Here is a 72,089-nt window from a genome sequence, read left to right as displayed (position 1 = left end):
GTGTTGTACGGAAGTGTTTCTTGGCTGCTCACCGCACATTTCCCCCATGGCAACGACTTCACAACCCTAACCCTCCTGGCATATCAACTACCCCGACGCCTCAATTTTTGACTACTGGTTAGCCCTCCATATCAAACACCATTTGCGACAACATCTGCGACGATACCTGCGACGACTCCATGTTAGGGCGTTACTCCTATCATATGGAAATACCGAATGTCCTCGGCCTGAGCATACCCTCGGTCGAATTCACTTATCCTCGGCCAAAGCGGCACAATGGGCAATAGTGAAACTCAATGTGATGGAGAACACGGCATATGCTGGAAGTATGTGGAAGCAGATCAGTATGATCTAGGGAACGATAAAAGGCAGCTTGTTTTCCCTTGTTAGTTGTTTCCGTTCGGTATCCAATCTGTCTCTCTTTCCTCCGTTACTCGCATTTGGCTCATATCAGTCTTTCCCGTTTTTTATTCCCTATCGTTTTTATTCGTGAGAATATTTCTCCAGTTAGGATATTGAAATTCATCTTTACAATCTTTGCCCTGCCATTTATATTAAAGTCAACGTTGTCCAAATCGCTGCCTTAAACCTTGTTGTTTAAAAGGGAGAAGGCCGTTTTGGGAGAGATAAGACCAGTGGTGTCCATTCATGTGAAAATAATAACAACTGACTGGTAGGATATACCGTAAGAACTCGAATAATTGAACCTCAAAAAAGGAGGTTAAATTAAGATCAGGAAAAACAGAAATTGAGTAAATCCGGAAATCATGCCAGATTAGTAGCATTTGAGGATTATCAAACAACACTCTGGTCTAAAGAAAGAGAATGTTAGACCATAGTGTAGTGTGATGATCCGTAAAGGCTTCTGCTTTTGGAATGATCTCCGGACCTACGCTATTTCTGTTTTTCCTCACCTGAATTTAACCTCTTTTTTTGAGGTTCAATTATTCGAGTTCTTACGGTAGGCACCGCTCACACCTTCTCGGAATTATATTTACAAAGGTGCTGATCCCTTTACGATTATTTGGAGAACGGGGCAATGGATCAGGTACGTCCAGTAGAGTCCAATCATTTGAAAAGACGGAAACCTGATTGGTGAATATAGGCACACGTTACACCTTCTCAACACCCTAATTGGTATTATATTCTACAATGTATACACAGTTATATTGCCTAGGAGACGGTTGGGGGCGTGCAGGTGTATAGAGCTTCATGATATGAAGCCGAGTGACCCTCCCTGGGGAGAAGAGTAAATAAGGTATCATATGGTAAAGCGACCTATACGTGTACAGATAATGCCTACTCTATGGTAATTCTCAGGGTTGTCTCGCGTCACCCAGTTCTCGCATTGCTGGCAGCTCGGATACTGTGTTTTTTAAACAGATAATTTACACGATACTATGGATAATAAGAGACAAACAGTTAAATTCCTTTTTTTTTTTTTTTCCTTATTCTTTTTGAGTAATATGCCAAGGTTCCTTCAATGGGAGGAATGCTTGAAAGACCAAAATGTCCAGCAGACACCTTACTGTGTTGGCGATGGTCAATACTGCATCTCTAGTTTACCACAATTGCCTGTCCATTGCCGCTTCAAAATTACTTTCCTTGTCCTCCATGTATCCTCTTATGCCTAGCCCTCCCGTAACCACCCTATCAGACATTCTCCCCGCTCTGTGGTATCATAGCTCACAATTTGTGTTGTGCACGAGCCGAGCGGGCTCGAACTTAGTGGACTCGAGCCTAGGTGGGCATTAGTCTCGAGCATGTTCGAGTCTCTTGGCGGAGGTGAAAATGTGGGAAGAGGTAGAGGAAACCCGTGGTTAAGATGGGAACTACGAGCCAGACCCAGAAGGAGATGGTGAATGCCAATGCCTGGGGTACAGTGGGAAGGTCCTTTCACTAGTTGTATTTATTTTCAAGTAACTATAGACAATGGTTGGTTGTTTTGGATTGGAGGGGCAGTGTGTAGAGGTATCGTGGCGACTCTAGACCCGAGTCTCTTCGCGGCTCGAGCCGACTTGTGAACACCACTAGTACCAAAAATGCGCAGCCGTGCCAGCCAGGGTTCCGAATGGTCGGCGGAAGTCTGGACTGGACCACCGAGTCCTGTCGGAAGTCAAGTCTAGTTTAATGCTTGAAATTAGACTGACTGGAGGGTCAGGATTATTGTGTCTGACTAGGCTAGGACTGGTCTGACCAGGTCCGCCAAGCGAGATGATATGCACGACCCATTGACCGAATTAGAATCCTATTTTGCTTTTTACTATTTTTATCACAGTTCCGTACGTTTGAATGAATATTTTCTTGATTTGAACAACTCATTGTTCCGGTGGGTTATACCGTAGAATCTCAGGATAGTCGGAATGGAAATAGTGCCTCACTTAAATTCGGGGCAGCCAAAATAGATTCATCAGTATCCAAATTTCTTTCTTTCGGAGCACTAGGTGAGTGATATTACACGACTACGCAATATTTTATAAAGACCGGTTTGGGGCCAGTGCAGACAGGACCGGACCACCTGAGTTGGTGAAGTCCAGTACCGGCATGGCTCAGGACTGGCCAGTGCGGTACTGCCTCCAAGACCTGACCGGTCGGACTGTTCGGAACCCAGGTGGCAGCGAGCCACGGGAATCGAAATTGAAGTAGCCTTTATGTCCCAAGTAACTGGTGAGAGGAGGAAAGCTGTAATTTACTGAGGGATTTAGAAATCATTCATGAGGAGAGCTAGAAGAGGGCAGGAAGAAGTAGTGTTATAAGAGATATTTCTAAGTTTATTAAGGACTACCCCAGTTACCTTGGTAAGCAATGGTCTATGAAAAATGAACTGAATCCATAGCGGAGAGGAGGTAGACTATTCCAGAGGCACAAGCGGTATTGAGCGTGTTCCAGACCGAGTAAGGTGTCTGATACATCCTCCAAGTGGAGTAGAATAATGACTTACAAAAGGCATAGTCAATCATGATGGGGAAGTGTTCCGGGACATCCTTGAAACAGCAAAGGACAGGGCGGAAGACGGAGGGGCTTAGGGGTAAAGACATGAGCAAGAAAGGCAGAGTAACGTCCATCGGGCTCGAAGCACTTGGGAGACAGGGGATTTGCTCAGGAGGCCTACCGCAAACGAAACATTTTACAGTACATATGGTCTAACCTATAGCACACTCTAGGAAACGCAACGAGTGAGACTCCAAAGCCATTATCATGGCATTCTATCAAGCATTGTATGCCTCCTAGGTGTACTTCATGGACTGTGACATGGGTTGGACCCGAGTAGAGCGATTGCAGGATGGGGAGACCCAATGCCCATCAGAGAGGCTGTCGAACTACTAACGCTGGGAGCAGATCTATATCGTCTTGGTAAGAGTGTAGTTGGCTAGGACCACATGCAGCTTTGCAAGATTGAGGTCAAACCAGGAGGCCAACACTGCTGGGGTTCGGAGCTTGGCATATGGGGAATTACCAATAGGTTGAGGCCTTGGTAGATGGCCATCCTACCAGTCCTGGCCCAGTGGGGTACCTGCACAGGACGGGTGAGGAGGGGGTAGAATAGTGGACCAGAATTAGTACATGGCCAGATCCTGTACTGCGTAGGAGGTTTTCGCAGGTCAGGAAATAGCGAGTCCGGTGAGAGTTAGTGAATGCAAGGTTAACCACCTAGGACGCGTTGTCCTGGCTGGGGGAGGAACAGGCCAGAGCCCCCAGGTGTTAAGAAGAGAAATTGGACAATCAAGGGCCTCGTCTGTGAAGTGGGCGGAAGCACGGAGGTTGTTTCTCACGCTGGAGCGAAGGGGTTATTAGAGTGGGCAGTGGAGGTTAAAATTACTCACCCGAACGGTGGGAAAGGCAAGAGAAGGAAAGGTCAAAGTGGGGGGAACAATACATTTAACAGAGGATGGAATTCGCATAGCATATATGTTTATATCTCTGAACCCGGTGTGGGAAGAAGAAAGGAAACCAGAAAGCGTATGAACATCCATCGCCATCGGGTCCGGCTGGACAAAGAATACAGAAGTCGGCGAGACACCAAAAAGAAAAGAATGGACTACATTCAAGGCCACGTGGTGCTTCATTGTATTGGAGTAGTGGAGAGAGCCCAGGCTTCGAAACTCCGAGAAGAGGGGAAGGTAAAGAAATTCTAGGCTTGAATGGAACTGGTTTGAGAAAGGCAGAAACAATGGGAATAAATGATACCGATATTGACCTATTAACTTTGCGACTTATCCTTCTACAATGGTAGGTGAGCAGCCCTCATTAAATACAAAAACCAATAGCTAATCTACCGGGAGTCTTCTTATCTGGATCCCATCTTCTCCGCCACTTCACACTCCATCTCCTTACAACTCGCTCTAGTTTTTACCCTACATGTACTATTTGTCTCCACACCGCGGCGGTTCTTTGCTGTCCTCTGCCGTTCTTCGCTTTCCTCTCCTGTTCCTCGCTTTCCTCTCGGGTTCCAGGACCGGTAATTGTTCCGCCCGTCTTCGTCCTGATTCATTCTGCACCGCGGTTATAGTGCTCCTTAACCCTGTTCTTTTTCGTTTACCGCAGTTCTATCCGAGTTGCCTTTTATCATGCTCCCAGTACTCGTATTCGCTCATGTACCAATGTCGTTTCTATCACTACCCCCGCACACGAAATGAAAAACATAATGCTGACCAAAGCCCGCAGGCCAGCTTCTGGGTAAGCGGGGGTGATTAACAATAGAGGGGTATCTGGGGGAACAGGAGCCTCTTCCCGTGGCGCTACCCCCGTATACCTCACGAATGGGAATTTTGTAAAGGCATCAAAGTGTAGATTAACATGCTGTACAGTAATTCCCGCAATATATACGACGGTAAAGCCAGATATTATACCCACAAGTGGATTAATTATTTGATTCCAATTCGGAAAGATTTAAGAAATTCTGGGGATCAAATTTATTAGTCGGAAAGTCGGGTTGCCACCTGCTTGTACTAGCATCAGTGGTGCGAGCATAAGAACGACAACGTACCAGCTTTGCCCTGTCCAATTCTTGCGCTGAGCTTTCTCCTGTGGTATAAAGAAAGAGCCAGTTTGGCAAAAATTGAAAAACCTTTAATGCGATCATTGTGTAGCTGGTTATTGTCATGATCTGACCAGGAAACAAATTAGAATCACAGGTAACGTCGCGTGCCGGGAAATGACACAATACTGGAATCTGACACAGTCTCGGATCGCGCAATTCCTAATAATGTGAAAGCGAAACAACCCCCCTGCGAGGTAAATATTGAACTATTGGACAAGCAAAGAAATTTACAGAATACCGAAGAAAGAAAGATAGAAACCAAGTGAACGATAGGGAGGAAAATAGTAGAATAGTGAAGAAAAACAGTAGGTAATGTGATAAATTGGTATGAAGAAAGGGAGTGAAAGCAGGGTAGACAGTAAGGTATCTTAATTGATACGAGACTTGCGGGTCAGGAGGGTCACGCGAGTAGAAGATGTGGAAAAGGACTCTGGTAATAGGGAGGCTGGTAGCATATTGCCAGGAATTCTGGCAGAGGCCAGAACAATAACGGAAGCCCATTCTAAATCGGTAAGCTCTACGGGCTCACTCTCATCGGTCGAGATAGCTTCTGAATCGAAGACAAAAAGATGGGGAGTGGGCGCAATGGTAATAATATTTGTAGGAGAAGTCGCACGAGCGGCGTTAGCAACTCAGGAAACATTAGGCGACAAGCCGGGTGGGTGTGGTTGGGCCTTGGAGGTGCGTGTTTATACTCGAATGGGTGTTCGTTTGAAGCCACTTTGAGAACTGTGAGCGGGGTTTTTTTTTTGTCTTTCTCAAGACGAGCGTCCCAAAGTGCCATCAAGGCTGCGCCATCTAGTACTCGTGCCTCACTGAGCTTTCTTCGGTCCGTAGTATTATATAACTTGTAACTACTTTGAAGCTTAAGCGTAAGTTCCCTCCAAAGCTCCTGGAGAGTAATTTCTTCTTCTAATTGCTGGCCGAGGGAGCGTATTATCTCCTTCACACATTCCATACTAGTAGAAGAATGCTGGTGATCTGGCGATAGGCCAGAAAGGAGATCTCCGGCAGCCTTAACTTGATGTCGTATTTTGTCACTGCCCGCTGGCCGCTTGACAATGCCAAATGTATCCTTCCATTTGGGGACAGTAGGGATTAGTTTTCCTAGGAATCGGCGTGGGTTCAACGTGGTAACCCGAGTGCTGGTAAATGATTGCAGGATATTGTTTGGAGTAAAGGTTGCCTCTCAGACTTCAGTTAGGAAGGGAAGAAAAATGGACCTTTTTGATTCTTGCGATATTTTGGCCCAAGCGAAGATGGTTGTCCACCCCAACTCCGTGGGGGTGGTTTTCGGGGCCAAATAGGCCAAAATCAAGAGGTTGGAGAAGATGGGTTGAGTGGGATGGAGGCGAAGAAGCATAAGATTATTTGTGAAACATAAGGATACAAATTCAAAGGTAATATGGAATCCATGCCCATTGATATTGATCAGCCAGGGGAGATGAGGGCAGAATGCTGCTGTCTCTGGAAGGAAAATTTGTTGTAGCCACTCGAGCGCTAACATGTCATCCGTCCAGCGCTTGGGTGAATAACTGAACTAATAAGATATCTCCTTTGTGGTTAAACCTTTATACCACCACATACAGTGCCGAGCTCTTTTGTTTATTAGAAAGGTTGAAAGGACAGAACCATGCACCACTAATGTTTCCATAAGAGTTAACAGTTCTCGCTTCGCAGCGTAGGTTACCCGCAGCATCTTTCTTCCCTGTCGACATGAAACCTTTGGTCTGGCTGCTAGTCGCACTAAGAAACCTTTTTCGTCCATGTTGAAAATTTGTGACGGCTGTAAATCATGTGCTAGGATTAACCGATTAAGCTTGGTAAAGGAATTTTGGAAGATAATTCGATCATTGGTATATGCTCGTTGGTACTCAAGCTGAGTACTCAGCTTCCGAGCTAAGCCTGTATGTCTTCTCAAAAAGTGCGACATCCAGTTGTGGCCGATTGGTGGGGCAGGATACCCGTATACATTAACTCCAGATGCAGAGGAGAGCCATATCTTTGATACTGGCCAGTCGTGGTCAAAAGCCTATTGTTGGTAATCACCGTCACTCATCCCGATATGATACCTGATTGCCAAGCATGCCCGATTTATCCTGATTACCAGAGAAAGAACATACGAGAGCAATATCGGAGGATTCACCGTAGAGTCTGGAACTCGGTGAAGAATGCGAGGCGTGGGATGCAGCTTTGAACCCGGAGAACGATGCGAGAACAGGTGGAGAACATGAAGAGATGTCCAGAAGAGCAGCGGAGGACGTGGAAAGAGGGACTATGGCGTCAGAGAAGATGTAAATGGTGTGATCATGTTAAAGACGAGCAGCTAGTATTTTATTGTATTTCGAGGGCACTCTTCATACTCAATTCTCAGAAAGACAAGGCAATGAAGACGAAGACAAGAGAGGTGTCTACGGAAGTCCAGTACACCGCATATTCTTTCTCCAATATATGATGGAAGTTTTTCACATGTTTAAAACCTATATCATCTGGAGCGAAGCTCCACTTTAACAAAGATTCTTCCTCAGAGGTTGTGAGCCGCTGCTGCACCTGATGGGCTACCGGATGGCGTAGTGTAGTGTCAGCAAGACCGCAGTATAGGGTTCTCCGATTCACCTCTTACGAGTCGCTTGCCGCAGGTATATTTGGCTCCTGTTCACCTCTTATCGCCGTAATCACCCCTTCTCTTGCCTTGACGGGTAGTGGACGAGTACCTGTATCATACTCGAGTAGAAAGGTGACCCTTGCCATGGAGAACCAATAAATTCACCATCCTCATATGGTGCCATCATCATACCACTCTTATCTTGCTCTGGAGACTAGTGCGAGTACAAGTGTTTTGTCGTTTTTGCAAGGTTCCATAGAGTTGGTAGGATTCAGGTCACCGTGTTGTAAGCATCGGATGGCCAGCGGTGATCAACGCCGGGACTCATTCCGTTTACCTCCCAATAAACAGGTATTATAAATTAATTGAATTGAATGAAATTTAACCCTTGAATACACCACCGTACCCGAGCGAGATCGTCCGCTGCCGCTGTCAAAGGTCAACGCCGAGGATGGGATACGTTTATCATACAGCAGTTGATTCATATCGGTCTGATAAACTAAACTTGTATCGTAATATCGGCAATATGATACGAGTAATAATACGAGTAGTACAGTATTCATACCATATCCTACTGGAGTACCGGTACCGCACACCTGCCCTACCGGTAGTCGAGTCCGATAATTACACAATCATATCAACCACACAGCAGCACACACAGTGGGAGTCTGCCGGCATGATGATATTCCACAATCGATTGATATCGCGCCTCAAGACGATCATCTTACCAGCACTGTATTGCACCCCTATCAGCAGGGAAGGCGAGGTCGGTTACAAGTACTCTACCTGTAGTTTTAGGTCACGAAGGCCGAGCCACCATCTTCCCTGCTTTGACCCAAGTTACCCTCCCTCTCTGCTTGGCCATACTCGTACCGGTGTGAATTTTCGTTCGTACGACACCTCAGGAGACCGTGGGATCTTGTAGTAGTTGAACCTGCAAGTTATCGTGATTGTGACCTCCTGTTAAACCGTAGGATAATGTCACAGGGAATTGACTCGCCGGTATGTTGTATTGCTAGGAAAGTAAAGAGACAAGAAAAGAACACAAAAGTGGACCCAATCAAGTAAGGGTGGAAGTGTTGTCTATTGCGTTGTTCTCTGTGGGTGGCTTGACTAAACTAAGGGGGGAAGAGCGGGAGTGCTTAAGAGGACAAATTTTCCCTCCAAGACTCGCCCCCTTCTGTGACAAGAAATTGTATGGAGCAAACACCCCATAGATACAGGACCTTACCCTCCTACTAATCCACAAACCCACACCGGTACTGCACGGGTACGGCACATAAACACAGTTTAGTAGAGAATTTCTTAGTCGGCTACCATAGTTCGTCTATCCATGATGGGAAACATGGATACGGGATACTGGGACTATTGCAAAGAGAAAAGCTCTGGACGTGAGGCGGATGCGGCTTCGGAGCAACCAGATTGATTACCAGGATTTGATCCGCCCCCGGATGCGAAATCGCAAAAAGGTCCCTTCGCTGTACGAGTACTAGTACAGGTACAGTTCTGTACTCGAGTTTGTAATCCGCCGCTAAATCAGCTCGTCTTCACTTCCCCTACGTGCAGAGCGGACGCCAGCGGTGAGGTTGTGGCATTATGCATACGATTGGAGTGTGTGTGTGTGTGCAATACATCTCGGCCTTTTTCTGCCTTAGCGAGAGGGGGGTTTTTTGTTGCTGGATGTTTACTCGTAGGTGTCGCAGCGTCACCAACTGTTAGGCGGCGTTTTTTTTTTTTAACCGCCGCACCTGTTATGTTATGGTTGAAACGTTGGTTTGACTTTAGTCTAACGCGGTGGATTGGTTGGTTGGTGATGATGATGAAGCCTTTTTTCCCGGAGTCCCTTCTGGGTTGCCTCCTCGGGAAGTCCTCGAGTTCAGCAAAGGTCCGGGGGCTTCTCCATTTTGAGCAATATTCGCCCTCCCCCCAGGCTATATATATACCCCAGAGGGGTTGTCGCCATCTTGGTCAAACTTGTGGGAGTTTCCTGTAAACGATCCAAGGGGGGAAATCTAGAAAAAAAAGCTCCAATTGGGTAGGAGAGATTGGATTGGGCTGGTCGTGATGTGAGCCTAGGACAGCCTAGGGTTATCATTACTGGAACTTGCAGAGGGCATCCATTGATGTTTATAGGAAAGCACTTGACTCTGTAGGCCATTGGTGGTATACACCTGTATCATGCCCGTACCATACTCGAGTACCCTTCTCACCGACCTGCACAAAGTACAAGTCTGATAAAGCCAGATATCAATGAAACCACCGGTATCATACATTCCCAAAAACAAACAAAACAAAAAAAAAGAAACCTAGCGAGTGGAGTGCAACCGTGATACAGGACACATTTCAATCCATCAAACAAGTCAACAGAACCTCCATTCAGTTTGAATGGTCATAAGCTCCCACAATACTGAGAACTCGTATGAACTTCCACTCGACTACGGGTTTTCTTATTCCTTCACAAGCAACTCTCAAGCTAGCATCCGAGAAACACAGGAGCGATAGGCCCCATGCTCTTGGCCGGGGTTAAATGTTTGGAAATCCTCCGTAGGCTTCGCAGCAGTTGGGAATCGTTGGAGTTTGTTTCCGAGTGATAGGGCCTGGGAAGGGATGCCTTCGCTTTATACTACTTATGTATGATATGACAGGGCGGATCGGGAGTTCACAACCCGCGGTCGCTATTTGAAGGGGCGGATTGGAATTGGGGGTTGTACGTGGTTATGTTTGGGCTGGGTGATTTTTGGAACAGTTTTCTTTTGGCACCCGTTTTAGGTGGAGGATAGGCTTAAGATAAAGCACGACGATATATTGTTATTAAGGTCTGTATTCTTGGTCTCGGGGCTCCGCGAAACTGTCCTATTAAGCCAGCGCAATCTTCATACTTCTGATAGCATTCTGCGATGAGGAAAACGCCACATTGAAGGTACTTGACGTACGGGTGTTATGCAGCGTTGTGGTAATAACACTGTGGGGGGTTCTGTTCCTACATCAGACCAGCTCGAACTGTGTAGTGTAGGAATATTGATTTCTATCGAATCCCCCATCTCCATTCGAACGAAAAATCCGCTACGGTACTACTCAGAGATGATTGTCCCAAAAACTGGGGATAGAACCCTGAGCAGCCCGCCGTTTTGTTCATGTTCTGTACCCTATCTGCAATGCGAGTTTTTTCTTTTTTTTTTTTTCTTCAAAGTTTTAATGGAATTAGGCGAGGAATTTCTCTTCTTTGTTTCTTATATCTCTAGCGCCGCCAATTCATCCCTCTTTCCTTCCTGCTCCCATGGCTGATTGCAGACATCACTTACCGGAGCATATATGGTCTGAGCCGGACTCCATCGGCTCGTGCTCTAATGCGGGATTGGGTTGCCCCTGCGGTATGATACGATACTACCCTCATCGGTAGGCAACAATCTCCCCCCCCCCCCCCGCCCCACGCGATTTATCGCGCTATGATAACCAACCAACCAACAGCGAGGGGCCTGGGCCGAGGTTTATCATAACAATGTTATGTTTTAACCTTTCGATGGAAGAGTAGATAATCCTCAAGAGAGCAAGAGACTTTAAGTGAACTGTTTTATCACTAATAGATCACGCCACGATCCCTTCGTGGTCAAAGTAAGTAACTATAGCTCGGATATCTGTGATGATAATAATAAAAAAGAGATTGGTTTAGTTGTGGGAAAGACGGTTTGTGTGTTGGGGGGGGGGAGAGTCATGTATTACATGGATAAGGCTGAAGGTGGTTATGCAACCCGTATCATGCATCGATAAATCTTATAGTGAATGAGTGCTATTATGCTATGCAGTATGCAGCTTATAATAATAGTAACACCGCTCAGGCCTTTTCTGGTTGGTATGTCAGGAGCTTGTATCCTACACATATATCAGATCTTCATCATAATCATAGTCTATCACTCACTGCGAGAGTATATGTGTGAAAACCCGGATAGACTATAATATACGGGAGGAGATGCGACCTATGGTCCCGGTCGTGATAAACGTGTACGAGTACTTGTGGCAATCGTTCGGATTGATTATTAAGCAAAAGTTCGGTTATCATGCGATTTCGTGGGCAATTCTTAAACATTTTCTTTTATTGGGGGTCAGGAAACTTAACGAAAGTAAATTTGATCTTTGATAAACAAGAATAACTCAATTTGTGCCTGCAACAGAAGGTTATATGCTTTTTGCCAAATCAAGGCTGGTGAGATGCCTCACCTTTGGAAAGATGTAACATTTTGTTTATCTCGGCTCGCATTTTGCTGGCGGGCGTTAATTGAGGGTCCCATAACTGCACAAAATGCTTCAACCTCTTGCTCAAAGATCATAACCTTCCAGTCCCTCCAGTTGGAAGAATTAAAATCCCACATCAGTGCAGCAGGTATCAAGCTATGTTTCTATCATCAGACTCTTTAAAAAAGACTTTTTTTGGAAAACCTTCTTTGTTGGTAGTGATCAATCAGCTTGAAGTTTGTTAATTTTTTTTTTCCCTGCCGTGAACAGCTTTATCGCTACCGCAATGGTACACTATGATTAAAATTAAAATTAAAAAATAATCTCCTGCTTGGTCGGTTTCTCTCTCTCTCTCTCTCTATAGCTTAAGGGGGAGGCCTTTATTTTGATGGAACAATCCCCATAGCAATATTTTGGAGGGCATTGCCATATCTGTTTGTGAGTGTGTGCATCGCCTCTTGACATGCATCTCGTTTCAGTATATATTCAGTACGGGGACGAAAGGATTCAAATTGACAATTCTCAATGCTGCTTATATAGAAACACTTTTAATTGTCTCACTAGCTAGGGAATAACCATATATTCCAACTTCTACAAGCAGAAGTACAAGGAATCAAAGTTGTCTTTATTGTTCATGGTTGCCTCAACTAGTGTCAAAGTGACCTAAATTTTTGTGCATCCTCCATCTGATCTACAGGTCTGCTAGTGCATGGAAAAATTTGCGCAGATTCTCATGGACATTGCGCGATGAGAGAGGGTGGTGAAGATGGGCACTTTTGGTGTAAGAAAGGCATCAGACGAATCCCTTTGTCCTAGTATCATACTTTAGTAACGTATTTTACTGGGAACCGGCTCTTCACCTAGATCCGGATCGGGCCTAATTGCACAATATGTCTCATTTGATGAGAGGGTCCTAGCACCTCTCCGGAGCAACAACTCGTTAAACCTTCCTATTATAAACTTTTAAAGAACAGAATAACATTAATAGATATGAAGGAGAGTTCTGTTAGTGCTCAGAATGATGAAATTCAACCGCTTCACGAATAATTAGTGTTTGCCCAGCAGCCGAATTGCTTCCTGAACACCCCGCACTAGTTTCACCTGAACTCACACTCCCAACCTCTAACGCTTACATTTTTTTCCCAAAGGTCATCGGCCTCATCTGGCACTGGGGATGGCAAAACGGTGGACATCAGCACTGGGGATTTGGATAGGAGAGAGAACCAGGGCCATTGCTCGTTTTTGAGTGGAATGTGAAGGCCTTGGCCAGCCGGACATCTTGCTGGCTTTTCTGACTGCCTTCACAGCATCCACCCTCTCCCGCTGTTCCCGTAACTCAATAACAGTTTCGGAGGTCACCACTGTGGCCTGGACTAGCCTCCGGCGGTCTGAAGGCTTTGCCCTCTTGTCTTTGGCCATTAATTGCATGTATTAGCAGTGACCTTCCTCCTCCCCAATTTTGTCCGCAATAGTTTGTTGGAAGCCTTCCGAAAGGCTGGACAAGATAGTTTTATGATGTTTGGCGGATGGAGTAGTACGGGTTACCAGAGAGATTGCTGTTCTGGTAGCCTAGCCTACTGCCCGGAGAGGTATCGAAATATGGGAAGCTGCTCAGGTACCTGAGCTCTCAGTAGGCACAACCACCTTCTCCTTTCGCTTTACCACTCCAAGGGCACGGCACCGATTGAAGGGAATAATGCCTACTATCTACCAAGCACTAAGAATGTTTTTAGCAGTAAATGCCACTCTCCAGGCCGGCATTAATCTGCTGTTTTTTACTAGTTTCGTATTAACTAATCAGAATAGAGGGTACATAAAAACGGAAGAAATTTCCCTTTATTCATTCCAGCATGCCCTTTACGAATAAAGTCATCCAAGCCATTACTCTAATGGCACTGTAAGGGACTAAAAGGTCCAACGTCTAGCAGTCCAAGTATGTGGCCTGAGTGGGTAGGGGAGGCAGAGGGGAATAACTTTCGCATTTGAGCAAAAATCATAAAATTCCTAATTGAAATAGGATGATTGCCCATCCAGTAGCAAAAGGCGATACTGATCACCAGCACTATAGGCCTATCAGTATAGATTTAAATTTTTTTGCTTACTCCTAAGTTGATGCCAATACTCACCTCTCCCGTGTTTCTACATCAAAGATGTATTTCAACCACTTTAACCCCAGTCCTTAATTGCTCCACCCCTTCTCCGATACTCCAAGCATAGCCAAACCTTTCTTTTTCAACTTAGCATACCAGCCCATATAATGCACTTGTCCTTTATCAATAATCATGGGACAAAGTACGCGCCCATTCTCAGATACCGTCTCAATTACCATGACCTACTCTCTTGACATATACTAGGGCTTTTCTTACGCACGGAATGCTTTTTTACAGATTACATTGAAGGGTAAAGCAACCGCCATCATGAAACCCTTCTCATCCATCTTATATATATTTGAATGTCAAATATTGTAAATTCTAATTATGTTTTGAAGCTAGTAGTCCAGTTAGTTGTCACTCCTACTAGTATTATATTATCGCAATCATAGCTTATTGAAATGATCCTTCAACAGCATAGGATCACTCGCGAGGGCTCTCCGACTATCGAGTGGGGTACTAAGCTTCGTGGCTAGGTGGGATGTCTGTTCAGAAACTGGGTGATCCAGCTTTCTCCCAACTATGGATCCTTCATCCTCCGAGCCACCATGGCCTCTGCCATGCCCTTCACCACTGTCAACCGCGCTGGATGCCCCCACTCATCCAACCGCTCACACCATCGAACTATGGGCTTTTATCAAGTTCTGCCAAGGCCTGCAGCTAGAGATGTCCCACCTCGCGGGATACGCTACCCTTCAGCCTTTCCCGTAGTGTTGAGTACGGAACCACTTGCTTCTCAGCTGAGGTGCAATTAGAGTACTTATCACTATGCCCATAGTGACTAATCGCCATTTGGATACCTTCTTCTATTTGGCTCTTCTTCCTTGGCTTGATTACTGGCATTCCCTAAAGTCTGATGTGGTTTTATGAAGATTAGTGATCTATAGACCCCTCATGGTACCATAAGCGGGATGTGGATCACAGGGTAGCTTGGCGCCGAGCTGGATCGCTGTAAAGAGCTCCATGGCGGTAAAATACATTCGACCATATCCTCCACTCTGAAATCAAGCCGCTTCCTACCTTTTCTTTCAGAGCTGTTCCATCAGACACATCCTCTCTCTCCCCACTTACATGTGTGATTTTCTCTTCCAAGGCTATGAAGTGTCCACTGCCAGCATTTGCTATCATACTTGAGCCAACCTATTGATGACTAATAATTCCCAGTGTTGCTGGATCAAGTGGATAAGAAGCTTGATGAACTCTCAGACTGGATTGGATGCTGCAGTTTCTGTGCAAGCAGTGTAGCTGTTTTTCACTGAAGAGAGCCCTATTCACCATCTTCCAACCAATGATCCAGTGAAGAAATCCAAATCAATTATTGATCTGTATATAACACAATTCCCTAGATCTTTCTTTCCAGCCATTTAGAACCCGCTGTATGAGCTGGCTGAAGAACTATTGAGAGAGTTATGGTTGGCACATTGGTCTTGGCCCAATTTCTGATGATTTTGTATGGGAAATGACATGGCCTGGCACTGGATTCAACTTCAACTTTACAATTTTGCATGCTAAAGTATTCAGAAAGTATTCAATAATCCATGGGCCCTTGTGGAGATATTTAAAAGAATTTCTTATTATCCTATGAATTTTTAAATTTGTTAACAAATTCGGAATATATCGAATTGAAAGTGTGAAGCAGCGTTGTTGGGGCTGTTACATGCTGTTCTGCTTTTTTTGATTTGGGAAGCACGGTGGAGGATGAAAGACTCCGAAACAGAATAATCACTTGAGGAATACGGGTGACTATGATAGGGTCTGTTCTGATAGGAAAAGGTTCATTCACTATTCTCTTCTTCATTATGGGCAATATCTCGGCTCTTAAATCTATAGAAGATAACTGAGTGTCAGTAATGAAAGAGGTAGCAACAGGAACACAACTATGACATCTTATACCAGTAAAGGACAGCTGTACTTCGGGAGTAAGTAAGTAGAGAAACTGGAGTAATGCAATTCGGATACTAAGAGAAGACATTGCAATAATAACTGGTAAGCCTAATATTGAAAGGTACCACATCACCCTCAATCTCCAACACCCCATCTCACATTTGTACGAAAGGTCTTAGAATATAAGTGTTCATGCTGTGGTCGAGGTAATCATTTCGTACAAAGGTCTGCATAGTTCTCAGAAGAGGATTCGTGAAGCAAGGAAAGAGACCAATCTTCTAAGCATTCATCGGTAAATTGGTATGTGACGTTGATATGCTTCCATGCATCACTTAGCTTCGAGTTCGCAAAATCAATGGGGATGCAACTATCTGCAGACAGTGCTGCAGGGACCGCATTGCCTAATAGCTTATGTAGGGCAAATAGTGTCTATATGTATTGCTTCGTTGTAATGTCCAAAGCCATATATTTTGCCTCACAGGTCGAATGGGCTATGGAGTGCTGATTCCGGCAGCACCAGGAGATGGTGGAATTTCCTAGCCCAAACATTTAATGACAGAAACTCCGTCTTGTATCTAGATAGTTTCAGAATGATGTATCTGAGTAGCTATTCAGACAAATAGTCGAACCAAGGTTGTAGCAAATGCTCTGGTCTTTGGTCTTCTGCATGTAGCGGAGTACTCGCTTTACTGCGTTCTGGTGGGTTTCATGAAATTCAGGGTTAAACTGTGAAAGATATGTTATGGTAAATGCCGGGTCAGGATGGCTACCAGTAACAAGGTACATAAGGGATCTAAGCATGTGTTCATATGTTGCAGGTGGTATCGGGGCATCACCAGTGTATCTTTACACAGTAATTGAGTTGGATCGATTGGGGTAGAAACAAGATTACATTTTTGCATAGCAATGTGAGAAAGGATGTTCTGGATCAAAGCCTTTTGGGATATCTTGATACCTTCTGGGCCGTAATGTATCTGCATTCCAAGTAGCTAATGGAGTGGTCCTATATCTTTTACCTTAAACTCAGATTTGACTAAGGAAATTCTAGCCTCTTTCTAACTATTGTTCACGCCAAAGATGGTTCTATTATCGACGTAAACTGCGACAAAAAAGTTGCTACAATGGTTAATAAGAATACAGGGATCAAAGGTGGACGGATGAAACCCATATGGTTGAAGGAAATTCAGTAGGCAATGATACTACTTCCTGGGTGACTGTTTAAGGCCATAGATAGTTCATTTCAGACTCGCTACCTTTCCTTCTTCTCGTCGTCCTCTGTGCAGTTGTAAATATACTTCTTCCTCCAAACTGCCATAAAAAAAAGCGGTTTTTATCTCAGGTTGTCCTGGCTGTTACTTCATTGAAGTAGCAATTACTAGATGTATTCTCAAGGAATCAAAGCTCATGACAGGTGTACAGATTTCCTCATAGCCAATCCCTTGAACTTGGGAGAAGCCTTTTGCTACATATCTGGCCTTAGATCATTCTAGCTCCCCTTTTGCATTTCCTTTCACTTTAAACACCCACCCACCATCAACAATTTATCCATAGTGAGGTCTCTCAACAATTTCCCAAACCTCATACTCCTCCAGTGATATGATCTGCTTATCAATAGCCTTTTTCCAATCATTCCAGTATTCAGAACCCTGCACTTGAGCATATATATTTGGCTCATATATCAGTAGTATGCTAGGAGGAGATCGGTTTTCATATGTTACTAGGCCTTCATCATCTGAGTCAGAGTCAACTGGAGGAGGGTGTCTTCATTGATGAAAACTGTCCGCTGCTATATCTATTGTGTCTTCAGGTCTGACGAATCTGACTGGTTTATCATGAATTGGTATCAGATGCCCTGTATGTCTTCGAGATTGTTGAGGACAAGAGCGAGGATCTGGGGATGTCGATCGGTGTAGTTCAATGGCGTCATGTACTTGTGCTAAAGATCCTAATAAATGCAGAATCGAGACATCTATGATGCTCCTAACTGATCTGGGAACCGGTAAACTATGACTGCTATCAAGTAGTAACTTATGAGCAGTGTTATTAGATGCCGTAGTTCCGATGTATTCGGGAGACATGGCAGTTCCAGAATCATTATCTGGAAGCCAGCATAGTAATATAAGAAAGCAATCTCTCTTCCCTTGTGCCTTCCCTTGTTCAAAATGTTCTACTGCATTTGGGTAGCCTTTGATGTACGATTCATTGGTAGTTTCAGAATGCCGGTCCAGCCATGCTAAACCTATCATCAGTAGAGAACCCGTCGCGGTTCTCTTGGTATCTCAGAGAAATGGAGGGTATCGCAGAGTCAGTCATTGGAGTTTTGCAAATGCCTGCGAGACCTACAATACTGGGAGCAGTGCTTTCAATACTAGAGGCATTGGCTGAGGAGTGAGGTGGGAAGAAACTGTCTCCAGAAATAAGTATATGTTTTTCCTCAGAATGGAATACTCTATGCCATTGGTTAACAGCAGTATATCCTACAAACAGTCCCTTCTGTGCTCTTAGTAGCAGTTTGGAGACATGGTTCATATTTGGCTTTTAGTATATGCAAGTGGCATTCACGGCCAAACCTTTGGAGGTGGTCAATTGAAAGCTTCTTGTCAAAAAAAGCCTCAAAGGGAGTTCTCTTTCCCAATACGCTATTGCAATGGAGAACCTTTAGGGATCCAATTGTTCCTACTACTTCTGCCCACAGTTTGCAGTCTTGCATCATGTGCAGCATTGCATGGATTCCTTCAACAATAGTTCCGTTGAGTCATTGTGCTACACCTTTGGACTCAGGTGAGTAAGGTAGTGTTAGCCAATAGATGATTCCTTCAAAGGTGAAAAACTTAGCGAGTTTGACATTCATGTATTCTCCTCCATTGTTGGTTTGAAACCTGCTTATAGTACATGTTGACTGTTATTCCACTGCAGCAACAAGGTCACCAAGTATCTCAGGTACATCAGCTTTGTTTTCAAGAAAGCGGACCCAGCAATAGCGAGTCACATGGTAGGAAAAGGATATGTAATACAGTGAATTGCGGTAAGATTGGACCGGAAAGGGTTTACATAGGTCAAAATATATAAGTTCAACTTTGCCAGTTGTGCGAGGCATTACCTGAGTAGGATTCTTATTTGTTGATTTGGTAACTGTGCATGCCTTACAGTGGAAGTCTTTTATTTTTGAGGAAGGAAGCTGGAGTTTTCAAATAGACTATAGGACCGATCAAGCATAGATAGTGCTAAGTGTCCTAGGGCCACATGCCAGAACTCAAACATCAGTAGTGCTGACTCTGGTACTTTAGGGATCTGAGGAATTCATCCATCAAAAATCGCCTTTAATACTGTTTTTCCTTCTTTTAAAACAGATATTACATGTTCTTCTCCAATCGTATGAAATTTTTTCTTCTGCAATTTGGGCCAAGTGACTAGTGGTCTTTCAAGTCATGGGAAAAAAAGAAATCATTAAGACGAAAAGAAGACACATTCCCATTACACAACAAAAGGTAACAGACAACACTTCCTTTTCCATTAATCCTCAGTCTGTCAGTAGAGCAGGATGTTACAACTCTGGAACCAAGTGTGAGGTCTTCAAACCAATCTGCATAGGGACACATATGAGATGTCGCACATGTATCAAAGTAGAATGAGGATCAGCTGACCTTCTTAGAAGTGTTCAAGTCAGTATGTGCTTCCTCACGAGTATCATTCCTATCTCCCTTCTTCTGGTTGTAAGATTTTAACCAAAAACACTCCTTCTATGTATGACCCTTACAGTATCAAGGGTGGTGCTTACTACACCAGGTATATACCTTCAACCTACCTGCTGAGTTTCTTCTGTGCTCAGATTTCAGGCTCCGCTTCTGCTTCCGGTAGTCGACTGTTGTAAGAGCTTCTTAGGCCGTTATTACTCTTTGTACAAGATACAAGTCTAAGAGTCGTTGCTTTACTTTACCACAAGTGAGGTCGTTCTTTGTAGAGAGATTATCAACGATATTCTTTTTGTAGCTTGCAAGAAAGCCTAAGAGAAAATCACGTTTTGCCTTGTCTTCCACTAAGAATTTGGTAAATGTTTGGCAATACGAGTCTTTGGATGCCTTCGCCAGTTTGCCAAGTCATAACCATTCAGTTTCAAACTGAGCAATAAAGGCAGATATGGGCTGTGTAGGATCATAGGAGGTTGATAGGGAGGGGAGATTGGTTATCTGGGAAACGAGAGCGAAAGCAGTATCACATTAATACTCGTAGTGGTGCGAATATGAAAGGGGAAGTTATCATAAGAAATTGGACTATTGAAGAACTCCCAACGACTGTATTGTATGATATGATGGCAGTCTTTTTTAGCCTCACCGCGGAAGATGCGGGGTGGGCTCCCCTAACAACTGGCAACGGAGAGGGTACGAGTAATCGGTGAATGAACCGAGTGCTTCACTCATGCCGGTGGATAGAAAGATCGGGATGGAGGCTTTTCCTGATCGGAGCTTCCTCATCCGGCTCTCAGCTCAAGTAATTGGCCGGGTGAACCGGAGTAGGTGCCGTGGCAGCGGTACACCAGGGACATGGAAACCCCGCATGCTGGATTAGGCAGTGGTGTCGTCAAGGCCGCAGTAGTTGGGCCCAATTATTCGGTGCTTTGGCTGCCTTGGTCGCGTCTCTGGTGAATTCAGGCTCCAAATAAGCCTGATTGGGAAATCAGGGTACTCGAGTACTGCACGGTAGTCCCCAGCATAACAAGCCCTCAGTGACCATGCCATACCGGTGCTACACGGTACCATTGACAGCCATTGATTATGGCCCCCTTCATTCTTCCCCCCGTCTCGCACCGTGGTTACTGTAACAACCGACTCGCATTCCTTTACTAAACATTCAATCTCCATTTCTTCCCACTTCCCACCTCTCCACACCTGAACACCTTTCCTACTTTCAACGACTATTCTCGAGATCTCTTCTCTTCCACCGTTCATTCTAGATCTTTCTTAACCCTGTTCTTGGATTCCCGAGTAAAACACAATTTTTATTTATTTTGTAACTTAAATCCCTTTTTTCCTTTTTCCTTTTCTGCTATCTCTTTTTGGTTCGCTAGACTTTTAGCAGCTGACGATGACAGACAATCGTCACCTTGACCTCTCAGGATTCGCGTCTGATCCAGGAAATTGCGGATGGTATTGCACGTTCCAAGAGAGCAGTCGTGATCACAGGTGCTGGAATTAGTACAAACTGTGGAATTCCGGAATGAAAATGCACGCGTCAAAATCCGGATATAGTTTGCATGGCTAATTGTTGGTGATAACTATCTTTCAGGACTTCCGATTGGAGGAGGGACTATAAAATCTTGTCAAATCCCGCTACCCGGATATTGAAGTCAAGGGAAAGGACCTTTTTGATTCCATGGTATTCGGCAATCCTGCCTCGATTACAGTTTTCTATACATTTATTGCTCAGCTCAGAGACTCCATACTTGCCGTTAAGGAGACCAGTCCTACACACAAGTTTATCCGCGCCTTGTGCGAAAATGGCCCTCTTTTGAGGTGCTATACCCAGAATATCGATGGGATGTAGGCGAGAGAGGGGATGACGACGAATTTGGCACTAGGAAAGGGGAAGAGAAAGTGGCCCAGTGCCGAAAACTCTGATATCCCAGACACGGAGGAGGAGAAGGGGTGCCAGGTTGTTCAACTCCATGGAGACCTGAACCTGCTTCGGTGTATGCAATGTCAGGCTGTCTGCAAGTACGACCGAGTCAAGGTGGAGACTTTACGAGATGGGGAAGCACCTGATTGTCCGGATTGTGTTGGCATGGATAAAAGGCGAAGGCAGAGTGGGAATCGAGGCACGAGAATTGGTAGTTTACGGGTAAGTTTCTTCCATCGCGTAAAATGGGCGCTGGTGCTAGGTTTTCATAGCCCAACATTGTCCTCTACGGTGAAGAGCATCCTCTTGCCGGAAGGGTTGCCACACCTACAGCAGCCGACCTTCGCTCCAACCCAGACTATATCATTATTCTCGGAACATCACTCAAAGTCCATGGGCTTAGGACCAATGTCCAGGCAATGGCGGAGGCTGTTCAGGCTCGTAAGGGCAAGGTTATTTATGTCAACAAAACAGCTGCGTCTTTCAGCGCATGGAAGGATGTTATTGATTTTCACGTCGAGATGGACTGCGACAAATTTGTTAAACTTCTGAAGGGTAACCGTCCGGACAGCTGGATGAAGCAAACGAAGGTCGACAGGCTGATGAAGTTGGCACATATGAAGAATGATAAGGAAGACCTCGCTGCCCCACCGAAAGCGAAAGCGAAGGGAGCTGGGGCCCGAAATCCCCTCATACAGAAAATGCCAAATGGAGAGGCACAAAAGAAGAGGAAGGCTGGTGATATTGGTGGGACAGTTAAGGATCAACCGGCCCCTGTCAAATAAACCAAGGTTAGAGATACGAAAAATGGCAGTTTGAAGGGTGGTTGTAAGAAGCCGACCAAGGTTAATATCACGAAACCGGCAAAGTCTACTGCCACCAGATCGGCAGAGGGGGATGAAGATGGAAGCCGCCCAGCGAAGAGACTGAAGGTCGCCGGGCCGGTTAGAAAGAGCAAAAGCGACATCAGGGATACCAAGACCTGTGATGCTACCCTGACTAAGGCTAAATCACCAAGTGTGAAAGACACCAAGGGCCCGAAAACTAAAGGATCGGGTGCAAACCTGGTTACGAAAGACGCGAAGGCTACTGGGTGCACATCTACCAGAAAGACAAGGAATGCACGCTCTAATGCGGAGGATGCGAATGCTGTGCATGGTCCCCCTATTAAAGGGCTCGGCTAGAAATGTGTTTTCGTTGGGCTGAAAGAGCTAGAGAGAAGAGCCGAGGAAGGGAGCGATTCAACTGATAGGTCCAAGGGTCCAGGGGTCCAAAATGGCAAGGCCGATCTCAAGCGGATCAAAGTACAGGACTCGATTAAAGTCCAGCCTGAAGCTCCGGCCGTGGATGATGCCAAGATTGCTCCGGGCACGCCCTCCAAAACAACTACAAGTACAGGGCCATATACTAGGAGTACAGGGCTGTCTACTAGAAGTATGCAAGCTGAGGAGTGTCCACTGATTACGGATTTTGGGGATAAAGCTTTGCCTACTAGCAGGGCTGGAGCGAAGGGCTTGCCAGGCGCGGAGGCTAAAATCAGCTGTCAACCGAGCCCCCCAACTACTTCAGGCTCCAGGATAGAAAAGGGATGCCCATTGGATCCTTCGTTTTTAGTCGTTTTCGATCTTCCATCAGTACCGTGCACCCCATCGCGAACCCGTAGGTCCAAATGCGACAATATGTTACCCTCTGTTCGGTTGAATACTCAGGAGCGGTCCTGTTCTCCATCACCGAGTGCAGGGTTTTCTGCCGAGATAGCTTCTCCCGGGAAAATGAACCACTCTCTTGATCGTGTAAATGAACTCAAGAGTGAACCAAAGGAGAGCCTCGCCACTCAGGGACCAAATCTCAGACGCAGTGTTAGGGCTAGACGAAACACGATTCTCTAGATGGCCTTTTTCAACTTTGCTCCTGCATTCTCACCTAATCTTCCTCCTGTACAGTCAAGAATTCTTTGTAAGCGCTTTTGTTTTTTTCCATTGTGGTATTACATTCTGTACAATATCGTCTTTCTCTTCTTTCATCACGGAGGTACTCTCATGTAGAAATAGAACGGCGTTTTTAACGGTCTAGACCTTGTTTATATTTTTATTATTATTCTATGTTGTAGGTCGATGGCATGTGGAGTCGGTGTGATTTAGTGCAATATCAAAGGAAAAGGGGATGTCAGGTTTTGTGTACCGGTAGATAGTTCATTAAGGTCTTGTTTGGCGTGCCACCATATAAAAAAATGTCATTCTGGTTGCACTTTCTTTCCGGTTACAGTTTATCCTGCTAGATAGGTTTTTGTCGTAAGAAAAATAGCGTTTTCATATATGGTGGTGTAGCAATCAGGGCCCAAATACAAAGAAAGTACCATTTTAATGTGTATGCCGAACACACCTCCATTTATTTATATTTTTAGGGTGATAAAGAAAAAAGAAAAAAAATGACACCGTTCCGGTGTGCCAAAGAGGGCTTAAGCCGACAAAAACATTTTTTTTGAATAAAATAAGCCAGCAAATGAACTAGTCAGTAGTAATATTTAAGCCATGTTTGACAGGGCGGGTAAATGGCGCCTCTCCGACTCTTATGGCATTTGTTCTTTCCCCCTTTGCAGAAGAAACGTTTTGCCCTTATAATTTTCTTATTTTCCATTTTATTATTATTTGTATAGCTGTACTTTGTAGGGGCAACGCGCCAAGACCTAGCTTGTGGCAACGTGTATAAACCAGGCCCAACCCGCCGACTAGCAAATCCCCACCTCCCTCACTAAAGCCTCCGATCAAAGCAACCCACCACCACAGGAAAGAAAAAACACCACGATGCCGCCGAAAAGAGCACCTGCCCGTATGCCATTGGAAGAGATGAGGCTTGATCAGCTGAAAGCTGCAGAACTCAAATTGTTGTGTGTTGAAAGGGGGATACTGACGGGCACGAAGGGAGTGATGATAGAGAGTCTTCAGGACTACATGAGAAGGCATGTGGGTGGGCCAAGCGGAGAGAATCAAACACCGCCAACGCCCATCATTATGTGGGACGACAACGATGACCAATGCAAAGCCATCATTGTCACAACCACAGAAATAGCCGAAGATGCTGTCATGATTTCCGACGCGAAAAAAGCGATTAATGATGTGTTGGAAGGCGACGAAATATCAGTCGAATACAACCCAAACCCGGTGGTTGGAAACCAACGCGGCCTCTCTCTCGCTGCTCTCCCCCGGGAGATACGGGTCATAAAACATAAGTTAGTCCAGCTGGACGCTCTTACCGCTCTTGTCGCCGTTCAGGGTGATAGAATTTCATTACTCGAAACAAAGGTGCACACTCTTTCATTGTCGTTATCCTCCTATCGAAAAATCCGTAACCGGTTCATCGACTCGTACTATCGTGACAAGTGCAATCTGGAAATCACCCCCTACCAAAGGTGGAATGTATTCCAGGGAAGTGCCGCAGCACACGGTGGAGATGCAGCAATTGACGCGGAGTTGTATCGGGATGGTGGTGGGAGAACCGACGTTGTCATTTTCAAACAATTATATGGCTACGTCCCACAGGTTATCTGGACAATCAGTAAGTAATCCTTTTAAATTTACAGTTCCTAAGCAAAGGTGTTTACAAAAATGGGATGTCTGACAAAGCAAATTCACGAGCACTTTTGCCTAGGAACTTTACTTGTTTGCGTGTAAGTGCTAACATGTGTACAGCCCACCAAGAAACCCTCAATTTGCTAAACATTCATGCTGGGGTCAAAGCAAGCACAACCCGAGTTGGCAGTAAAAGGTTCTATGATCTTTTTACGGAGTTCATCGACGCATTCGAGGCTTCCGGGTACAACACTGGGTATCTGCAAGGGACAGGTATTGCGACAGGGCCCGCCCCCAATGTGAATAGAGCTTTCTGGTCCTTTATGGGATGCACTAGAGATGAAATCCGCGCGGTCGAGAGAGGGGCACCTGGGGAAGCATCGGTTTAATCGGAGAGTTAAGGTACTGAGGTACACAATTCCATCCCAAAGAAAGAGTAGTAGACGCTCGCTAAAGACAATGAATAGTAAAATACTCAGGCGCTGAAGCTTGGTGAAACGACATATGCAGATAGTTAGCCGACCAAAAGTAGTGGCAGGCCGGACAAACATGTATATAAGCAAATCCCAAACCCAATGGACACTCCATAAACCCAAACGAAGTGGCCATAGCAGTACTTGAACGTCGTGCAATGGCCCCGGATCTCTATCCTAGTATAGCTGTACGATGCTCTGTAGCCTGGAACAAGTAATTCGATGTGCAGGCGAGAATCTTCGGCATGGGGTGCGCCGGGAGGCAGGAACGGGTGCCCGACACGAGTTGCGAGAAGCAAAGGAGAGAGGGAAGAAGGATTACAGTATGTATGATAGAATTCTCGACACGGGTGTGATACCTTCTCCCCCGAGTGTGGGTGCAGCCTTCAGGAAATATTTTCTGAAAATGAGGAAATGAATCGTCAGAAACATGGTTTCTCAATTGACTCGAGCGCACTGCGCAGTCCAATCGAAACCTTAGAATTTTTACTTTTTTCACATGATACCGCGGACTGTATCACACCGTAACACAGAAGCGCGACAGCCTTAAACCTCCTTCACTCTGGACCATGCGTTCAAACCAGCGCCTTAGAACAGAAACTAAAACAGACGCGTATACCGAGTGAGGCTTTATGCATCACTCGGTACCAAGAGATTAGTCAGCCGAGGCATGCAAATCCCCCACTAGGTATGATACGTTAATTTATGATACCTTCCGCAACATCCATCGCCGCCCCAAACGTCACCGACCGACCAACCAACCAACCAATTCGTACCAATTCCTGAAAAGACCAATCAATCGATCGATCCAAACAATGGCAATAACAACACCAAGCACCCCCGCTCAACGTCCCTCCCCCTTCCTCCACTACCCACCCACCCATCTATGGTCCATAGCTAACGGACGGCAGTAACACATGAGGAAATGTCCGCCGCCAGCCTCCCGCCCGCCTACCGCGATAAGTGCGCGGGTCTACTGATCCCGCTGAATCGCTGTCGGTATGAGGAGTTTTACATGCCGTGGAAATGCGAGGTAAGTTTATTTTTTCCTACGGCGGAATGTGTTGGGCGGGGCGGGGAGGAGGGTCAATGGATAGATGGAGGGGCTAATAATAAAAATCAATAAAGTCGGCGCATAGGATGAGCGTCATTCGTATGAAAAGTGTCAGTATGAGGAGTTTATGCGTCGGGCTAAGAAGATGGAGGAGTTGATGGCTGAGAGAGGGGGGAGGAGTGGATTGAATTAGGCTTGTGGGGGGTACCAGCGGGGGATTAGGTGGCGTCGGGGGTTTCTGATATGGGGTGGTGAGGGGTTATGTGATGCGATGGTACAATACATTCGGTATACACTGCTGTGCACTTGAAGGGGAGGGATGGGAGGGGTTTTCATTCTCCATTTATGGATTGTTTTATTGGCTGGCACTATTATAGCTATCGTAGCAGCTGCTTACAGGTGGGTATGTACTAGCAGTGAAAGTCTCCCTCAGCGAGCAAGTGAGTGAGGCAAGCCAACCAAATCTAGCGACTGTATTCCTCAACCCCGCAATTACCGCTCATGAATACACCCACATATTGGTTGGGGCTTGGTTGGTTGATTAGTCGGTTGGCTAGTGGTGAAGAGCCGCACCCACTCGCTATATCTAAAATACCCTTTTAGATATGTCTAGAAATGAATCCGGACACAGGTAATACCGTGACCCACAACAACCGCTATATACTAGCTACTGTAAGGTCCCGACACTGCCAATTTCACTTAAAAAGCAACCCCCTCCCGTTCGCTCTCTCTCTTATACTCACCCACCCCCATCCAATAGGCACCTTCCTGACTCTACCAACCCCACCTTCTCTCCTCCCCACCAGCAAAACACTCCCAAATGAAGGGGTCGAGTAAGCAAGCAAGCCAGCATAGTCATCCCGCCCCTAAAACAAATCTGGGATTTCTTCTTGAAAAAAAGAGGCACACCATCGATTTCGGCCAACGTCTTGTTGAACGGCTTTTGTTGGAAAAGAACCACTGACATTCTGTTCTGTAGTTCGACAAGATAACGTTGATGATAAATTTCTCGATCCATCTCCGGGTTTGCAATGATGTGGAGGTTTATGTCCTGTTATGGTTAGAATAAACGATTCTTACGGCGCCCACTAGTGTAAGAGGAAGTCGGGCGGAGGGTGGGAGTGGTAATGGACGTGGCAGTAATAGAAGGAGAAAGCGGCGGCCACTCGCTTCTAGGGAGATGGGGAATTCGACCACTCTGCTTAGACGCATTTTGGGTCTGGTTTGATGGCGGTGGCAAATTCCCCTTCACCCTACGGCGATGGGACGGGATAGGTGTCTTTTGAGGAACTGTTATTGGACTCATACCAGTTTACATCGCTAAGAGACGGTTTGCGACCGCGTTGGCCGCTTCTGCCAGAACCCTTCTCATACTTGAGATGTACACAGTTTGCTACTGCGTGGCGTTCCAAGACTATACCGCCAAGTCAGTGGGATTTCGTCATAGATTGGGGTGGGGTAATATAACCACTCACATTCAATCTCAGATGTCTCTTCCATGAGGTCATAACACATGACCAATTCCTTGATCTTCATCTTCTCGGCTCACTCTGCCTCTTGAGTGTTTCTCATTGCCATTGCCAGACTACTATCACTTGGCAGCTCAACGACTTTGGTCTGTTGCCTGTTACCTTTCTTGGTTAATAAGCTAAATGCCATCATGCCACCACCCGAAGGCGGGGGGCTACTAGCCGCCAGGTTATCGCCAATGTGGCTGTCGAAAGTAGCTTCTCTACTTAATGTACTACCCCCACGCGTGATTGGCAAGGGGACATCGAATAGGGGCTTCCGCTCGAAGCCTCTTGCGTCAATACTCTCCTTCATTAGTTTGGCAAGTTCACAATCAAACTCTGCCTCTGCCTCAGGATCTCTCTCCCCCTCGTCCAGCTTGAAAATAATCTCTTCTTCGTCTTCAATCGTGGTATCGTTTTCGGACTCCTCGGCCTGTTCGGGAGCAATGGCCGGGGCGGGGGGTTCATCTTCTTCTCCTTCGTCGGGATGTTCCTCATCTTGATACTGGCGCCGCTCGCCATCAGATATTGACTCGGCCTCATCGGCCACATCCTGGTCGCTAATGCCCTTGTTCTCTTTATCTGGCTTATTGGTCTTCTGTACAGCCTCCTCGAATGTTTTCCCGGCCTCTTCAAGGCAGGTGTACAGACTGCAGGCAGGTCGGATCTGAGTAAAGGTATCTTGAATAATAAACTCAATGTCCATTGCCAAAGGATCTTTCATAAATATATAGTACTATCAAAAGTATATTAGCTAGCCAATTTCGAGTTCCACAACGGGGTTTAGTACTTGGAAGAAGGTCAGAAAGAGGTCCAGCTTCTGTTTCGCACTCCCCTTATCGAAGCACATACCGCAGACATCAAGCAATGTACAAACTAGCCCAATCCTGAAAAGGTCGTCCGGCATATCCAGTGGACAAATCTTACCCGCTCTGGGAGTACCGCCTTCATGGCCAAAAATGACGATCATGTAGAGTGCATAAAAGATCACTGGCGAATCAATGAGCTTGTAGTTATACAATTCCCCAAGGTATTTGACCTGCGCTATCCTGCGCTGGTTGTGCTTGAAACTATTCTGCTCCAAGCCAAGGGAGATCTGCTCAAGCACCTCATCGATAACGGTGTATGCAAAGTCCTGGTGGTATCGCCCTAGTGCCCCAACCGAAATAGCGAGGATATGGACATTATTGTATCTTACCCTCCAGACCTTTGTGAAAAGTTTGAATGGAGGTGAAAGCACTTCTTTGTCATCCCAGTGGAGTTTCCTTAGCTGTTTCAGGATCTTGACATAATTCCGCTTTGTTACGTCGAGATAGATAAGCTTTCTGACAAAAAACTCCATTACGCTGCGCTCCTTCTGTGTGATGGACGGTCGCTCGGGAGGATTAACGTAGTAAAACGCATTCTTTATCGCAACGCGTTCCTGGGGCTCAAGATACTGAACTCTGTCCGTCCTCCTCTTTGAGGTTTCCAGGAAGGTAGTCATCCGACCACTAGTCTCTGGGCTTCGGAGCAAGTATTTCCCACAGTTTTCGAGCGTGTAACAAAGGACATCAATATCGATTGTGTTGAAGTCCTCTAGGGCTACCCTTAAACAATGAAAGATTATGTGGTGAGGAACGACTCCGAATTTTGTCAGCTCGGAAAGATAACAGACGTTTCGGGAACGAAATTCAGATTGTTCCTTATCCTTACGGCGCTGTAGGGATCGAAATTCCCTATCAAGATACTCAACCATACCCTTTACTATATCGGGGAGATACTTGTTCAAGGTAGCAATCAATCTCGCATAATAAGGTAGGAGGTCTTGGCGGACACGGGGAACCTCTTGCAGAAGTTTGAGAAGACGATTCCGAGAGGCTTTCGAGTTTAGGAAGCAGAATCCAAAAGCTGCTTGGTCGATGAGATCCCGATTAGTGAGCTCAGGGAGGCGTACAAGTAGGGCATCCACCTTAGCACCAATCGTCTTATTCGCTATGGTAGTGTTGGTGGATTCATCATTCCCAGCGTTGCTCTCATCTGTGGGTGACGGCGCGTCGGTATCCTTCAGGTCACCGGCGGAATCGTCATCAGCGGCATTGTCCTCCTCAGCAGGCTTCTTCTCCCCGCCAAGCTTGACTTCTTCCACTTTTGCCTCACCCTCGGTCTTCTTCTTTCCATCCTCCAAGAGAACCGCTGGAACACCTCTGGTCTTCAAATCAATTAGATCTTCGTAAAACCGCCTCTGATCGTCATCTTCCCAGATGCCAAATCATTTACCATCTTCTCGTGAAGTAAACTTACTGCCACCCTCCCGGATAATACTATCCCCGTTTGCCTCAGCCCCGTCCTTTTCGTCGGGCAGATCTGGCATCTCCACTCCTAGAACATCCGCGACAACCTGAGCTTTGGCAATAAATTTCTCTTGCGTCCTCACCAACCTTTTATAATTTGCCTGACGATCTTCAAATATCTCCCCAGATTTTACATAGGCCTCTGCGTTGCGTGCGGATTGTGCTTGGAGGTGTTTATGCTGCCGGAAGATATGGGTCTTAACAGACTCTAAGTAGCGAGAAAGAATGTATTTGAATCGTTGCTGGAGTTCTGAAGAGAGTAATGGAGGATCCGTAGAATCAGGTGGGGGCATCCCATTGACATCGGTGTTCGTTGATTCGCCGTTGGCCGGCTTCTCTGCGGATGTAGCACCATCCTCCTCCACAATCTTCCTCGTTAGGTTACTCGGCCTAATCCCTAGTATATCGTAATCAATGTTTAACACAAAGCACAACCAGTGGGAGATTAAGGTGATCTGTATCCCTATTCAGTAAATCCTTCAAAGCGTCAATTGGAAAAGGTTCCAGTTCCGCGTCTACGTCCTTCTTCTTCGCTGCATCCTTCCCGCTCATGGTACTGGGAGGTTTGGCACCACCACTAGTGCCCTTGGCAGCTATACCATCATCCACAATGACTGCATCCTGCACACTCCGCACAACGCCAACCAGGTACAACTCCACTCCGACTCTGAACAAAACCCTTTGCCTAGCGAACCTCTCCTTCTGGTCCCGCTCCTTCTGCTCAGGGCTCAGCCCCTTCAACGCATCTGGCCTCGGAGTTACAAGTCCTCTAGCAAGTGTGAAGGTAAAGTGTGGCGTGAAATCCTTCTGGAATCTCTGGTGAAAGGCAGACACTACCTCAACCCCGCTGCGATTTCAGAAGCGGTCTTAGTTTTCAAAAGCCCTCGTGGACGGCTGCTATGACCTCCGCCAGGTACCTTTCTAACGCAACTTTTGGTCTCTCTTTGAGGAGGACTTGGTATGAGCCAAGAGATGAGCGTAGCCGTTTGATAACCCCAGTGTTCTTTTTCAGGGTCGAGTCGAGCGATGCTGCAGTCTTGAAGACGTCTCTATGTACAATTGGTCAGTTTTGGGGAGGGAGGAGCAAAGAAAATTGCACATGAGGTATCGATACCTTTTCGCTCATCCCAAGCGAGTTTGTTGGGCTCTCGTAGCTCACCTACACGAGACTAGTAGTTAGCTAGAGTGTTTCTCCGTTTGAGCTTTTTCACTCGAGCGTTTCTAACTCACGCTTTCGAGCACGGTTCATGATCGTGCTGGAATGTCGACTTGAACTTCCAGGTCCGGTCGTGAGTGATGAGGTTGCAATCCGCTCAGAGCCTGTCTATTGACCGTGCCCACCTAAAAATTTGCTTTTTCTAACCTCGACGAATAGAATTCCACGCTGTACTCCCGGGCGATTTTAATTTCACGAGAAGAAAAATCAATCGCTCTTAGGTGTTGGTTAGGGAGGCTGATAGGGTTTGTCGGTTTAGCGGGTGGATTTGTGGAGTGTGTTCTGTCACTTCTGTGTTGGTATTTTTTTTTCGAGGAGGGGATGATGGTTGCCACTCTGACGAAGAGGTGGCTAGTTTTACAGTTTGGTGGCGGCTCAGACGCCACTTGGCGGATAGGAGGACTTCGACTCGAGAGGGCGCCTGGCAATGACACGAGTATGATACCATAGGATGTGGAGAACAAATGAAAGGCCTTAAAATAGTATGGTAATGGGAAAACCGGTAGGTTTATGTTGTCTCCCCTCGCTTCAGTTGTGTTTTTGCGACAGCTGAGGCTCTATGGCTTCGGACGTCCGATTTGGTAGCGGCACGATTAATGTGGGTTTTTCAGCTGGTTTACCATACGGTTCCCTTCGGATTGTTAACTGGTACAGTATGATAAAAGCGCAGCCTGGCCCTGCCTTGTCCACCACGGCCCGGGACCTACCTGCGTGGTTATGAACAGTGTCGAGGTGCCGTGCAAGCAGAACCTGACGCTTGCTAGTGTGCCGGCGCTGGGGTATGGTGTTTTTGTGCAGTTGCCAGTACTGCAGGCCTTGGTTTCTCCGCAGTGATACAAGTACTTGTCATGGCTGATGGTAGTACGAAACCTCCAGCCAATAATCTCCTCGACTCGACTCTGTGGGGAGAGGCTTGGTTCGAATGTTTTGATCTGCACTTATTAGCAATTTCCCTGTTTGTGCAACTCCAATAGGGTTGCCATGATATTCCTGTCACACTGCTTGGGGACACGATACTGGGAGGTCTGCTAGGTTGATATGGCCAAGGCCTCTCAGGTATTATTATTCCTTTCGATATTTTGCTCATATATGGGCATCCGATTCAAATAGTTTGGGCTATGATGAGTCGAGAGTACCTTGGGATTCTTTTTCGTTCTGTGCTGCCAGTAGCGTCCTATATATTCACGAATTCAAACCATAGAAGAAAACCATTCTTCATCGCCAATCTCTCCTACATCCATTTCCCGTACTTCCTTTCTTCGTTCCACACCACACCCAAAATTCTTCGAAACATTTCATCCCCCAATCCCTTCCTTCGTTTTTACTCGTCTCATCCTCTTACACACTTTCCCCTTCTTCTAGTACAATCCTTAACCCTGCTGAACCGTCCTTTGTTTCCCAATCATTGTAGTGTTACATTCTCTGTTTTCCATCTCCTGACCACCTTAGTCCCAAACATCTAACACCCCCTAGTGCGATTCCTCAAACCCTCCAAACATCTCCGCTGCAACTACCACTTGTACAATCAACCATCACCTCAACTAACATCTTCCGCAACACTTTCCAAAACATAACCTTCTTTAGCAAAACATCCATTGTCGTAGGTGATCCATGGTCGTGGTCATGGTAAGGGTAAAGGCGGGGGATATGGAACCTTCGTGATATTTTAACACCGAAGGGGTGGACGTTGTGGATACGACAAGCCATGTTTAAAAGGATACAGAGCTGTGGGTATTCATGCATCTATGCCAGGCTGTCAGAGTGCCTGCCTGCCATCTGCTACCGTATCTCTACAACCCGACAAAGAGGCCCGCCGTTGTCAGAGGCATCAATGCCGACGCCAACAGAACGGGGGCTTATCACATCAATAACCGGACCGGACATGATACCTGTGCGATATACGGTACTGCTGCCAGTGGCGGCGGTGGAAGTGTGTTCCCGGCTCCCGGTTCTGTGAGATACAATGTTGTGGTTGGACTACTGGTACCGGTAGGGAGGTGCAGTAAGTTTTGATGCGGCGGCCGGTTCGAGGTGCGCTTTCTTCATAAGAAAGGAGGTTTTTAGCGCTTGTTCTTCGAACTAGTACAAGTTCTTAGGTGATTGTGGCCTGGAACGTATGCCTTGGTTGGCAACTTGAAAATCGGTTCCGTAGTTGAGAGATGCGGCGCTTGGTTTGTCGGTGCATGGGGAACTTTGAACCCTCCCTCCTGTATGATACCGGTACCTTGCTGCACTCTCCTCCCAGGGATAACTACCCCCATCTCTTGGTAAAAGTGGGATCAGAGGTAAGGGCAGCCGAGCCAACCAGAGGACAAGAGGACCCCCCAAATGGCCACATTTTAAGCAAATACCGGTGGGCAAAGGTAATTGGTCAAGCTTCACGACTGTGGGCCGCCCCTCAGAAGTACTACAAGTAAAGGATACCGTCCACCTTGGCATAGTTTGGTGTCGTAAGAGCTACTGGAGTAGGATATTTGAGAATCTCGTTAGCACGTTAGAGTTTGCCTCTCCTAGTAAGATCTGTTGCGTTTTTCTTTTGTACTCGTCCCAACTGTGGGCTGAAGGATGATATTCTCGCATGTTTTTCTCGAAATTCCCGCCGTCCTGGCGTTATTCTCAATTACCGGTAATCATATTTCGGCACTTACGGTATCGTAATGCAGCGCTAATGGCGCCTCCTCGGGCTCGGCAAACCCCAGACCTGTTTGTACTATAGTTCAGCTGAACAGAAGTCTCAATAGGCTTAAGCAAGCAGGTTGCAATTGGTAAAATACACTCGAATCGCATCTGAAGAATGGACTTGGAATAGAGAGTTGTTTGTACAAAGTCACAATTTAGACTACAGGATGTGGTGTGACTATAATGGTTTGCGTCGACACCATGCTACTGATTGCGAGAAAGGAGGAGGTTGGATGGTTGAAAAAACGTATTAACCAGATGTTTGAGATAAAGAACCTTGGGAGTGTTAAGTTCTTTTTAAACATGCTTATAGAGCGAGAATGAGGAAAGAGAACACTATGCCGGATTGAACGTCCATACATTATGAGCATTCTCACGAGATTCTAGATGGATAACAGCAAGGGATGTGCAACTCCAATGGACCCCAAGACGAAAATGGTATAACTGTTTGAAGGAAGAAGATTGGGCAGAAAAACACATTGATCAAGAAGCTGTGAGATGCCTGACTTACGCAGCGATCACTATGTGGCCTAATATCGCCTTCGCGAGCTGGATGGTCAGATGCATCTCATCGGATCCATCCACAGGATATTATGGGACAGTTAAGAGAAATTTGCGTTATCTACGCCTCACGTAACACCCAGGTCTATGCCTTAGGAGAGGAACCAATTGGGTAATTGGAAGAGTAAGCGGACACTCAGGAAATACCCCAATTGAAGTTTATGTGGATGCGGATTCAGCAGGAGAGATAGATGTGATGCAATCTACGAGTGGTTTCATCATTCTTGGCAAGTATAGAATGATCATTCACTGGAAGTACCAGAGAAACAAGACTGTAGCAAAGTCCACTGCAGACGCAGATTTCAACGGTACAGCACTGGCAGTAGAGGAAGCAATGTGGCCTCAGAAGCTACAAAATGGGCTCAACGGAGGGGAGAGTGAGCGTGAGCGTCAGTGTCATAGTGAGAGTGAGAGTGAGAATGAGGGCAAGAGCTAGAGCAAAAGGACACCTGTCGTGTCAGTATTCAATGATAACCAGGCGTGTATCACGAGTCTCAAGGACAGGCAGTTCAAGCCTTCAACCCGGCATGTGGTTATGAGATAATTCTGGTTGCGCGAGTTGGTCAGGGACGGAGATGTGGGGATTTCCTATGTTAGAGCCGATGAAATGGTCGCAGATGGGCTCACGAAGGCATTGGACAGTGGTAAACACCCGGGATCCATGGATATGTTGTCACCTTTGTCCCTATTGTGTCTACCAAGCGGAGATATTTGTTTTTTCTTACTAGTTGAATATTTATCTTTTTCTCCGGAGGATGGGATTAGGGGGAGTGATGGAGTAACCCCATCGTGGGTTTAGGGCTTAGCAGGGAGAAGTGTTGCTTGGACTGGTATCTAGGGTGAGCGCGTTGTGTGGTGCACCGTGGATGACCACACAGATCTGTAGGTAGCTTGTTTCCTTTCCTTTCTCTCCAGATCATACGATCATCGAGAACACATTACCATTCACTAGCTTGAGTACGAACATATCTTCTTTTCCACTCTAGTCCCATTTTCTTCATTCGACATTAGCATCACGGCAGCTTCCATTGCGCACGACACGTCCTCCATCAAACGCAAGAGGATAAAGTGCAGAAAGAAGAGAAATAAAATAAAATAAATGACCACACGGTGCTGAAGCTAACAGAATAGGACTGCACTTGAGGGCGGAGTGGTGGATCACGGATGCACTGGGGATTAAAAAGAAGAGTGGGAAACAAAAGTTACTTATTGACCTTCACTTCCGGCAACTAGGCAAATTACCTTGCAAACAGCTCTTCATCTAAACGATGGCCATGCCCGCCCAGACTGGGCAATCATGCGACAATTGATGAAGTGAGCGGAAAGCGTTGCCGTCCATATCGTACCATGGTTGGCTACGGGATATACAACGGTGGGATCTCTCGCATTGCTTAATTTAGTCAGACAGCCGTAAATTATGGTACGATGTACACTGTATTGCGGTAACCTGTACTTGTATTGTACTGTAATGTGTTGGGGGGGGGAGGGTTCATTCATGGATCATTACTCGTCTCAACCGTTTGACCAGGGGTGGTTGGTTCAATGAAAGCGCCCAGCCGAGTCCAAGAGATTAGCCTTCGTTTCGGAGCCTCAACGCTCCTGGAACTAAACCCTGCTGGTATCCTTCGCTGCAGGTCATCCGTATGGCTGAATGTGTTGAAATTCATAAAGCCCTTTTCTGGTCTGGGTTACCTGGTCTGTAACCCGGTGTAAAACGGTAATGCATTAGTTTGGTTGGAAAGATGTTTGAACCAGGGTTAGTGTGTTTTAGGAAGCAATGTCAAGGAACGCTAGATGTTTGGGGCAGGAGTTAGTTGTTGCAGGATTGTCGGAGTGATGTTGGATGTTGCATGAGAAAGGAGATGGAGAGCACTAGGGAGTTAGTGTTTAGCCTGCTTGAATGGTGCTACGGTTTGTGCAGCACTAGGTTACTGCGAATGGTTTGGAAGTGACGAGAGTGTTTTGGAATTGTCTGATGCTACAAGGAGAGGGTTTTCCAAGAACCTTGAGGTAGCGGTTGGAAACACTGTGGATTCTTCATGACAGCAGAGACAGATAGTGCGGGCTTGCGAACAGAAGAATGGTTCGCTGCACGGGAAGATATTTGTATATATAGGACACCTCTGACAACGTAGAAAATAAAAGAACCAACATTAACTCTTCCCCGAACATAGCCTATTTTATTAGAATTAGAGTTGTTTCATCTATTTTCTTGCTTCCAGGATTCTCCTTCTCGGGACGGGTTTTGACGCCCACGCGAAAATCAGAGACAGAGGGGGGTTTAAAAATAATAATTTATATTTGGATAAATATGAATGTCCCGAGCATCAGGTTCGTCTAGAAGTCCGGGTCTTCAAATAATCTGGCTGCTTTGGGCGTTGTGGAACATGATTGTGGTCGGTACGGTAGTGGGAAGATCCGATCGTTCACGCGCCGAGTTAAGTTAAAGTGGGGATACCTATAATTAAGCCCACTCCACGGCAATTGCTCAGGTGGGGACTGAGAGAAAGCTCCTCATACATTATGATAGCCTTCGTGGGTAACAATTTCAGCAGTGTCATATCACCGATCCCTTATCGTAGCAAAACATCCTTTACCATCTCAACATAGCTTGCCCGAGTCTATCCTGGTCTGCTTGTAATCGCGCTGCCTACCAGCATTTCTTGGCACTGCGGGGGGAGGGGTGTACTAGTAGCATACTCGAGTAGAATTTAATGTACCTGTTTCCATTCTTATATAAGGAGGCACCAAGGTACTGTACCCCAAAGAGCAATACTGTAGCGTCCCGGCCGGAGGAAAATAGAATAGAAGAATGGAATAAAGGTTATTGCATGCGTGCGTCCAGCCGAATGTCTGACCGCATTGAAGGTGGCACGGCAGGTCGACAGAGGGAAGGAGCAGTATTGGTGTACAGTACCTGGGTCGGACAGGGCGCTTTGGTGTCCATTTCGCCAATATCCGAGCTTTCAAATACTATCAAATTTGAAGAGGCACTGGGAGCCCAGCCAATTCTTTTTGAAGCTCTTGAGACGTTTATTGTTCCCGTGCTCTATTGGGGTACCGGTACGGCAGAGTGCCGTACTTTAAGCGCTGGCTGGTGGTTGGCCTTGAATTCTAGACCCAGGTTTTCTTACTGCTGGAGACGGAGTCCTTACTGAACTTCTGACCTGGGCGCACATAAATGCCTTTGGAGTATTTGCAGCAGGTTGCTGGTCTTTGTTAAAAGGCTTTTTTGGCGCCAGAGGTATGATACAGGACCTGGGTTTGCCGGAATTTCGTCAGGGTTTTATTGTTTGGGTAGGGAGTCTCTGTAGAGATCTAGATATACGAGTAGTCCACCGCGCGCACGACGCTTGACTTAAGGTTTTGGCTTTCCCCCCTCCTGATCCACCCTTCGCGTGATTGTGGCCTGCACAGTATAGATCTGAGTGGCGAACTAATTATCAACATCTCGGATGGCGGCCTATAGTTAAGAATATGTTTATGAACATTGTACTGATGTTTCATTTGGTATGACTTCATAAAAGGGAGCATTATTAAAGATGCCAAACTGATCTCACCTCGAGTATTGGAGAAGAATACCGGATGGATATTTCATTAGTCCAAGGACACGACAAAAGAGGCCCTTCTATTACCCACAATCGTTCACTTGCATCAGCCGTATTCATTGTATGATACGTCTTGACTACAGATTGCCAAAGATGTGTCACACCACCACAGAGCAGCATCCCTAGAGCCAAAGAAGCCACTCGGATGGATAATTCACTGACCGAATGGGAAAAAAGGATCTCGGTGGCGCGTTAACCGCACCCTCCTTCGGACATTTATTCTGGCTACCTCTCAAGGAGCAAACTAAAAAGAGAAGTAGATCTATACATTACAAAATGGCCGCTGCGCTGTCAAGAGGTTTTCCAGCCCTGAATTAGAGGGTGTTGGTAGAGTTCTAGGTGCATCATAACTAAGTTTGTGATTTTGCTATGGCTCGAGATAGGGATGGAGAGGAAAGTGACGGATAATATGTTTGGTGGCTCGGTAGCTATATCTCTTGGGCATTCTGATTTTGGGAGGATTAGAGCTCTTATATAACAAAAGTAACTTCCAAAACGATAACCTGCGGTGTATGTACCTCTCCCATCGTGTTGGTATAAACATCCTGACACCACTGTCGGTCTCCTCTCGCCATCTCTTGCCCGTGTGGCCCCCTCTTTTTGGTAGCGGGTTTGAGTGGGTTTTGAACTACCTTATACAGCCTCCATACGTGCTATAAAATCCGTAAGGAAACGCATAGAAAAGAGCAAACCAAGGAACCTAGGAAACAACTAGGACCATGTCACCGACAAAGCAAATTGGCTCCACTCCCGAGTGAGTTCTGGTGATCCCACGAAAGGATATCCCCTGTAAAGAGGTCATTAACTGGGCGAGATGGTATGGGCAAAGATTTTCCAAGACTGAAGTCATTCAAAGCGCTCAAAAACTCCTGCACGTCCAGCCCAGAAAGCTGATTACGACCGGAGGCGCTTGAGTGACTTGTAGGGAGATACTCGAGTGCATGGGTTAATCGTGAGAATACTGTAGTATTGGCCAAGCTGTCATACAGTACGAGTACCCTTTCTAGTAAGGAAATTACGAAGCGTTTCCTATGCTTTACAACAACGGGCATAGCCGCATATTGGAAACAACTATTTATTAGGAATGTAAATAGCGGTGGTAACTTATACCGAGCATGTTAGCCATGGGTAATTAATTGTGATTTCTGCAAACACTTAACCAGTCTACTGTGATAGGCGTTTCCTTCGCTGTGAAAATGTGGTTAAATATTCTACTTTTAAACTCATGTAATGGTTTGTAGCGTGATGGCTAGCGCTCGGGATTTTGACTAGTCGTTGGAAACATCGCTTCTACCAAATTTCCCGCAATCTGGGTTCGATCCCCAGCTTGACCTTAAAGTGCCCCTTGTTATTTTTTGGTGGACTCCACGCATCCGCCTTACCTATTATTTTTCGGTCTACGGTTGGGCCGTGGTGAGTTCAAATTCCATATCTGATTTGGGTAGGGACTCCACAAAATCGGCCCTGATCTAATTCGAGTTGGTGGTTCATACTAGAAACAAGCCGGGAAATTATAGAACCTACCCAAACCGCCCAACATTTACATCTATATGAAACCTTTGCGCGCTGGGTGAAATCAAGCACCAAATATCCGTATGACCCTTAAAAGAAATTCCCGGTATATATGGTACCTCGCCACAAGATTAAGTGCTACCCATGTGATACGTTGGTACAGTAAAAGAAGTACAATCGCTCAGGCGATCCAAATTAAAAAACATCAAATGACCAGTACGCCAATATGTTGCATCGTGGACTAGAAATCCTGGGTCTCTTCCTCACGTATATGCTACCTTGACAAACTCTTGGATTAGATTCTTCACTGCCTCATGCTCCCCCACATCCCTCGGTGGAAAAATCAAGATTGTTCCTCCAGTCCCCCCACCTAGGACAAAGCCCCCACACGCCACTTTAGCAATAGCCAAAGATGTGATGTCTAATGCCATAGCTCCACGAAGATAATGCTTCAATTCCGCGTAGAATCCCCCCCCAGGAAGTTGCTTCCCGCGGGCACAGAGCTCAGCAATATCGTCCCGGGGGATAGTTATGGCGACTGTTTTGAGAGTGGTGGCAGGCGTGGCGAAAGATATCTGCACGTCCTTTGGCTGACTATAGGTATGTGAGGAGTAGAACTCCACCGACCCTTGTAATAGTGACGATGGGGGTGCCAATGGTAGTGGGAAGGTGTCGAATCGTGTGGAGAGGTAGCTAATCAGCGAATCCCGTAGGGATTTGGGTAGGCGTGTTAAGGGTAGCGGGAGCTTGGTAGGCTCTTGGCTCTCGGCTTCTAACCCAGTAGCCTCTGAAGGCGATGGCAACAATAGAGATGTGTATGACATCTTCTCATACCTCATCTCGGTTATTACTCCGGGGCCTGCTTCTTCCACCTCCGCTTCCTCCTCGTCGTCTTCGCTAAACGTTTGCCAGCGAGGTAGCGCCTCCCATGTCATGGCTTTTAACTGACCTGCTCGCCCCAGTGCCTCATCTATGCTGGATTGTGTAGGTTACGTTGAAAAGTGGGTGTACTGGTGATTTCGAGGATTGTGGTGGATTTCTGCTCATAGTGGTGATTTTGGAGCTTCTTAATCCATTGTTTGTTTACTCGAGTAGTTTGTGTCAAGAGGGATCTAGAGTGATTGTGGATGGTGTTGGGCGAACTGTATCTTGGCAGTGGAGGATGTCATGCTGACAAGTGCGCAGGCGTTGCGAAAATTATCCTGAAACAACAACCCTACTAAGAATCGCCAACACAAGTATCGATCTCATCCTACCGTGAGCGTTGGTATCTTCATCCAGATCCCTCCCTCTTAGATATATCCTGCTTTATTCCCTAACCAAAATTTCTATATCCTAATGCCATTTGCCCTAGCCAATTAAAATACGGCATTATATGATAATTTGCCGACAATGAATACACGAAGCTAGAGGTCATAGCTCCGCCTTGGTGGGTCTGTGAGCTACCTACAATACCCACCAGCTCGCAACTCTGTCAAACGCGGGTCTCCATCCAAAAACACCAGATCTTACCAAAATACCAGATATTCAAACCTCCCTACAGCTCGTGTTTTGTGTCTCCACACACAACATAAACCACTATTACAAGATTCTTACCATACCGGACCAGGACCACCTTACCTACTCCAACTGACGCAATGCCACGGAGATAAAGATCAACACGGGCTAGTATGGGAGCTTCAGCCAACCGTAGAGGGAATTCAGGGGGAATTCGGAAGATGACACGAGGCCGCCAGGCTCCGCACCGGTACGGACAACCTTTTACAGACCAATCCAACAGCCCGGAGACAGCGGAAACGGTCACGCTCGAAGGCGAGAGTGAACTATCCGATATTAGTGAATCCAGCAACCAACATCATGACAACCCCCAACAACCATCCTCCAGTTATACACCTCAAAGAACAGAATCCCTAGCTTCAGAAATTCCTGATATCTACAACCAGCACAAAGCAAGCCAACAAGCCCCAGACAAGTTGCAGAATCTATTAGCTTAAACGATATGCGCAAGCTCTTACGGGCCCATGAGGAGGACATAGTAAACCAGGTGATTGAACGGCTACGACCAGACCATGGAACCAGCCCCAGGGCCCATCATCGTGATCACGAAACACATACCAGCCAACCAAGGAGACAACAGCAAACCTATCATCATAACCAGCTCCGAATATCTGAGCTCGAGCAAGAGCTGGCACAACTTCGATTCACCGGTGAACGGACTACAACAGAGGGCCATGAAGCAGGAGAGTTAGGTACGTATAATTTGATTCTAACCCATGGAGTAATGGCAAGCGAGAGCGCATCTGGGATTGCGGAGTCTGTAGAGAGGCTCTTCCCAGGAGTAGAAAGGAGCACCTTGGCCCAGAATATCGAAAAACGCATCAAACCAACGAATATATACCGTCTCCTGGTGAGCGAAAGAGACCGAGCAGAATCGCAACGTACCATCAATATTGGGGGAGTCGAGTTCGAGCAGGCCGGACATGACGGGAAAGAGAGCGAGTACCGTATGAGTAGCTTTTTTAAAGCCTAGTCAGCATACAGTGGAATTTTGGTTAAGCTTGCACCCTACCCATTGCAGGGAGAACTCGCCATCGCCCTTTTCATATATACTATAAACCTGTATGACCTCCTCGAAAAGTATACCTGGGATGGGGTAAAGGGTTACCATTTTCAGTATCACCAGAGGAGAGTGGCCAGTGGCAGGAATATCTACTTAGTACACGAGTGGCAACAAGTTGACAGTGAATTGAATGCTACAAAATGCTTTGCGTATGCGATTCCCCGCAACACCTCGAGCCAGGGGCCTAGCCGAATCGGTCCCCAACCTCGCCGGATGTCAGAGTTACCTATCCGGGAGAACACCTTGGGCGTTAACTACTCTCACCTTGCATCAGCATATACAACTAGCTATGGAGCACTAGAGCGGAGGGGAACACACCCAACAGGTTATCAATCAACCAGACCAACGGCAGCAGCCAGCTATTCTGCTCCTTCCAACGTACAAATTTGCCGCAACTGGAACTTCCGGGAATGCCGGGCAGCCCTGTGCCGTCACCAGCATATCGGTATGACTTGTGGTAGCAACCACAAGTCCAGTCAGTGTGTGCAAGGAGCCAATGCTCTCTCAATTCCTCCCCGTAGCGGTTTTCAAGCACGTTAGCATCCTTACCCACATTGCTCCCTACCACTACCCCCCCCTTTTTTTGTTTTTGTTTTCAACATTTGTTTTTCCTTCGTGAAATCTATATGAGTTTACGCATACCTCTGTTTCTAATTAATCTTTTATGCTTACCCCTACTCAAGCGATAACACCTGTCCTACACCAGGATCTCTCTTTGCCCTACAGTCCAAGTACTTATCACCTAACCCCTAACCCCTCTTTCAGCGGACAGCATAAACGGGCGCGGCCAAATAACCATATCCATTACGCTGTATTTACAAAACATTCCTCCCCAATGCCCATAGGCCCATTAATCTACGCAGGATGGAAGAAGCTCATGACCAGCTTCCCTGACCACAAGGTTGTAGAAGCCATTCTTGGTATTTGTCAATTTGGGTCCCGGATCGGATACGAAGGCTACCGGAGCTCTCCCACCATCTGCCCAAATCTACCATCAGCACTAGATAACTGCGAGATTGAGACTGCGTAAATCAAGGTGGAAACAAACCTTCATCGACTGGAGTATTACCCTAAGGAGAGTATACTACCACCACGATTTCCTGCTTCCCCGGTAGGATTGACGGACAAGTCCGATGGCTCTAAACGAAGGATCCATCATCTCTCATTTCCAACAAACGATGCATCGCCTATTAACGGTTGAATACCGGAGGAGTATGGCCGGATTGACTATAGCCGGATCAGTGAAGCAATCACAGCAGTACAAAAGTACGGAAGAGGATGATGGTTAGTAAAGCGAGACTTCGAACATGCATTCCGTCATATCCCCATCGCTCCGATTGATATCCACCTCCTTGGTTTCGAGTGGCAGGGGAGGTACTATGCGGAGCGTTTCCTACCGTTTGGACTTCGGACAGCACCCTACCTCTTCAACCTATTCGCCGCAGCTTTTCACTGGATACTTAGCGATAACCTCCAGACAGCAGGGATTGTAAGGGAGATCGGGCACTACTTGGACGATTTTCTAATCGTTATCCTACGAGAAGGAAACCCAAACACAATTGGCAGTAGATTTGCCGGACTATGCGCTGAAGTAGGCCTGGCAATCAAGGAGTCAAAGAGCGAGATAGGAACAACAGTTAGCTTCGGAGGTGTAGAAATCGATACAGAGAAGATGGTAATACGACTACCAGTAAGAAAACTAGGCAAAGCCGGTACCATAGTCAAAGCAGCCACTGGACAGACCTCACTGTCACTGCTCGAACTACAGTCACTGACGGATATCTCAACTTCGCCGCAATAGTTATCCCACTCGGGAAGACATTCCTACGCCGCCTCTATAACATGCAAATATATTTCCCCGCGAGAGGCCACTACTGCCGAAGACAACTCTCCAAGAAAGCGCTGAAAGACTTGCGATTGTGGTCCAACATCCTAGCTGGGATACCAGCACGATCAATCTACCAAGAATATCGAGATACCATCTACCTGTGGACTGACGCGGCAGGTACCAAAGGCTTGGGGGCGTATTGTATTGATAAGAGAGAGCAGAGCTGGGAGAAGGAAATGTGTAGCCCAACCCCCCTGGCCCCTGCCTACCCAACACCTGGATCAGCCTTTTCTATCGCACTTCCAGGGCATTGGACAAGAGCCAACGAACACATAAACACGAAGGAACTACGGCAGTCGAGCAAGCCTTGTTACACTGGGGGGAGAGCTGGAAAGGCACAAAGTTTGTGATGCATATTGACAACCGCGCAGTTGTCTATGGCTTAGAGCATTGTACAATCCGTGGAACTTCCATTGATGTACTACGCAGATGCCTACTGATAGCAGCAAATTATGATCATGAAATAGAGCCTCAATGGATCCCCACTAACGAGAACACCCTCGCAGATGCGCTCTCAAGATTTGACTATGACAGGATAACTAATCTCGCGCAGCAGTTAGTACATCCCACCTGCAGCCTCCGAAGACGTGGATTCTTGACATACAACAAACCGGACTCTCTGCTATAGCAGCATACGACCTTTGGCGGGGACTTGCACCAACCACTAGACAGAATTATAACACCCCAAGAACACACTTCACACCTTTCTGCAGCTTGTCAGACTACCGGCATCGAAACGGATCCTGTTTCCCTGCCCAAGTATCGTGGTTAATAGAATGGCTATGTACACTAGCCGGTACTCTCAAGACTAAAACAATAAAGTTATACCTTTGCGGCCTGAAATCCTACCAGCTCGACCTTTGGTATCGAGTGTACTGCCTTTGTAGACCCCAGACTAGAATGAACCCTCCAAGGAATCAAACGAGACCATACAGAGTCAGACCGCCGCGAGCGCCCCCCATTAACCCGCCCCCATCTGCTTAAGATGCTCAACACACTTGGGAAAACAAACTATGAAGACATAGTTCTCTGTGCTGGCTTTACCCCTGCTTTCGCTGGGTTTCTAAGAGTAGGAGGGTTTACCTACCGGCAGTTTGACTTAGAAACAGGAAGAGCCTTCGGGAGTTGGTTTTTAACCAAGAGTAGTATTCGGCTTAGCGCAGGAGGATCCCACTTAGAACTTGTACTCCCAGCATCCAAAACAGATCCCTTCCGAGCTGGAATCCAAGTCACGATCGCCGCTACAGACGACCCAGGCTCCCCGGTCACAGCTATGAAAGGATTAATCCGAACCGACTTACACCGCCCCCCATCCTCTCCCCTGTTTTGTATTGGAAGCTACCAACGACGCCCATTTACTCGCGAATATGTCGTGCAGAGGTTGCGAGAACTGGCTATTAAGGGGGGACTGGGACACGGAGCTTGGAATGGTCATAGCTTCCGGAGAGGAGCTGCAACATGGGCAGCCGAAATGGGAATAGCTGGAAACCAAATCCAAATACTGGGGCGTTGGAAATCGGATGCCTACAAAGCATACGTCGAGTACTCGAGAGAGCAACGCATTACTCTCTCCCGCAGGTTCCAACGGGGAGCAGCAGTACCAGAGTCACGCCCCCGATCCCCCCTGCCTTGAGCTGGAATGCCGACGTTGGACACCGGGACAGCAGGCACGACCACGGAGGCCTCTGCTGGACGCCCCCCTGCCTTTAGCTGGGATATACCGGTGCCAAAGATCTTGAGTGACAAGGGCAGTAACCCTCGCACTCCAATGCCTCCGACGGTGGACAAACGATCAAAGGAATACGGATGAAGGAATTGGGTCATTTTTTCATATCAGAGTTTTTCTTGCAAAATGTTATTCTCACGTTTTCTTTTTATCTTTCTCTTTCTCAATAGACCAATGTAATCTACTTCTCCGTGGCTTTGGAAAATTGGTGTCACGTTTTCTCCGGATTAGCCTCTTGAACCTTCATCATTTTGGGTAAGTGGGAGTAAGTTTACCCGGACCTTCTCATTTACATTATGGCCATACTGAGCTGTACAGATTTCACGATATTTTGGAGTTTTGCATCTATTTCTGGGAAGATTTTATCGTGTTGTAGTTGGTTCTACACCAGGAAACCACATGATATCACAACTGAATTTTTCCCACTAAACTGCGATCATGGGCAGAGCGCTGGAAATGGTAGGAGAATCAAAGATTTTATGAAATCCTGCTTCGCACAAGATTAGTCCGTAGAGTGCCATCAAACTTTGGTGGTCGCACGGGAACCTTGGCACGGTAAACATTTGGAGCGAGAGCGTAGATTACTTGTACAGTACTTGTCCATTCATGAAGTATTCGGATGCTTTGGCGCCAAGATTGCATCTTTAGCTACTGGTTGTTACACCTTGGCGCCAAGCATCTGAATACATTCTGAATGGTCAAGTAAAGCTGGTATCATAACGCACGTCACCCCATCACCGGGTATTTCAACGATCTCTCGCCAATACTGACTGCAAAGATGTCTACACATTTTCGTAAGTACACCCATTTATCTAATACTCGTTTGATAGCTGTTAAATCAATTTCATTTAGAACAAGCCCTTGAACACTGTGGAGCCCTTTCTGCGATCTTCATTGGTACTGTGCTGTTTGCGATAGATCTTCACCATCAGAGCGACACTCGGGGCATCGACAACAAACTTGACAAAGTCCAAACAGATCTAAACGATACCTACCACAAAGTTCGAACGGTCGAGAGAAAGTTTTGAACTGTCAAGACAGAAATTGGAACCGTCCAGGCACATCTTACAAATGAGATTAGATTGGCGCAAGCGATCTCTGAGAGTGCACCCCTCCTGTTGATTGACAACCTGAAAAAAACGCCAGGCAGCTGCGGAAGTCTTAGATAAGTATAGAAAATATATTCAGACCGGGGTAACTGATTGCCTTTGAGGTAAGATGATGCCCTGGTTGTCAACAGTTCTAATTGATTATGCTAATTGAGATAGAGTGGAATCACGGATGGGTAGGTAGGGCTTTTTTTAAAAGAAAAGATCTTAGAAACAATTTTCCAACGCTAAGAAACTGAGATAAGGAAATACTGGGAACAGCATAAAGGAAAACCCAAGTAACAGGAAAGTACAACTCCAAAGGAGAGTTGAGCGATACAGCAGCTTAACTCATGATACCGAGATTCCACTGGCGGAGGCTTTGGTAAGGTTGTGGCTGCCCTTGCCCGGGGAGATCGTTACGACCGATATCTCCCCAAGTGGCAATGAGGGCGCCTGGTGTTCATCCGTGGGGGGCGGGTGGGCGATGCAAAAACGCGACCAGTTAATAAAGAACGTGATCTGTGGGAAAGCTGAGAGTGTCGAAGTCTAGCAGCATTCCTGGCGGTGTTCTAATAGGAGTTCACGGACGCAGTCTCCTGGAGCTATGACCCTGCGATGGTCCAGCAACCGGGGATAGGCTTTGCCGGCCATCTTCAAGACACTATTCTCTTTCCAAACCGACCTCCGTGCGCATTGCCCAATTGGCGATAGGTTGTCCCAACCTACTATCCAATTTTCCAACACTAAGAAACAGAGATAAGGAAATACTGGGAACAGGTTAAAGGAAAACTCAAGTAACAGGACAGTGCAACGCCAAAGGAGAGTTGAGCGATACAGCAGCTTGACTCATGATACCGAGATTCCACTGGCAGAGGCTTTGGTGAGGTTGTTGCTGCCCTTGCACGGGGAGATCGTTACGACCGATATCTCCAAATCAAGGCAGGCTATCAGTTGGGAGCCTGAGTTGGCCTACCATTCGGTCGGTAACGACTCCCACCCAGGTCCAGGCAGGCTGATATGTAGCTAACGGGTGCGGCGCTGGCCTATCTGGAAGCACTTTGATAGAGATATTGGCTCCTGGCTTGAGTACTCAATGTACCTCTTATATGCATCGGAACGCCAGTGCCCCAGTGTTTGGATTTTGCTTTCAGAGATTCCTTCTTCTGCTGCCCATGTGGCAGCTCCTCTACAGAAACTGTGTCGATTCCACATCTCCTGGCAGAGTCTAGCAGTGAGTGCTAGTTGTTGAAGCTTTAGTACTACGTACTCACGGATGAATGCTTGTTGTCTCTCTGTTCCGATGCAGAGCAGTGGTGCGTGGGATGGTCTGTGTGTATCCAGGGCGAAGAACTCCCTCATAGCATATATTGGACATGCCGTGTCGTAGGTTGCGGCTATTGTGAGGTTTATCCCTTTGCGAAAAGGGTCCGTCTTTGATGCTGAAAGTATCACTTCCATATATCGCCCGCTGGCTCGTATCATGATACTACCTTTGGTCAGAAACGAGTTTGAGAAGGTTGGGCCCAAGTCTCTATCTGCCTGCTTGTAGGTAAATTCTCGGGCTCGCAGGAATCCTGTGAATGCTAGGGTGAATGCAGCCGTGAGAGCTATGTTGTGATAGTTCACTGGTCTTAGGCACTGCAGAATACGGAGGAGGTAAGGACGGAACAGTGGCGTCTGTGTGCGGCGCTCGGGTTCACCGTGGTCACGCTTTATTCCTTGAATTGTGCGCTCAGGTCGGGGGTCCCAGAATGCGTAGCAATCAATTCCGAGATCAAGCTGGTATGACCTGCCTCCTGCGAGGTATAGCTTCATAGTTTTTACTTTGACTGTTCCTGCCAGGGAACAAAGCCATTCAATCAGCCAGGTGGGCTTCGCTGGAAAGCACCCCCATTTTGGTGTCAGAAGTCTGATAGTACACAGAATATGGTGAAGCGGGATCTTGGGGTTTCGTAAATGCGCCGTGTTGATGGTGCCAGCCTATACCACAAGTAGTAGGCTGCTACTTCTGACAGCCCTGATTCCTGAATGTTTGAAATCGACCTTGTGGGGGGCTGGATGTGGGGGATAGTAACTGTGGTGCGATGTCAGCAATTGGGTTAGTTTCTACTCGTGATAACGCATCTGCCAAGGCATTATCTTTGGTCGAAACCCATCTAGCTTCCAGGTCCAAGTCAAACTCTGTAGCTAGGAGGAGGCATCTCCGCAGTACTTGCATTGATTTTCCTCGAATAGTACGATTAGTGAGTCCATGCACGACAGCTTTATTGTCAACATAGATTATTAGTCGTTTGCCTATCTAGTCTGCTCCCCAATGCAAGAGTACCTGTTCTACAGCTCGCATTTCTTGCGTATTGATGTGTTCCGGTCCTTTTGCCAGGGATGCTGGAAAGGAGATCGAGAATGCTGAATCTCGCTCGGGATAGGACTGGTTTTCAGCGAGGTAGAATGCGCGCAATCCTTTTGTACTGGCGGCATCTGACCAGGCACGGATGACCTCTCGTCTCATTTTCGCTATTGACCTCTATGGTGCTACTGATAGTGCTTCCGCCTACCAGGTTAGGTCTCTCTGTGCCTCCCTTGATATCCGTCGCTGTTGGTATCTGGTCCCAGGTGGGAATAAAAGCTCCATGTTATATAGGCGTCTGAGAAAGGTTCTACCAAGGGGTATCATGGTTGAGACGAAATTCAGGTAACCTGTAATCTTTTGGATCTCGGGGAGCGATAGGGACTTCTGGTCTGGTGCGTTAGGGACGATGGCACGTGATTTTAAAAGCTTCTTTTCTGGCAGGGGGATCACCATACGCTCGGTGTCGAATTCAATGCAGGCAAAGCTTACTACCTTTCCCTCCTCATTTTTAGAGGTTTTGATTGTGAGTCCTAACTTGTCACAGAGATTAGAGAATATTTCGCTGAAGATGTCAGGATTTTTGCCAGCGGGGAGTGCCAAGAGAAAGTCGTCGAGATAGTGGAAGACTATGGGCCTGGTATTCTGCTGCTTCAGCTGATCATCGAGGATCCAGTGAAAAACCTCTGCAAATAGGTTGAAAAGATATGGGGCCATTCACAGGCCAAATAAGAGGAACCTTTCAGCATGGTATCTGTTCTCCCAATGGAATCCAAGTAGTGGTGAATCCTCCGGTGACACACATATATGTCGAAAAGCTGACTCAAAATCCCGCTTTGCTAGAATACTGTTTTTTCCGAGCTCCTGCACAGCTCTTATATGCTCATTGATTCCACTATAAACTATTCCACCGTAGGGCTGGGGGATTCCGCAGTTAATTGCTGTCGAGAGACCTGTTGGATAAGACAGGTGGTGGATTCCCCTTTTGCTACCATTGGCCTTGTCCACCAATCCTAGTGGTGATGCGCTGTAGTGGTTTGGAAGGCTTGCACGATTGGGGTATAGTTCAAACCGTTTTTTCTTCATCTCAGACTCTATGTCCTGAGCTACTAGATCTGGATTTTCTTCATCTCTCACCAGGTTGGGGTGGATCACAATCATATTGCGCTGGCCCTCATAGCTGATTCACGTACCATAATGGCAAATGCCAAAGATTGCTGTTATGACCTGCTAGTTGGGGTACTCTCTAGTAAGCTCCTTCCATCCATTCGCTTTCAACTGCCCTGGTGGCATTGGCATTGTATGGGTGGTAAATAGTGGGTAGTGAATACAGGCATTGGGTCGTGGTTGTTGTTTACTAACAGGTGAGTACGAATATGAGCCTAGGCTGGAGGCAGTATTGGGTCTTGCTGTAGTAATCTGAGAGGCTTGAGTGGTTGTAAGCTTACAATTATAAAGGTATGAGAGATATGTACAAAGAAGGGGAGGTTGGAAATTGCATGAGTAAGAATAAATTAGAATGCTTAGGAAAGCTAACGTCGGTTGTTTCCTGTGTAGGACGGCGGTAGCTGTCCGGTACTCTCTCCTGAAGCATATTGCGGCGTTCGGTGGTTGCTACCACACGAGATACAAGAATGTTGGTAGAGGCACTGCTTTGACCGGCATTCCGTGTAGTTCCAATTCCTGCATGCTTGCAAGGCCAGGGGTGTGGTGCTTGTGGGGATTCGTGCATTCAGAGAGGATGTTGAACTATGTCGGTGGTGTGTCCGGTATTCGCGGGTGCTATAGGGACCGGTGGTATGTGGACCAAATGGTATATAGCTGTGGCCAGGGACACTCTCCAGAATTGGAAGCTCGCAGAATTTTCGAGTTGGTGCAGCAGCTAACTTTTGGCTTTGAGTCCAGGTGTCTCTAGGGGCCGGGTGTGTGAAGCATTTTAAGGCAACTGATTCGCTGTCTAGCTGACGCCATTCCGTTCCATGGTAGATGTGCTTGCCGCTGGCTACTCTCTTCCTGTAAAATTGGAAGTGGTAGGCTTTAACACCCTCCCATGCATACTTCTCTAACAGATCATACAGGTTCATTGTGTAGATAGAGAGGGCCATCGCAAGATCCCCTTGGAGGCTATGAGGGGCGAGCTTGACCAAGATTCCTGAGTATGCAGCCCATGCTGTAAAGAAAATACTGATTCGGTATTCGCTTTCTTTACCATCTCTTTCCGCTTGTTCGAACTCGATGCCACGAATGTTAATCATGCGCTGGGATTCGGTGCGCTCCTTTTCACTTACTAGCAGCCGGTAAATGTTTCTTGGCTGGAACCGGTTTTCGATTATTTGGACTAATGTCCCCCGTTCGACACATGGGAATAGTACTTCAACGGAGTCCGCAATGGCAGATGCGTTTTAACTTGCTAGTCGGAGGTGGGGTTGGCTGGGATTATACGTACTGAGTAGTCTCAGATTCCTCGTACTCTCATGACCTCGCTGGGCTTGTTCCCTCAATTGGGCTTGTTCCCTCAATTGGGCTAGCTCCCCCTCCAGTTCAACAATACTCATGAGGGTGGAGTTGGGCTCAAGATCCTGAGCTGCTTGGACAACGTCATTGGCATTGGCAGTATTGTTGATATGGGAAATTTATTGTTAATCACCGGTGCATACTGATGATCTGGCTATGGTGTTTGTGGCAAGGTTTTCATTAGGGAGACATGTCTGGTCGTTTGGCAATAGTGAGACATGTGGCAACTTGGTACAATCACCAGAAAGAGGAGGAATGTGCGCAGGCAAGTGAGAATGGAGAAAGTGAGAACTGAGCACTATATATTGGTGATGTGATTGCGGTAGTAGACGTTGTAAGGTTTTGGAAAGAACAGCATGGAAGTTATGTAAAATGGTAGACATGATGTAATAGCGTCAGAGCAGACCCAGATAGTGAGTACGGTTATTTGTACTTAAAAGCAGCAATGGCCCCAGATGTTTTGAGAAAGATGAGTGGCAATACAGGATCAGATTCTACCCCGGTTATTATTTTCATCAGGTTATGAGCCCGGGGAGCGCAGCGGAACTGATCAAGCAGGAACCACCAGAATAGTCATTTGATTACGCAAAACAAGTTGTGTGGAAATCAGGACAACTATGTAAGGCGTGACTAGTGGTACTATGGCCACCCAGGCTAATAGTAGTATGCCGACGATCTCTCTCACTCAGTCCATAGAAAGGTTGGAAGGATCGATGGCGACGGGCCAGAGCAACTATAATGCATGGCATTTCAGAATTCTTATAATTCTGAAAGAAAAGGATTTGTTAGCCGCCATAGAGGGAGAAGGGATAAGTGGTAAGAAGGATGATCAGGCATTCACCATCCTCACACTTAATATCAAAGATACACAAATACCGCACATTCAGAGTGCAACAACCGCAAAGGAAGCAGGGATAGCATTGCAGGAAGTCCATCAGGGAATCGGTATCAGTGGATGCATGGTTCTGCTATAGCGGTTGTGGGCCTTAAAGTTGGCCGAAGGTGAAGATATGGCCGAACATTTAAACCAGTTCAGATCATTGCTTAACCAACTGCGCAATTTGTCAGTTGATGGAAAGCGCATTGATGATAGTGAGCTTGTAACTATCTTGACACTAAGCTTGCCATAATCCTTTGAGCCATTGGTAATGGCAGTCCAGTCACGAACAGAAGTTGTTACGTTTGACTTTATGACTGGAAGGCTCCTACAATGATCAGCACACCAACATGTAGGACAGGTAAAACAAGAAACATCTGACAATATGACTCTCTTGCAAACTGTATTTGCAGCAAACCGCCCAGGTAGTGAACGGCATCTGAGACAGTCTCGGGAAGGGTTTCCAGGACGCCTTCGTAGCAGGGGAGGATTTCATGCCCTAGGGAGAGGGATCCCCAGTAGTTTGACCTTTGGAAGAGTTGGTCATGTTCCGGCAAATGAGGGAGGGGCGGCTCAATCTGGACAGGGACAGCAGAAGGGAAAATGCTTCTATTGTGGAAAGAATGGCCATTGGAAAAGGGACTGCTATAAGGGCATGTCAGAACAGAATTTAAATAGAGAAGGTGGATGTACCTTCCTAGGAACAATGCTCACAAAGACGACTAGAATCGGCTGGGTGATTGATTCTGGAGCCAGCCAACATCTTCGTGGAGAGCGGGACTAGTACGTAAGCTATGAAGAGCTTAAAGGAGAGCGATCAATTACTATCGCTGACGGAAAAATAATTGAGGCGTGCGGGATTGGAAACGTTGCGATACCGACACAGAATGGAATGATGACCTTAACTAAGGTCTGGCAAGTACCCAACTTGCATGGGTGCCTGACGTCAGTTTCGCGAATTGTTGACTCGGGTTCTGCAGTTGACTTCGCAAAGGATGCTTACTTTGTTACCAACGGCCACCGGAGAACACAGTTAGGCTTTCAGAGTGGAAGCTTGTATCTCTTAACAGAGGAACTCCGAAGGCCAGATAATATTCCAGTCGTCATAGCCAAGTTAGGCCTTTCTGGTAATCAGGCACGCAGTTCAACAATGGAGGTCTGGCATCGACAAATGTGCCATCTCACGCGCTATCATAATTCTTTCCGATTTATATCAGAACCTGTAAAGGATATGAAAGTTGAAGAAAAGAATGTAGACTACGGAGAGTCTCAGATTTGTGGAGCCTGTGCCTTGAGATGGCAGCATAAGGAGGCTGCAACTAGCACGAGAGAACAAGCTACAAGAAATTCTAAGCATTGTCCATTCAGACATATCTGGTCCAATGCAAGCGGATAGTTTAAACGGAGAACGGTACATGATCACGTTTACAGATGAGACAAGTAGTCATGTAAGTGTCACGCTTTTGCATTCTAAGGATGAAGCGCTTGCAGCTTTCGAGAAGTACCGAAGGCGAGCGGAGAAAGAATGTGGTCAGGAAATCATAGTGCTGCGAACAGATGGGGGTGGAGAGTATATTAACATCCGCTTCAAGAAGTACTTGGAAGATGCTGAGATTCAGCATATTGTCAGCCCACTGTATAGTCCTAGACAGAATGGCCTTGCAGAGCGTAGAAATCGGACTCTAATAGAAAATGCACGTTGCATGTTAGAGGATTATAAGATTGGGAAAACATTTTGGGGTCCAGCTGTACTTACAGCTACCCATGTTCAGAATCATTTACCCTCAAGAAGTCATGGAAATCTGTCTCCCATGGAACACTAGACGGGCATGCAGCCAAGTGTCGGTCACCTGCGAGCTTTTGGTTCTACAGCTTGGGTGCACGTACCCAAGGAAAGAAGACGAAAGCTAGATGCAAAGTCAGTAAAATGTATATTGATTGGATATGAGTAAAATAGTGGATCCAAGGTATACCACAGGTGGGATCCGGAAAAGAAGTCTATTGTCCTCTCCTGCGACGTGATCATTGATGAGTCCAGACCATTACAAAATGGTATTCATGCAGGAGAAGCGGTAGCAGAGTTGAAATCGGGTACGCCCATTCCTGAGTAATCGCCAGATCCAGACACAAATAGAGACTTTATTCAAATGGAAAGGATCACGCCAGTATGCACTATTGAACCAGTTGACAGTGACATTGGAAGTTCTATTGTGGTAGGAACACCATAGGCTGATGCAAGTATCAGACTGCAGCAGTGGGGTAACATCTTTGTCGCACAGGACAGGATTGAAAATCCTGCAGAACAGTTAGGCCTTCGACAGTCAGTGTAACCGGTACAGGGACTCGGTTATTGGTTTTGTTTTAAGTTTTGTTTTAAGTATCGTTTGATATTTGGTTTTGTTTTATGTTTTGTTTTATGTATCGCTTTGATACTTGGTTTGTTTTAAGTATCGTTTGATACTTGGTTTTGTTTTATGTTTTGTTTTAAGTATCGTTTTGATACTTAAGGAGTTTTACCAAAGTGTATCGATTGAGACCTTTGATTAGTTTCGTTCATGTTAACACATGAACAGATTTGTGTATTTAAAGACCGCCTGTTTCTACGATAGAAAGGGCAGACTTCGATAGACAGTATTTCAATATACTTGGTTGAACGGTTACTTCTTTGTACCTCAGTACATCCTCGAAGCTTCCTTTAGTTCTCAGCTCTTGACTCCTCTCGGGAAGAGCGGGCCACCTGCCAACTATCGTATCTTATACCGATAACGTGATTAGCACCTTGTGAACAGGTTACATTTTTTCAACCTTAGCAAGTGGTTAAGAACCTGTCCCCAGATCTAGTCCCGATCAACCAGTCGATATCCATCTCAGAACGCTAGCGGAGAGAAGTGGCAGAATCACAGCACATTCGACTTTATCTCAAAACCCAAGATAGAGTCTTTGACGACCAGGAGTGGGAAGCAAACCCTACGGCAAGACCTTACAAGAAAGAAACAACCCCGGCGCTCTGCTAAAGAGCCGGGCGATCCTGCAAACACGGAAGATACACATCCTCCAGCAGAATTCCCTTCTACTCCAGCAAAGAAGCCTTGCTTTGAACCTCCAATCGACCCCGAATCCAGTAGCGAATCAGATATGGCTAGCACAGGAGGAGCGCCCTCTGGAGGAGGGAAATCTGCGAGCAAGGCCTGAAGAAGAGAAGGTACACGCAGCATTTGAACCCCCCAAGTTTAAACTCCACCTCCCAGCGAAGTTCACAGGAGAAGGAAAAGACCTCAGACCTGAAGCCTTTGACCGATGGGCAACAGAACTCTCACAATTCCTACTATTCTAAGGAAAAGATATGGAAGACCCTACAACCGGACTTATCATTGGATCATTCTGCGAAGGAAAGGCAACCGACGCATACCACCAATGCTATAAGGATTTCGGCGGGAATGTAAGATTAAGAGGAACTACAGTTCTCGATTACCTGAAAGGACGATTCCAATCCTCTATAACCAACGACCTCCTATACAACAAATTCAACCAGCTCCAACAAGTTAACGGAATGCATGTCAAGCGAATCACCGATGTGGCTACGGACCTGATAATGTATAAGGACCCGATGGAGAGAGGAAGTATCTCCAAATACATCCTGAAGCGACGATTCTACGACAATATGCACCGTACCCTCCGGCGAGAAGTAGAACCACTCGAGGAAAAAGGCGATGAGATTACAGTAATAATTGCAAGAGTAGAACGAAAGGACGCCATTCTCTATGAGACCAAGGCCTACAAAACACAGACATCCTCTAGTAGGAACAGCCAGACACGACACAAAGCCTCCAGCAACTCTGAAGACGATACCTCACGGGTTTTCAAGAAGAAAACAAAATCCTCCAAAGAATCGAGATGGCAAAAAGGGGAATGTTTTGAATGTGGAAAAACAGGACACACGGCAAAGAACTGTCCTATGCAGAAAGGAAAAGGAAAGGCAATTAAGCAAGAGGCGTCGGCCAACAATGTTGAAAGCAATAACACCCAACCCAGTGAATATGAAGAGATCCATATCGGATATATTGATGTGGAATGCAAGAGTGTTCGACCTCTGGCTACATTCAAAGCACACACCGCTCTGGAATGTGTTATCCTGATCAATGGCAAAAGGGCTCGAGTCCTATTCGACACTGGCGCAATCGGAAGAGATATGATAAGTAATGCCTTTGTCTCTGTCCATGGACTCCCAACTCGAGACCTTAACCAACCCATACCAGTCAATATGGCAGTAAAAGGATCACGATCCACAAGCCATAAAACCTGTAGTGCGACCATTCGACTTGGTTCTGCAGTCTTACTCCCCCAAGAAATGCTGGTTGGAACCCTAGCCAAATACGATGCCTTAATAGGCATGCCATTCCTGAACTGCCACAAAGCTATAATCAGGTGTGGGGAATCAATTATCGATTTCCCAGAGCAGAAGGTTAGAGTCTCATGCAAGCCAACAAGCGGAGAGTACCGAGCCGCAGTCTGTGAATCAACTGCACTACGACTATTGGATGAGTACTCTGATGTTTTCCCTGATCAAATACCTGAAGAACTACCTCCTATGAGAGAGGTGAATCACCACATCCGCCTCCGAGACCCCTCTAAACTCAAGATCCCACCCACCTACTCTATTCCTGACGCATACAAAAGTCGACTTTGTGATTGGATCAACTAGCAACAAAGAAGAGGAGTCATCTACCGAGAAGAAGCCCCAGGTGCCGCTCCTATGTTTGTTCAACCCAAAGCAGATGGGAAAAGAATCCGCCGCTTGGTAGACCTTAAGCTACGGAACGAAAACACGGTTATGGACAGCTCCGCTATACCAAACCAAACCCAGATCCTAAATGCAGTTGGACGGGCTAGATTGCGAAGTAAGATTGACCTAAGTGATACCTACTTCCAAACAAGGTTAGATCCAGAAAGTGAACGCTACAATAGTTTCAAAACACCTTTCGGAAGTTTCATTAGCCGAGTTATGTTACAAGGTTATATGCATGTGCCGGCCACCTTTATGCGAATTATGAAAAAGCTCCTGAGCGAATACCTCCACCATTTTGTTTGGGTCTACATTGACGATATTCTCATCTTCTCGAACACCGCAGCAGAACACGCCTACCATATAGGTTTGGTTTGTACCAAACTCAGGGAAGCTAAATTCTACGCTAGGAGAAAAAAATCAATCCTGTTTGCCGACAAAATCGATATTCTAGGACATGTTATAGATGATGAAGGAATACATGCAGCTCCAGGAAAAATAGCCAGTTTAACAGAATGGTCGACACCCCGGAATCAAAAGGAACTCATGCGATTCCTAGGACTAGTCAACTATATTGCTCAGTTCCTACCACACCACACCACTGTGACAGCGCCGCTCACAGACCTTACTGGCAATGCAGAATTTGTCTGGACCCACACTCATGACCAAGCCTTTACCAACATCAAGGAATTGATTAAAAATGCCGACGTTATACAACCTATCGACTATAGTAAACCAGACACGATATGGCTGATTACTGATGCATCGGATGTTGGAGTTGGAGCATGGGTTGGGCAAGGGGCCTCCCATGAAACGGCAAGGCCGGCGGCATTACACAGCAGGAAGTTCACTAATGCACAGATGAACTATGGAACAACAGACAAGGAAGCCCTTGCTGTGATTAATGCTCTCGCCTCTTTCAACCACATCCTGATAGGCAATGCCTTCACTATTGTCACCGACCACCAACCTCTCACTAATCTCAAAACAGAAAGAATACCTGGAAGGAGAAGAACAAGATGGATAGGAGAGATCAGCAAATACGATGCAAAAATCATCTATACCCCGGGAAGAACGAACTATTTAGCTGATGCTCTCTCCCTCCTATATGAGAATCAAGACATAACAGACCCCCCTCTTGTTCACAACCACACAAGACAAAGCGAGGACAGCCCTGACGACACCCCCTATGAACAAGAACCATCAATGGCTACCGCCAGCTCTGCCACTCCCTCCAATCCTTTCTCTTACACCATGTACAGTGCTGCCGGAACACAACGAGGAAAGGACCTTGATGAAGACTGGAAAGACAATTGCACGCTCCGCAGCACACCTCCTCACGATCTTGAACAAAGCAGACTCCACTGGTCCCACTGTTACCATGACACCTGCCCTTTTCACTAGACTGAAATTAAGTTCGGAAACAGATACCAGCGACCGTACTATATGCCTGCTGACGATTCCAAAGACACCAGCTTCGACACCGCAGAGGGAGAAGAAGAGATGATCGATGAAAAGGAGTCAACCCAATCTCCTCAGATCCTTAATCCTGCACCAACACGGTACCAAGGTCTTGAAGAACTCGAACAAGCAGCAGCCTACATGGATGCAATATCCTATTTACACCCCCCACAGTCAGCCCCGCCATCCTCTCCTCCCATAATCGATTCACGACCACTATATGGTGGACCTTTACGAGTATACAACAATGAAACCATTGTCTCGGTCATACCCCCTACTATTCTCAAGCATCAGCATCAACTCTACGAAACCTTTGAGGAAGAGGAAGCCCCTATCGAACCAACAAGAGGATCCCTCATTCAGGATGAACGAGATGTGAGATCAACCACAGAAGAATTAACCTCCTCTTTGCGAAGCCAAATGATAGCTGGATATCGGCATGACCCGACTTACTTCAAAGCCATGGATAGCTTCAGGCATGGAGATCTTGCTCCATAAAACATATCCAATGGAATGGTCTATACCAGCACCCGTTATGGTGAACATTGTCTATACATTCCAAAAGGCCTCATGTTCAACGAGATGACTATTAGGGAATATGTCATCTCCGAAATCCACAACAAAGGCCACCATAGTGCGGACCGCAACCTCCAATATGCCTCAGAATATGTTTACTGGCCTGAAATGCGAAAGGACTTCCGCGATTTTACCAAGCAATGTGAACTCTGCCAGGCAAATAAGGAGCGAACACAACTACCTGAAGGGAAGGCACAGACCCTCCAACTACCATGTGAAATATTCGAATCCTATGCCATCGATTTCGCAGGACCCTTCAAGAAGTCGGGAGGATATGATACCATCTTGGTAGCTGTGGATCGATTCTCTGGATACACATGGCTCATACCAATGAAGGTTCCCGATTCCAGCCAAGACACCTGGAATAACCTCCAACGATACCTGTTTGCCCCCCATGGGTACCCCTTATCTATTGTCAGTGATGCTGATCCCCGCTTTACCGCCAGAATCTGGAAGCAAACCTTGTCCTCCATCGGAATAAACCACATTATGGCTGCCCCAGGACACCAAGAGACTAATGGCCAAGCAGAACGAAAAATCCGGGAGGTTAAGACCGGAATTAGGAATATGAACAATGAACGACAAACCAACTGGAAACCAGCTCTTGTTGAGCTCGCTGCATATATCAATGCCGGACTTTCAGATACCTTGGGGATGTCACCATACAAGGCAGTCTTTGGCCGCCAATACCCCCTCCGACCTACAACACTATTTAAGAACTCCTTGCTCCCTGCCTCTGATGACCATCTAAACCGCCACCAAGCAATCCAGAACAATGCTTTCCAAGCTGTTAAGGCTGCCCAATTCCGAAGCTCCACTACTGCCCAGAAACGACGACGCAAACATGTCCCCATCTCACCAGGAGACATGCTCATAGTACATGGTAACATGTTCATTACCAATGTCGGACGCAGCAAGAAACTGCAACCCTGATGGCGCGGACCCTTCAAAGTCATATCCTTTGACGAGCATACAGAGAACTACACTGTCCAGATGGATGCACGCATGTACCGCCGCAATACTGCAGTGTTCCACGCCTCAGCTGTCAAGCGATTCCATCCAAATGACGACTCCGAGTTTCCCGGAAGAACCCAATCTCGGCCTGCACCTATCATCATCAATAAGAAGGATGAATGGGAAGTTCAAGATATCAGAGACCACTGCCTTTGGCATCGAAATGATCAGTTCCTAGTCAAATGGAAAGGATATCCGACGAGCGAAAACAGCTGGGAACCACTGGAAGGACTAGAGCAAGGTATGGATATGGTGAACAGATAGTGGAAAGACAACATGTCAAACGAATCCCTCCACCCAACAATCAATTATATCACCATGTGCTGGACACCTACAATGCCAGAAACTGAGCGATGGCATGTAGAACTCGAAACTAGAGATGGATTTTGGGCACCACACTTTGAGTCGGAGTTCGAAAGCAGCGATGAGGAGAATCAAGCTATGGAGCAGGCTCTCGACAACTTTATCTAGTCACCAATCACCATCCGAATACCATACCGATGTCAAACTATGTGGAGCTCAATGTGAGGCTGCGACAACAGATTGTTGGACTGTTGTTGAACCGCCATGTTATCCAACCTGAAGACTACTTCGAAATCCTCTGGATAGATTACTGTCCTGATTGCGATCACGTTTGGGTTGATGTACAGCGCGAATCTGGTATTTGTGACTATTGTGATTTACCTTTCTTTGAGTCTAAATGTTTTCTTAGGATTTCTTCTTGCCCCTGGTGTGACACCTATAATGAAGAGTTTTTAGCGGAAACTGAAGCCCTCAGTTTCTCAGACTCCGCTTTTGATGATTATTAGGTTTTGTTTATTTAGATAGTGGTTTTGTTTTGGGGAATGTAACCGGTACGGGTACTCGGTTATTGGTTTTGTTTTATGTTTTGTTTTATGTATCGCTTTGATACTTGGTTTGTTTTAAGTATCGTTTGATACTTGGTTTTGTTTTATGTTTTGTTTTAAGTATTGTTCTGATACTTAAGAAGTTTTACCAAAGTGTATTGATTGATACCTTTGATTAGTTTCGTTCATGTTAACACATGAACAGATTTGTGTATTTAAAGACCGCCTGTTTCTACGATAGAAAGGGCTGACTTCGACAGAAAGTATTTCAATATACTTGGTTGAACGGTTACTTCTTTGTTCCCCAGTACACCCTCTAAGCCTCCTTTAGTTCTCAGCTCTTGCCTCCTCTCTGGAAGAGCAGGCCACCTGCCAACTATCGTATCTTATACCAATAACGTGATTAGCACCTGGCGAACACCTTACAGTCAGGACGGAACCGTAAGCAAACCCAGTTTTATGGAGAAGAGGCACGGTATGCCTTTCTTAGCTATACTGGTAAGAAGGAGCCACAGAGTTTGGCGGAGGCGTTGAACTCTAAGGATAAAGAGAAAGGGGAAGAAGCATGGCAATCGGAACTTCAGGCTTTATCCAGAAATGAGACATGGGTAGTAGAACCGCTACCACAGACACGACAGGCAATAGGCTGTCGTTGGGTATTTCGAAAGAAAGATGACAGACGATTCAAAGGCAGGTTAGTAGCTAAGGGATACAGTCAGGAAGCCAGCATTGACTTCGAGGAAACGTTCGCCCCAGTTGCTAAATTCACGACTATTCGATTACTGCTTGCCATGAGTTGAGAGAATAGTTGGGAAATTCAAGGCATGGATGTGAAGAGTGCATTCTTGAATAGTGAATTGGAAGAGCAAGTCTCTATGGAAATACCAGAAGTGGTTTTAGTCCCGCGGGAAAAGATCTGTGATTATGAGAGGCCTATTGCATGGCGGTTGGTGAAAGCTATATACGGGCTTAAGCAGTCTCCTAGAGCCTGGCATGGTCAAATTCACAGTTTCTTCTTGAAGAATGGATTTGTGAGAAGCGAACACCATCATAGTCTATTCATCCATTATGAGCGCAACATTGTCCTGGTACTTTATGTCGATGACATAGTTTTTACCCCACCAGCTAAGGAGTTAATGCACCGGATTAAGATTAAGCTACAGGCAGAGTTTGAGATGACAGACATGGGAGAACCTAGGACCTTCTTGGGTCTGGAAGTTCACCGGAACCGCTAACTTGGCACGCTGTGTTTATCGCCAAGTAGGTATATTCAGAGAATACTAGAAGTGCATGAAATGGACACGTGCAATCCAGTGACATCACCAGCGGACCCACATGTCTGGCTACAGAAGAGTGATGAGTTTTTTGAGGCAAAAACAGCGGATAGAAGGAGATACCAATCAGCAGTTGGATCCTTGATGTATGCTATGTTGGGAGCTCAGCCCGACATTGCCTATGCAGTATCAAAGGTTAGCCAGTACAGTAGCAATCCGGGTAGTACACATTGGACGGCAGTCAAGAGAACTTTCCGTCACCTCGCCGGAACAGTTGAGTGTGGTTTGGTATACAAAGCCGAAAGAATTACAATGGGGTTCACAGATGCCGATTGGGGATCCAGTGAGGATCGTAAGTGAATTGGAGATTATGCGTTTCTACTGTATGGGGCAGCGATCTGGTGGAACAGTAAGAAACAACCCACTGTGGCTCTGTCCTCTACGGAAGCAGAGTACATGGCCTTAACCCAGGCTGTTAAAGAGTCAGTTTGGCTCCAAGGGATATTGGGGGATCTACGAGCCAGAAACCAGCCAGAAGGACAGGGTAAGATTAATGTCGATAATCAGGGAGCGCTGGCCTTAGCCAAAAACCCGGAATTCCATGCAAGAATGAAGTATATTGATATTTAATATAACTTCATTCGACAGCTTGTCAAAGCAGGCAGAATTGACCTTCGTCACTGCCCTACTAGCGAAAGGAGAGCAGACATTTTCACAAAGGCATTGCCGGTACCTACGTTTGATCGCCACAGCTTTGGCCTTGGTTTAATATGCTCGGTTGATACTGTGGAAGAACGAGCGAGAAATCAGGCATGGCGGAATTGGGCAAGATGTGAACAGGTGGCTGTGAAAGGAAAGAGAAGAGGTAGCACCGGTGAGGGGAGGTATTGTTAATCACCAGTGCATACCGATTATCTGGCTATGGTGTTTGTGGCAAGGTCTTCATTAGGGAGACATGTCTGGTTGTTTGGCAATAGTGAGACTTGTGGCAACATGGTACAATGACCAGAAAGAGGAGGAATGTGCGCAGGCAAGTGACACTGGAGAAAGTGAGAACTGAGCACTATGTATTGGTGATGTGATTGCGGTAGTAGACATTGTAAGGTTTTGCAAAGGACAGCATAGAAGTTATGTAAAATGGTAGACATGATGTAACAGCATCAGAACAGACACAGATAGTAAGTACGGTTATTTGTACTTAAGAGCAGCCATGGCTCCAGATGTTTTGAGAAGGATGAGTGGCAATACAGGATCAGATTCTACCCCAATTATTATTTTCATCAAAATTGAGTTATGTGATCGAAGCCGTTGAACAACGCGGTCTACTATATCTTCTTCGTGTGAGCGTAGGAGTTTCCGCATGGTGCCTAGGCTGATAGTACGATCTGAGACAGTGGCGGATGATGCGCGTAGTTCACATTCGCTTTCAGTCGCAGGGGTGGCAGGTGGTGGTCTTGGGATCTCTGGGGATGCTGGGGGCATACAGGGTAGTCTCTTGTTGCTCTGTGGAGAGTGACTATATTCGGGGATGATGGGTTCGGTATCCACGCTGCTGCTTGCGGGTTGGCGGGTTTCTGCAGTTCACGGGTTACTGGGAGCTGGTTCCGGCTGCTGGCTGTATCGGGTTGTAGCTTGTCGAGTAAATGGATTCTTCCGAATTCCACCTTGTATTCTGCGCCTGGTAGCTGATGCTTAGGTCCCACCACGTGTGGTAGCTCTTCTGGGGGCCATCGGGGTTTTCTCCTGGTGTGTGTTTCTTGGTTAAGCTAGGTAAAGAGATATAGAAACTACGCGTTGAGATGCAAAGATGCGAGTGCAAAAACACGAGCAGTTAATAAAGAACGTGATCTGTGGGAAAGCTGAGAGTGTCCAAGTCTAGCACCATTCCTGGCGGTGTTCTAATAGGAGTTCACGGACGCAGTCTCCTGGAGCTATGACCCCGCGATGGTCCAGCAACCGGGGATAGGTTTTGCCGGCCATCTTCAAGACACTATTCTCTTTCCAAACCGACCTCCGTGCGCCTTGCCCAATTGGCGATAGGTTGTCCCCACCTACTATTGAATCAGACCTTTAGACATTGATACTACATCCTTTGTCTGCACATAATAGAGAAAGGAACAGAGATGATAGCTGTCATTGATTCTCACTTGGATGCTTAGGCTAAAGTATGCTGTTGGAAATAGCAAGATGCTGCTCGGCATGCTCGTCTCGATTTCCCCTTCCCCGTCCCTCCCCCTTCACGTATTCTCCGCTTCCCTCCTTACCCTCTTTCCCTTGCTGGTCCCGCGTTGCTTGAATTGGGTTTGTTCGCTCATTCGGGCATGCGATATCGCTTAGGGCCTGTTTGGCGGGAACGGAAAGCAGATTGAATGTTCCATTCCACCATACAAAGGGACCATTCCCTTCCATTTCAAAATGGTCACTGGTATCAAATTGTATGAGGGAACAGAACAGTCGACCCGCTTTCCGTTCCCGCCAAACAGGCGCTTAAGGCATCGGGCACATAGAAGCTTGCACCCGCGCGGTTAGGCCTTTTCAGGGGGGTGCGTATGGCGCATAGCAGCAAAGCACGGACGGAGCGAAAGCAAGAAGGCTTGGGCACAGCTGCAGTGTTTTGTCATTTCTTCGTTAGCCGTGTGATTGCGAGTTGGAAATGAACAGGAGAAAGAGACCTAGCGAGAAGGCTTGGGGAGCCATGAAGTTTGCTTGTTTGCCCCTGTTAGCCTGTGTTTGCTTAGGAGCGGAGGCCTTTCTTGGAAAGGGGGAGAGGAGTGATAGGACTTGGTCGTTTGTTGCTCATAGTGGATATATACTCCTGTCATTACCGGTAGTTAGCTGAGTGAGTGCGCGATAGTTAGGAGTGTGTGTGTTAGGGGAGAGAAGAGAAGTACAGTAAAGAGTTTCTCCCCGCTGTGAGTTGTGCAATTGGTTCAGGTGAGAGAGCTTGGCGTTGTTTCGTTTCACAGTTGGTCACTCGCTTAGCTCTGATTGGCCCAATGCTGCGGACCCCCCCTGTCCGCCGTTCGTTCTGCCGTTCTTTTTTTGTTGTTCGTTCGGTTACGATATCGCGAAGGACCTCCACCGATCTGCCGGCTAAAAATGCGCGGATGATACAGCATGTTCCAATTAAGGATTGAAGCGGGAGTCCCGCAGTGCAGTTGGTTATCACACCAGTGTAACACACTGGTCATGGTCCCTGGTTCGAGCCCGGGCGAACTCAATTGTTTCCTTCTTCTTCTCCTCTCCTCCCTTACTGGTTATCACTTTTACCCTCCACCCGAAGCCCAACCCCTTCCACATACACCATTTTGCCCATCACCCCCCTCCTTCCGAATTCTGCGGCCATAGGTGCTACCACAAGCACAAAACCCCGACACCTATCTAGCCCAAAACCCAATCCGATAGCGAAAATATGTGGCGGATCTACATCATTGTTGGTTCCAGAGACTTCCACCCCTACACCACAGTCTGAACAAGTACTGCAGTCTCCGGCAGGCCTACTTATTTCTCCCTCTTCTCTCATTAGCAAAATCACTAATGTATGATTCGCCAAGAGTGTCAAGCTTCCTGCGAGCGAGTAAGCGGTTCCGAATCTCGCATTGCAGCTAAACAACCCACTCAGATGTATCAATACCAGGTCAGAGGAACCTTTACCCAATCATTTTAAGATAATATTATTATTATCATATCTTCAGCATGGTGGATTTGGAGTTATGGGTGCTGGAATCATGCATTGTTGGAAAAAGGGGTGCACGCAATACGGCAGCGGGGTTGGTCATGAGGAAAGGAAAACAAGGAGGACTGGGGATGTGCAAGGTACTGGTAGGTGCAAGGATACTAGTAGCATAAGCATATGATAGGGAGGTAGTGTGATGCAGAACCCATCGGGTGTCCAAGTCGGGCTTCACAAACCTCCCCTCAAGCACATCTCTAGACTGCTAAAGTACTATACGCTATTGTGATTGGATACTTTTATATTCTCACGGCTTCATCAAACATTTTTTGTTTCCCCGACAAACTTTACTTTAAGTTTTTTCGTTCAGTGGGGTCGTTGACGTTGTGTTTTCCTCTCACTTTGAAGGGTATTCGAAAGGGAGATATCTAAGGTTTAGCCTGGTAGTCTTTCGATACCGTTTGAGTGAGGGAGCATGGCGTCTCCTTCGCCTGAACCTTTGCCCTCTATGGGCCCAAGTTCCCCGTCTCCCTCTTCCGATTCCTCTGTCATGGAGTGTGTTCGACTCACACTCCGAGTATCCTCTATTGACCGTGGGCTCGTCCCGATTGAGACCCGGTCCTACATTGCTCCCGGAGGTGACTACAGGTTCCTCCAATTTTACCACAACCAGGGCTGTCGCAACATCTCTGCGGCAGTTGACGATGCCGTGAGGTGGATGGTCTCTCTACGAGGCCCCCAGACGATGAAGGAGGTGGAGATGCTCGTCGAGGGCTATCTCAGCGGAATTGGCTGCGCTCGGGGGTGTGGTCTTGACCACGGCTCTACTATGGGCCACTACATTCGCTTCCATTCGGTTGGCGACTCATCCTTTGACCCCTCTACTGGGGATTCTGACATACTGTTCTCCGGCGATTCCTCCATGCCTGGTATCCTGGAGTCATCTTTGCCTTGGTAGATGCTCCCTTGACGGTTGAGGCGTCCCAACACTTTGCGTCCTCCGCCGCCCCTGCGATAAGGTCTAGCGATTTTGCGACCTCCACCGAGCTCACCCTCGGGGGGCCCTCCGCTCCCTCTGCTTCTGAGCCTGTGCCGTCTACGAGCCAGATTCTCCAGTCTCCGCAGGACCGTGCATTGCTGCCGTCTCCTGCACCCCCACGATTCGGCAACATCTCGTCCAAGGAGCGCCGTACCCTATACGACCGTCCTGGTCAGTTCCGTTTCCAATCCGACCGCAGTTCGGATTCCGACTACATTTCGCAGAGGCCACCATGGCTTCTGAATCGACCCAATCGCAGTATTGTCCCGGCCCTCCCGCTAGATATTCACTGACAGCGCATTGCTCCACCTGCTCCTGCCTCTCCCATCCAGGATAACCTGATGGCTCTTGGAGATGGCAAGACCTCTGAAATGGATGGATTAGGCGACAGTCGACACGCCAGCCCGTCCTGCCATCACAAGAGGAATAGTCAGTCCCTTGTGGCTCCAACGCCGAGCCCTGCGCAGCAGTCACCTGTGCGCACGCCTTCACCACTCCCACCCTCTATCAAGGATGTGGCTATGATGCTTGAGGATGGGAAAAACACCGAAGCCACTGGCCTAGGTGATAGTAAACATGCTTCAGCCTCCCCCTCCCCCTCCCCGCTGTTGTCATCGCTCGTTCCTCTGCCGGCTACGGTGGAGACTCCCGATAGTACCCGGGAGGTTTTGGAACAGGCCGACCAGGAGCTGGTGATAATTCTTCGCCGTAAGACCCTCTCCCCCATGCCTCAGCTAACAGGTGTAAGTAGGGAGATGAGTGAAGCCGTCGACGATATCTTTGTAGGCAGCGGAATTCAGTTGTCTGACTCCTCCGCATCGACATCCGAGACATCCGAGTTTTCCTCCAAGGATGACGAATCAGATTACGCCAAGCTGGGCAGGATGCTGGCAGAAAGCGAGGATAGACGACCCGTCCTGATCGTCTTCAGCGAGAGAGGTGACGGGTTCGAAGATCTCAATCAGTTCAATTGAAGGGTTCACGGTGATAGCTAACCGAATGAACCTCATTTTGGACAGCTTGGAACAAGCTCTCACGATGATTGCCAATCAAGGCATGAAGACTGATGAGTTGGAAAAGGAATTGGGCTGTTTGAGGACATTACAGGCTGTTGGAGGGAATACTGATGCCCGGCGCGTCCGGATGTATAGTGATGTCGCTAAGACCAAACCTGCTGCGGATACAACCCCGGCTGTGTCCTCCTCCAGCTCGTCCTCAAGAAAAGTGTCATTCACGGAAACTGATGATACCCTCTCTCCCCCAGCCGCCAAACCCAAAAGGAAATGCGGCCCGAGGAAAATGAAGGGTCCTTCTGAGAAAGCGCTTGGCAAACGCCCGGAGACCGGTGGGGCGGCAGGCAGACCCAGTACTGCTACCAAGGCCGATGATCCGGCTCCCGTGGTTCCGCCCGCTGCCCCTGCTGCCACTGTTTCTGGCCCTGCGGCCTATGCCCCCGGCCCATGGAAGGTCCTCACAACCAAGAGGACACCCAAACCCCTTGCCCCCTCACCTCGCACTTACTGTAATAGGGTCCCGTCGTCCTCCCCGACCCCGAATGCCGGTCCTAGGCACATTACTCTCCGGTTTGCAACCCGCAAACATGTAACGCTTCCGTAGGGTGTCTCCACCAAGTCCATACACGCCCGGGCCAACCAGTTTTTGGCCAACCAAAACAAAATCTCAGGGAAGACCCCATACTTCAAAGAGGCCCGACTTCGTAACGAGATCGGATGCATTTTCATGACGTTGTTCGAGCACAATGCAGATCAGATCTGGCATTTGTTGGATAAGTGCCACGCTGTGCTCGTCCGGGATCTCAATCTGGCAGATTTCTCCTTTGCACGCGATGTCACCAAAGTGAAGGTTCTTGTTGCCGGTGTCCCGCTTGCTGATACTGGTCGGGATTCTGTCTGGTCCGTCGATGGGTGGACTGACGATAAGGCATATGATGGCCTCCGCAACAATCTCGAGCTGGCTGATCCGGGTATTTGTGTCTCTGGCAGGCCAAACCTCCTCCGGTCCATCTATGCGATGAAGGCGGCCAAGACTGTCTCATGTGGGGTCCGGTTTGTGGTAGACCTTAATGAGGCTTTGGAAGAGGCCCTTAAAAAGGGTAAAGTTTGTTTGAGGGGTGGTCCGCGACCTATTCGCATTTGGACTGAGTATCGACCCACTGCTGTCTGTCGTAATTTTCTACAAGTTGGTCACAACCAGATCACTTGTGTTTTCCCAGAGTGCTGTCGTTTTTGCCATAACAGGCACCTTTCCAAGTCCCACAACTGTGCACAACTTAACTGTTCGGGTAGTGTAAGTGAGGCGTGTATACGTACGCGTCGATTCTGTTTGCTATGCGAGCAGTCTGACCACTTCACTGGCTACAACCAGTGCCCTGCCATCCTTGCTGCCTACTCTGTTTCTTCCTCCCTTGCTTCGGGTGCTGCAACTCCTGTGGTTGCAGACAATACGCCAAGAAGATTTGGAGTTGCCGATAAGTCGGTCAACCGAATATTCCGCCACCACGATGGAAAATGCACTCCCCCTCAGTCCGACCCAATCATCCATGATAAGGAGGCCGCCACAGCTGCAGCCAAGGCTAAGACAGTTACCTCTTCCTCCTCTTTCGACTCCGGCCCGTCTATTGATGAAGCAACCATTCGGGTGCGCATTTTGAAGAAGTCCGTTTCCGGTAATCCCGGATTAGCTGAGGCCCTATTTTAATGCGGATTACAACCTTTGTAATCAATGTAGGGGCGAGTGTTGGGAATCGGTCGCTGGCGAAGGATTTGTTTTCTTATGTTGATATGTTTTTTGTTATTCATCCCCGGGTTGGGAATGATGGTTGTCATGTTGCCCATGATGTAACGTGTTCGCAGGGTGCTAATCACGTTATCGGCACTAAGTACAGTAGTTGGCAGGTGGCCTGCTCTTCCAGAGAGGACGCTAGAGCTGAGAACTAACGGAGTCTTCGAGGGTGTACTGGGAAACAAAGAAGTAACCGTTCAACCAAGTATATTGAAATATTGTCTGTCGAAGTCTGCCTTTTCTATCGTAGAAACAGGCGGTCTTTAAATCCACAAATCTGTTCATGTCTAGCATGAACGAAACTAATCATATGTATCAATCGATACACTTTGGTAAAACTCCTTAAGTATCAAAGTGATACTTAAAACAAAACATAAAACAAAACCAAGTATCAAACGATACTTAAAACAAACCAAGTATCAAAGCGATACTTAAAACAAAACATAAAACAAAACCAATAACTGAGTACCCGTACCGGTTACAAATCAGGTGGAGGGCTTTGATTTATTTTCGTTTGTTGTGGGATTAGGTGTGGAGGTTTACGTTCCTTCAGTGTTGTGTGGATTGTTTGGAATTGGTGGACACGATGTGATATGGGGAATGGTGGACTATATGTATGAGGGTGTGGCATGTCGTATTGGGGGGGGGTCTACTTTAGGCCGGGTATGGCTAAGACCAACTTTGTGAAGTCCTTTGAGGATACGGTGGGGTGTGATGTTTTTCTGGGTGACTTTAATGCACGTCACAGATACTGGAATGCTGCCAGCGACCTGATGGTTAATAATCACAGCAGGTAGCTGTTCAGTTACTTGCAACAACAGCAACTAGGTGTTATGCTCCCCCAACAGCATACCTTTCGGAATGTTAGCACTATTGATCTGTGCTTATGGAAGGTTCGACCGAGATACCACGATATGTTGATGCTGCCGGGTTAGAGCACTGTGGGCAGATAGTTCGGTGGTTAGCTGATGTTCCTACAATAGGGATGCGACCCAGAATGGCATGGAAGAGGGCCAAGTGGGAACAGGTTGCTATAGGTCTTGATCGACTTAGGTCACTTGGCGATGAAGAGTTGTGTGGAGGTGTTCGGAACGTGGTTGATGGGCTGCCTCGCTGTGGTATGGGTAGGAGTCGCTGTGTATGGTTGACCGTTGTGCTGGGGAGGATGAGGAAGAATGTTCAACGCCTGCGATGGATGAGACGTTGAGATGTCGGATCGGAGGACTATAGGTTAACCTGGAACGTGTACAGGTGCACTCTTGTTAACGCTCATTACGACCACATCAGAGATGGGCTAGCGGAGGCCAGGAACTCAGAGATATATCGACTCACCCGAGCTATTGAAACGCGAAGGACGATACCTACTATGGTGGACAATAATGGCATTTGTATTCATGATTACCAGGTTGTAAGTGATCTCATCGCGGTACAGCTTGACCCTGTTTCCATGGCCCTATGGACGACAGCTCAGGTTATTGAATTAGAGCCTGCAGTGGATATCAGAATGGCAATTCGTC

This window comes from Tuber melanosporum, assembly GCF_000151645.1.
Source record: "Tuber melanosporum whole genome shotgun sequence assembly, scaffold_117, strain Mel28".
Classification (NCBI taxonomy): Eukaryota; Fungi; Ascomycota; class Pezizomycetes; order Pezizales; family Tuberaceae; genus Tuber; species Tuber melanosporum.
The sequence above is the reverse complement of the archived record's forward strand: the minus strand, read 5'-3'. Positions refer to the sequence as shown.